We start from the raw sequence: 61,910 nt of genomic DNA, 5'->3' as shown, positions 1-61,910 counted from the left end.
CCATGATCTGGCTTCCCTCCATGAACATGACCTAGAGGGCATTTTTGTAATCAGGTTATTGTAGTCTCTTGATTAGTCATTCATTATTCTCCAAGCCTTCACTGTATCTATTTCGCCTCTCCCTCTTCAGCTACTCCTTTTTTTTCTCCAGCCCCACTTATCCCCACATTCCTCTTCCCCCTTGTCACTCCTGTTGCCAGGCCTCAGTTCAGCTGTCGGAGGGGTTCGGTTTCAAATGTTGGAAAGGACAGTGTCCGTGTCCGTGTGTGTGTGTGTGTCTGTGTGTGTCTGTGTTGTCTTGGACGAGGACATGATTGAGTGACTCGGATTGTCAGTCTGGGCATTTTTGTGTAGGAACCTCTAATGTGAGAAGACATTAGTGATTTACCTCACCATAAATAGGCTAATTACTGAAATGATGTCACGTTACCATGGCATCACTGTGACTGACGTGAAGATGCCTGGACCATGACAGCACAGTCTGCGATTAATTGTCAGGTTTTAAAAACCTTAAAAGTATGATTTGAAAATTTCCAACCATGTGCGGAGAATGTTGAGCATGCTGCACATTAACATAACGTTATAGTTTATGATTTACTGCTACAGCAGTGGCTATTGAGTTACGACAGGGTTATGTCTTTACCCTTGGTTACATAAGCAGCAGTATACGGTTTAACTGACTGAGCTGCTGCTGCTCGGGAAGGTCGCGCAATCCATTTTGCTACAAGGGCTTGCCGCCGTATTGCAGCATACCTTTAAATAACTTGATTCAGTAGTTACTTGCCAAACGTTATCTGCGGTGGTGGCAGCTTGGTGGATTAGTGGAGATTTCTGGAGGAAAATGGCTGCCTGCTGATGAAAAAGTGACAAAACATGATAATGTTCCGAGTGGAATAAAAGTCCCTACAATGATTTCTGATGGCTTGTGCTCACAAGAATGGAAAGGATGGCGTGGCCACTGTGACTTTGAGCTTTGACCACTGTATTAATTCACCAATTTGGACAACGATGACCATGGCTGTCAGTGGCACAAAGGCATAAAAATAGTGACTAAGGGTGAATTCCAATTCCTTGCTTAACCCTCACTTAACCCTCAATCTCTAAAATGCGCGCTCCCGCTAGTGCATGTGCTGTCCCGATTCTCAGAAAAATTAAGTTATGGGGCAAGTTTAAGGGCTGTATCGCCCTTAATATTGAGATTTTCCGAGAGACCACCTTTGGGGCTACCCAGAATGCATTGCGTGTTTTGACAGAACAAAGATGGCGCTGAAAGCAGCGAAACGAGTACGCTACACATTAAGTATTTTCTTTGTTAATAGAGATATAGAAATTATGAAAACCATTGTATTATTTTAGTTAAGGCCCATATTATGGATTACTGACGTCATTGTTGCGTAACATTTATTTTTATTTTACGATCTTTTGTCAATAGCCGGTGCAGACAAGCGATCGTTTGCTATGGTTTACTTTTCAATAAGTCGTGGTGTGTGGTAACTGTCAGCTGAATATGTCCGTGGTTGTGGTATTTGTATGAGTATCATCTTATAACTAACTGACAACCTAATAACTTGACTGACAAACGGTTAGTAATAAATAATCGTGACGTAAATGTGTTCTTCTTCTTCTTTTTTGAAGTTGACAGACTGGACGCAGCTTTCGCGTTATTCTGCCCCCTACAGTCTGAAGATGTATCTGCATTTAAGGGGTGTCCCATTTCTAAGTGACTAAATAACCCTCAACACTTGGTTTTGAGGCCCAGTTAAGATTAAGGGTTTAGCTTGAGGGTTAAGATTAAGGGTTAAGATAGGAATTGGAATTGGCCCTTAGACTTTTGGGTTAAGGCTTGGGTTAAGATAAGCCGCCAGCTTAAACATTTCATACCAGTTTCATATCAAAACTGACAGGAGTGAGTCACTACGTTGGTGGTCTATAACAACGTGGGTTGCCTGCAGCTGAAACCAGCACAAACTTGTGTGGCATCTCTACTCCGCCTTCTGTCACAGGACCTATATCCAGTCCTGTAAGGTGCTAAACACTGCTCTGAGAACTAAACAAAGCCCTAACCTTTTCCTGACTTCCAAAATATGTCATACATTTGAAGGACCTGCACATCCGCACAGTGTTTCCAGTGATCCGTTGGTTAATAACACCTCCACTCAAACAAAAGTCTTATAGAGCTATTCTCTTACTGGCTTATGTAACAAATACGAATGAAACAACATGATGCATGTATCGTCAAATGAGTAGAACCTGCTGTGACATTTCTGACTGGTATCACATTGGAAATATAGTTTCTGTCAAATGCATGAATGTAGAAGGGATCGTTGTGTGGGACCATGCATGTATTTGGGTTTGACACAGCTGTTTGCGTCTGTGTGTGTGTGTGTGTGTCAGCTGCCTGCAGTGTCAGCTCTATTTATAGCTTTCTCGTTTGAACTCCGTTGTCCAGTCACTTTCCCCAAAGGATCATGGGACTGAAGACAGAGTCTGACACCCGCAGTAAAAACAAGAATAACGACGGTGCTTTTACTGGCATGCTACAGGATAAATATACTCGCTGATATCAGATATCAACTGCACCACTTTATCTCAAAAACATTTGGCCACTTAACACATGTGATTTTTTTTTTTTAGGGTTAGGGTTTTTGGAATACTCTGGAAAATGATAAAACAACATTTCATAGACGTGTCATCAGACGCAGGAGCTGTAAAGTACAAAGTCGATATTTAATTTTCTTTAAAAAAAAAAGAAGGATTATTTGCTCACACAGTTCAATAGAATTTTTTTCTCACATACACTCAATTTTTTTTAAATTAGGTTTTGAAAAAAACGAATGCTTTGTCCCCAAACCATGTAAAACTGATTTGTCAGACATCATCAGGACCATGACTCAGGTTAACATCCACAAATAGACTTTTTATGAGATTGTCCGATCATATTCTAATGTTGACCCGAGCCACGTGGTTTGTTATTTTACCGCTGCTCATCCACGGACACTACCACCCCTTTGAGTCATATCCTCAAACTGTGTGATTTCCCATGTCAGTGCACTCACGTATAGCAGGAGTAATGAGGGGGATTTATTCAACTATTAAATGACAACATGCGGGACATGGTGTTACTTGACCATATTATGGGCTGCTATGACTGGAGCAGACGTCCAGGAGTTTACCCAGTCCAAGAGCAAATCATCAGCACAAGACAGTGAGAGTGAGCAACCTGCGCAGTTGCCTAACAACAAATAAACACAAACAATACCTAACCCAAAAATATCCTTCAACCAGCTGCCAAATCCCAGCATGGTTGAGTTACTAAATTACACAAATTAGAATAATTACTATAGATCTACATTAACTGGGTGCCTGTGAATTGTTTCAACTATCAATGTTATACAGTTTCTGCTACTCATTGATAAAGGTATGGGTTAAATATACTTCTATATGTTATATTATCTTTATTTTCAACCGTTTAAGGTATGCAAAGATAATCAGGGAGCACAGAGAAGGATGTCATTGTAAATATGTAAATAAGAGTATAGTAAAGATATAAGATATATAGTAAAGATCTGGTTCACGCCCTCAGGATGTGACGTGACAATAAAGGCTCAATTAGAGCGACAGTGAGAGTGTAAATCTGAATTATGTCTTACATATAGTGTTCATATAGCTGGTTTTATCTGTGATGAATGCTGAATGTATGTTACCTGGCAACCAAACAAACATACATACAAACATGCCAGTGATTATGAGTGAGTATGTATGACATGATGAGAGGTGGAATGGGAGATCGACTGTGTGTCTGTGTGCGTGTGTGTGTGTGTGTGTGTGTGTGTGTGTGTGTGTGTGTGTGTGTGTGTGTGTGTGTGTGTGTGTGTGTGTGTGTGTGTGTGTGTGTGTGCGTGCACGTACATGCCTTTCTGTAATTGTGAGGTTAAATTTAAGTTCACTACCTCCTGATCCTTACAGTTTCAAATATCTGTTTAGGGTTAGAACCTAGTTTAAGTGTGAAGGTTAAAATTTGTTTGAGTGTGCTTTCCTGTATAGGTATATTTGTGAAGACCAACGTAGAAACCATAAAGAGTGAGGACATTCTGCCTGATCCTCATGTTCAGTGAGGGGTTTTTGAGGGTTAACACTTGTTTTTAGGGTCATGGTTAGGTTAAAGTTAGCATAAAAGTGAGGGTTAGGCACTTAGTCATGATGATTAAGGTTATAGGGTAAGGGGCTAGAGAATGCATTATGTCAATGAGTGTCCTCACTATGAATGCTGTGCAATCCTTTGTGTGTGTGCATATTTTTTGATTGCATACAATCGTGCAACGACAACTACAGACTCGATCTTTAACAAGGATCAACTCGAGCTCTGTAACATACAGTAATGTGCCTGAAATAGAGAACAGTGGACATTAACTCGAACCATGTGATTCACAAAGACACCAAAGGTCACTTCCTGTGTCAGTGACAGAATTCTGTCAGTCAAATCAGCAGTGATTCATTCCAAGAGGATGATGTGTAACTCAATATTCAGTCAAAATAAACTCTCAGGAGTGTCAACAATGTTAATAACCAGACACTCGGAGAGGCTGAGGATCACTGTGTGAATAAAGCTGAGCTATTGTGGTCTGCAACTGTCATCCTGCTCATATGTTAATTAAAATCAAAATGGTTGAGTCCAAAATCTCAAAAGACATTCATGAATTCATGAATCTGTGAATTCAAGGAATTCTGTGAATAAATCAATGTGTCGATCAAACGTAGTTAGAATTCATAATCACAGATGTCTGTATGTGCTGTAATCACTGTGAACTATACTGTTGTTATTGTCTATTTTATTTATTTCAAGCCGCTGCTTAGGGCCCCATGACCACTAGAGGGCCCCCTAAGATTGTGCACATTTTTAGATTTACAGACCTTAATATCATAATATTTTATTTATAAACCGTTTGGTTGTTATATTGATTCTCTGTGTCACCAGTAGGGGGAGTTGCTGAGTTTGCCAAATATTAATTGAAAGATTTTTCTGTAAGTTTGCAAATCAGGTGTCTGCTTCCATGCAACGAAAAGTTCTCACATTCAGTTTAACAAGAGTATTCGTATACGTGACAGAGTAGAATAAGCAGAATACCTTTAGTATAGTAGGTGTGTGAATTATCAATAATCATTATTATTGGCAGTAACAGAGGGCCCCAAAATCTAAATTTTGCTTAGGGCCCCGTGGAGGCTTGGGCCGGCCCTGATTAATATATACCGATTTTTAGAGAAGAAGCAACAACAAAAAAGTCATAAACGCCTTAAACATTATACATAAATAGCCAATACAAAAAACATCAAACCTGTCAGAGTATTATGTGATGTCTAAGAGTATAAGAGGCGTTTATTTAGTCCTGTGTTTCTCTCGATAAACATTGCTTAAATCACTTGTGAGGGGTTTTCTCGAGGATTTAAGACTATAATGTGTTTTTGATGAAGAATAATAGTCTCATTATTAATTGCTCGTGTCATGCAGCAGTGGATGCTCTCCGGTCAAAAGGTGGTTGATTGGTATAAACGAACACAAGAGGGCGCAATGGTGCAACTAAACTCTTTTGAAGAGGCTCATTTAAAGGAACCGTTTGTGCTTTTACTCATCATTGTATTATATTGTATTAAATTACGTTGTAGAAACAACAATATAAGCAACTTGAACATTAGATAAAGAAGGAATATAAGACTAGGACTGTTTTACCTGATTGTGCACACCTGCAGCTGCTATTTCACACGCTTTGTAGTGCACGCACGCACGCACGCGCGCGCGTTGATGAATATTAAGTGGATCACGTTTATGAATGGGTGGAATCCTTGAACCGGCGCGTGCACTCACTGACTCTGACGTAACTGCTGCAGGTTGCTTTTTTTTTTTTTTTTTTTTTCTCCATGTCTTCACATTGGACGTTATTTCCGCAGCTGTGCAGCCGTGAGTTCATACTACGTACGTCGCATACATGTGCACGGTCTGTCCCTCACTCCTCCTCCTCCTTCTCCTCCTCCTCCCTCCTTCGCTCCACCTTTTCACTGTGAGGAATTTCTTGCAAAGCATTTATTTATATTTACACCCGGGGCTGCTGGAGTGGTACGTGGGCTGCTGACGACGCGCGTGGACAACAAAATGGGGATTTAAAGAAGAGAAGGAGACCAAAGCAACGGTGACTCCGCGTCCTCCCGTGTCCTCCCCCTGCTGTGCCGCTGCTGTGAGGCTGGACCGAGATCATGCAACACCTTAAACCATGGAGAGCCCTGCTCCTCTTAGCCGCTCTGTGCCAACCAGGAAGATCAGAGAAATATGGTAAGATGGTGATGCCACTTTCACTCCTGTTAAAGCCCAGCAGGTAGTTTATCTGCTGTGACACACACACACACACCACTATAATATTCCTGCTCAGATGAGGGACATGTGTGTTTATTTTGTATTTTATTTAGAATATTGTGTGAGTTGTGTTGTGTGGAGAAAGTGCAGACATTGGCTGAACAGGTGAATATAGGAGCAGAGAGATGAGGGGATGCAAAGAGTGAGAAATCTTATTTCTGATCAGATCAGAGAACCATTTTGGCATTTTTGTCTTCCATTGTGCTTGACGTAATGTTATTATTTTTGACTTTATTTCCCTCTGGCACTTAACCTAGATGTTGAGAATGAATACAGACTAGACTGTGCTATACAATAGATAGTAACAAATAGTTATTAAATAATAATAATAAAAAACAATAAGTAAGGCTTCATTAAATTAAATATAATACCACAAACATGTGTAACTAATTTAAATGAACACATCAGGCTGATCTGAACACATATATTGTACTGTAGGTTGCATGAAGAGAGAAAAAAAAACGTGTTTAGTGATGCATTCACTGTGTTCTATTTCACTCCGCAGAAGAAATGGCTGTGACATTAGCAGCAGTGGCTGTGATGCTAATATTATTGACCATGGCAGCGATGACAGTGATTATTGTTATAGCTGGAGTCACTTTAAGGAAAGGTCTTGCAGGAGATTGATGCATTAAAGTGCAACGACTTGTAAATTAGCCACTGATGCAACAAGTGAATTGTTACACAGCCCATCGTTTTTTATTTGATTTGATTTTTTAAACATACAAAGGCCTGTCAGTCTGACAGAGACTTGAATGGATTCAGCGAGACTGTGACAGAGAATCAGCATCTGTTACTCGCTCCATAGGGTTTTTTTTTCTCTGATGTAAACACCAAAGAGTTATTTTTAAGACTCACAGACGGACTGTCACGCCCACAATTTTCCCTCCATCTGTGTATATATTTGGTCATTTATTTATTTAATGGTTTTTTTTTTTACGCATTTTTCTTTGGCTTCGTAACGTGGAAACACAGATGTGATTCATGTCACGGCTCAGAAGCCACTGCTCACTGTAGGAGGCGTGAACTGCATTTTCAAGGGAGAATAATATGATAGAGCTGATATATATTAGCTTAAACCTCTCTAGTCTATATATCAGACAATTAATTTAAATTGCTGGGGTTTCTTCACTAATTCCCCCCCCCCTGCAAAAAAAAGAAGAAAAACAATGTTTTTTTCTTTAGGAGTGGCATTAATAACAGTGGAAAATTCACAGTGACAACCCGATCTATAATGCGCTTGGGCTTTCAGCACCATGGACAGAAACCACTGTTGCTTCCTTCCTTTCTTCCATCCATCCATCCATCCATCCATAAAAGCCTTTCACACAAACATCCATCCATCTGTTCTTCTGGTTAGCCGTCGTCCACACACAGCGTGATGTTCACGTCTGCTGACATTTCTGCAGCGATGAGTTATTTCCCCAAGGCTTGAGTGTCTTGTTGCTGTTAGAAATGTGTATTTCTGCCAGTTTTCTGATTGAAAATTATTTCTACAAATAAAGTATATATATATGTATATATGTATATACATATTTATATATATATATATATATATATTTAATTTTGGTCTGTGAGAATATAATTACAATGCCTGGACTGGTCTCTTTTGAGTTTTACCATGTAATCTCTTAGAATCTGAACCCTTATCCTTTCCTTTATCTGAAAACAAGTGGAGTTTCAGTCAGACACACACTTCATTCAGTTCTCATGGTTGTAAGGCTTACATCCTCCTCAGTGTTGCATTTAAGAAACAGAATGCAAAGAAATAAGATTAATTATATATGTATAATATATATAAAACGCTGAAGTGGCTTTGTGATCTGGTTCTTTGTTTTGGAGCAGCAGAACCAGATGTCCTCTCTCCTGGACAATCAGCCAGCAGTGCTTAATGACGAGGACTGACATTTACTCACAATGCTGTGTGCAGTGAATGTCACCTCTCTCTACGAGCTCCCGTGTGCTGCAGTTGTTCGAGTCGCTATTGGCCGTGACCCAGTACAATAATGTCAGTGTGATGCTGTCCATAAAATGTGTGACAACAGGTGTCATGGATGGTGAATATATATATATATATATATATATATATATATTCATAAAGACAGAAGAAAAAAAATCAGTATGGTGTGGGCAAAACCGGCAGTGAGTAAGATATTGTTGAAATAACTTCACCTAAACAGGAAATAAGAAAAGCGTGAAAACGTCATGGTGAGTCACATGAAACACTGTTGATGCGTCACTTCATTGAAAAGGTAGAGAAAATATCGTGGTCCTCACTCTTTGTTCTCTATGCAGCTTTGTTCCAAGGTAAACAATCAGCGTTTCACCTGCTCTCGCTGGGATGTTTCCATAAAGCATATTTGTGTTCATAAAGAACCTAAACACAGACAATAACTTTATTATATTCTTCTTTTTTTATGTTCAACATTTGTCTGCATTCTGACATGAGAGAGCCTACAGACAGATCTATCCATGTTTATTCAGCTGGGGGTTTTTTTTTTACCTCAAATCTATCGCCAACCATCTGCTCTAATTCCCACATTACTTTACAAGGCCTTATTTACTTGCCCCAAAATAAAATAAATAAATAAATAACTTTGTGAAGGGAAATTTAGTAAATGAATTTAACATAGAGAGTTTGTTTAGCATTTAGTTGTTTTTTTTACCATGTCTTGTCAGGACCAAAGTTCTAAAGAGGTTCTAGTTTTGGGATAATGAGAATTACATTTCATTATTATTATTGTTATTTTATTTAAATATAGATAGTGTGAAGGTTTTGGTTGAAGCGGTGCAGTGCATTTGTCGCAAACTACTCAGAGTAAGCCACGGTGAAGCCAACTTTGTTGTGTTTTTGTTGAGTAACCATAGGAATCGCTGAAGGATGTTACTCTGTGTACCTGCCAGAAAATCTCTCTGTTTTTTTTCTGTTTCTCACACAGGTTGCCTATTTGAGAGGAAACTGTGCACGAGGGATCAGTTTTGCACGGATGGTGAGAACAACACACACACACACACACACACACAAAGATCTCTCTCCCACACCTGCCCCTCTCTCTTTCCACCTCTTTATCTAAGCCCTGCCCCCCTTCTCCACTGTCTCCGTGGCAACACTGACATCACAGTGAGGTCGGCACCCCCACAGTTGTTGTGCAAATTCAATGATGAGTCACCGAAACACACTTACGCACTTCGACGCGGAGATTGCTCTTACGCACACACAGGCATCCGACAGAATACAAAAAAGACAGAGCGTATACGGGGGCTCAGTGTGTGCACGTCTGTGCATCAGAGTGCAGAGCGCAGGAGAATAATATTCGATTATGGCGACTGATTGGTTGTAATTTCTCTGGCTGTGTCTTTGGCTTTGTGTCTCTTCCAGAATGCCAAAAAACATGAAACATTAAACAAGGCATTACCTATCTACCTATGTAGCTAATGTTCTCCTGCTGTGTAAATCTCACATAGATAATATCAACATGCTTTAGTTGTAAGTCTCAGCTTTTGTTAATGTTCTGAAAACCTTCCAAATGCAAATTAAATACAACATAATGTAATGTTGATTTTGATTAAATTAGTGGTGTGAGGGTGTTCTTCTGTTGTCATTACTCCACCTTTTTTGAAAAGCGATTGCTTACAGGAGTCAAACGCGAGGATCAATATCAATTTCATCTCCCCGTGCTTTGAGTGATGCTGAGACAGATTCATTAAAGGAGGCATAGGGCATCTGTTAAATAAGAGATCATGAATCATTAAAGTCGAATTGAATGGGCAAAGTAATGTGCGCGATTCCTGCTTTGTTTTTCTGACAGAAAATGTGAGTATTGATGTGCTGTATGACTGCTGTATATACGTGCGGGTGGTTGTGAGACTGACCTTTATCTAACCGACTGTACTCGGCGCTCATTGTCTGCAGCCTCCACACACTCAATAAACTCCATATTTATATGTTTGGTTGCACGGCACTTGTGCAGATATACGTCAGTCCACGTTTATGATGCATGGAACAACACAGTCTGTTACTCCGTGTTAACAACAATAAGGTCAGACATTGTCACCTGAGTTCCGTGCACAAAGAGGTGTAGCATCCTGAACTTGATGCCCTATTGCTCCTTAATGTGCTGATTTCAGAATTCAGTGTCATCAGGCAAGGAAGTCTTATAACCTTTGCTTCATAGCTATTATTAGCATTTTTTTTTTCTAATGAGTATTAAGTGAGGAGGAAAGGTCATATTTCACATAGAGTTCCATTGTTTGGGTTGCTTCAATGAGGCATCAATGAAATAAAGAATATTTGAATATAAAGAGCAACATTTATCCCTAGAGTGGCTGCCTGACTTCATAATAATAATAAACTGTATTTGTATAGCACCTTTCATACAAGGATTGCAGCTCAAAGTGCTTCACAATAAAAGCACAACACAGGGCGGAAGGAAAAGAAGAAGTCTAAAGTCAAAAAGCCTGTTTTAAATTTGAAATAAAACAAAAGATGCAAAAAGGATGGTAGCAAAACAGTAAAATACAACACAGGGTGGATTCAAATAGGAAAAGGCTATAGTGTCAAGAGGTTAAAACCCTGTTTTGACTTTAAAATAAACTAAAAATGCAAATAAAACACAGCACAGGGTGGAATTAAAAGGAGCTAGTTGAAGGTTAGAGTAAAAAGATAAGGTTTAATATGCTGATAAGGAAAATTCCCCTGTTGCTTGTCTGTGTACTAAGGGTTTACTGGCAGAAATGACTACTGATAAGTTGCACACATACAATTGCTTAACAAATAGTCAACAATTGTTTGTTTTTTTGCTTTAGAATAAGAAATGTTTCTGTACCTTAAGCGAGGGCCTTGCTTTACAGAAGCCTCCATCTCCACCATGATTCTGCCACAGCCTGAAAATACAAAATACCAAAGCGTGTGATTAGAATTTTAAAGAAGAAGAAGCTTAGTAAACAAAGAAGAGCAACATCCTTTCTGGTACATGAAGGCTTCTGTAGTTTCTTTACACGCTTAAAAAGATCATCTATATCACAGCAAAAATTACATCTACAGAAATAACTCAAGCTCCAGGAATAATCATAATCCAATCATCAAACAAATGTATCTTCCACTCCTACTCCTTCTTTTCTTCTCATTGCATGGAATTCTACTTCACTCAGAATCAACTATCATCATTTAAACAATGTTGTTTCAGCATCTTCATCTTTAGTTGGTAGTTGTGTTACTTGTCAACCTGAAGTTTGTCACATTTACCATTTTGCACAACCGAATTGCTTTGGGATAAAAGTGAAAACCTGTGTCTTTTACCTTTGAGTAACAAATAAGCTGTGGTTTCGATAGAAACAAACACATTAAGTCTCAATAAAACATATGTCACCATCTCACTCTGGCGTATTGCGTCTGTATGAGATTAAGCAGGTGTAGTGAAAGACTGTGGTGACTCATCACTGCACCAGATAATAGTCTGCTCCACTTATTCTTTTATTTCATTTTTAGGGCGTGAGGATCTGAATCTAGTCTTTGTCAAAATGTTCATCTTAACTCAATCATCAGATTCATGAGAATTTTCCTTTTGCACTGTGAAGTGTCAGATTTGAATAACCTACAGTACATCTTTTGTCTCAGTGTCATTGTGCCGTGTATGTAGTTTGTATCTGGCAGAAAATTAGACGCATGTAATTACATAAAGGAGGAACAATATAAAAAAAATTAAATAAAAATATGAGCAAAAGCTTTTTACCATGATCTGTTGCCATGGCGGTGACTGCAATTTGGAAAAAACTATTTCAGATGTTAACTGGTTATAAGACACAGGCGCTCTGGTCGTCAGAAGGACTGTGACAAGCAGTCAGTGTGTGGACGACTTCAAAGCTACTGTATGACTCACAGCCGTGGGCTCACGTCGTGTGGGCCACCATAAGAAGCAGAGGTTATTATAGAAATACCGCATCTCTAGGTTTTACGTCACCGAGGCCATCTGTGTTTGAGTGTATACAGTTTCATTGAAGACGCCAGATTTGATGTTTGTTGTCCACACGATTTGCCGGTCTGAAAGGGGATTTTCTTTGCGTGTTTCTTCGTAATGAAATCATGACGCAAGTATGAGGTAGAGTGTGTAGGGACTTATATGAAAACCACACCCAGAAAAAGACACCCGAGATCATTATCACATTTTAAAATGGGGTTTTGAAAAAAATCAGTATCAGTATCAGTAAGTATCAACAGAATGAGAGACCATTGGAAAACTTTAAATTAAATGTGAAGTTAATAATGTTTATTAAGCTGAATGAAAGAATGATTTCTTCATTTTTTTTTCAATTTTGTTTTAAATTTCGATAGACGATAGTGTGTTTTATCAGTGTAAAAATTTGTTTTTTTCTGGCTGTGAAAAAGGTCTTTTTGTGTCCCTTGTTTTGTCTGTAAAGTGGAACGTGACCATGAATGTTGTGTCTGTTTTATTCAAGATGGACTGTTCGGTCAGTGCCACAGCTCAAAGCAGAACCTGGTCCGGTACCAGGTGTCAGTTCCTGTTCTGAAAAGGATGCAGGAAGTCCTCAAACAGCTCATGCTACAAGGTAAGACTGAAGTTAAATATCACAGATATCATCATTAACTAATTAGCATTTATGTAAACCATGAAATGAATTCCCCACAGTAAAAATGTCAATGAATTTGTGTGGAATTTAGGTGACTCATTTTATACCATTTTGTATTAAAACCATGTTTTGCATCCTTTTTTCTACCTAATTATTTGGTCATGAACCAAAGTTCCGTACAGTCATAGTAAAGACAATTTGTCCATTGTTCTGACATGAATTCTAACAATTCATGGATGCTTTATGAAGACAAACGAATTCATTAATAATGTAGATACTTGAACACAACTCCTATTAGGAACAGAATAGATGTGGCTGCTTCTCTGCTTCTGTGGCCTTTTTGTAATTGCTGTGTGTCTGTGTGTGTGTCTGTGCGTGTGTGTGTGTGTGTGTAGGGCTATCATGGCAGGATGACATCACCCAGTATATATTATCAAAGGAACTGAAGAGAGTTCCCCATACGAGCACCACCGCAAAGCCAAACCCCTCCTCCTCTTCTTCTCATTCACCTCAGTAAGTTCCCTCGAGTCACCACATTTACTTTAAACCCAATCCTGTTTTGTTTTTCATTTACTCATTCCTATGCATCTGCCTTTATCCTAACCTTGTGTCCTATGATTATTTCCTGGTTGCTAGGTCTAAACAGCACATCCCCAGTTACCACAACCCAAAGTCAGGGTCTGCATCTCCTGGTGGCAACTATGTGGACTACATGATTGTCGAGCCTCCTCAGTCCCAGTTGCGCATGCAGACAGCATCCATGGACCCATACGCATACCACCAGGTTGGCCAAATGTATACCACAACGAAGCAGCGCTCGCAACAGAACTGTAGGATCTGTAGTGAGTCACTGTGAAATGCCTCTCCCATCTCCCACGTACAGCATAGGTACCAAGATGAAGTCGAGAGATCTCTCATGGGGGCAGCAGGAAACTACGCCCGACCCTCTTCAAGGTCCCAGGCCAATCAGAGAGAGCGAGAGCACGACAGGCAACTGCTACAGGAAGCTGTGTCTCTCTACCTTGCATCTGCGCAGCCTTCACATCGCCACAGAGGGGCTACTTCCATGGCTCCTGCAGGTAAGAGACCCAAAAGGGAACTTTATACATATATATATGTATGTGGTAACAAAAAATTAATCTTTGTTCCATTATCTTTCATTAGGTCTGCCTTACTACGAGGACGTGGAGCTAGAGATTCCAGTGGACTATGTGGAAGACTACACTTTAGAGGAGAGACTCGGCACTGCAGGCAGACAGCACGCGCCGCAGAACAAGAAGGTTCTTCAAGACTTAAGCTCTCCGTCTGGAAACAGTGGTGAGGAAAGGAATTGAACCCACTCGTACTGACAAAAAGAGGAGAATTATTCAACACTAGCTTCACTCTATGACTGCACAGATTTTCCAATATGGAGCTAAAAGTGTTCTCCTGCGTTTAGATGGTTTGCTCCAGCGGATGTCAGGAGTCTTGCAGAGGTACGGAGTTAATCCCAGAGAGCTCAGTCAAGAGCAGCTCTACAAGCTAGCGCTGATTCTACAGCTGCTGCAGGCCCAAGACAAAACAGGTACAAACCCTGCAAGATATTAAGTTGAGTTGATGATGTAAATTCATACTGTGGTAGTTGTCTAAAACGTTGTCTTTGTCTCAAACAGATTCGATTGAGAAAGACCTCTTAACCCTCAAAGAGGTACGTCCGCATCTATTACTAGCAGTGATAACAACTTATACTCAGGTGGGATAGTTTTAAACAACAAGTCTTGTGTCATTTCCACCCTTAGATGCAGATGGTTAAAACAGACAACGTGCCAAATAAGCTGCAGAGACCCGCTCCAGTTCACATCCCCCCTGGTGCCTCACCCGCACCCTCCTCTGCCTCAGTCCCAGTTAGTCCTTCAGCGAGGAGCACGACCCCCTCTGTGTCCCAGCGTCCTCAGGCTGCTCCAGGCGCAGATGGACAAGGCTTGAAGGAGCATGAGCCACCGCTGGTTGGGGGCATGGGAGCCAAGGAGGAGTACGGCTACATTGTCACCAACCAGAGGTCAGCACTCGTGCAAGTTAACGATATCATCGCTGTTGTTTGTTGTAAACTTTTCAAACTTTTCTTTGAAAAATCCTTTCTTTGAATCCTCAACGGGGCGACGGTAGGTCAGTGGTAGAGTGAGTCGTCTTTCAACTCGAAGGTTGTGGGTTAGATTACTACTAGTCTGCTTTAACTGGTGTCCGCGCTCATATGTGCTGAATTTAGAGCTGAAACAATTAATCCATTATTAAATTAATCGTCAACTATCTTCATAATTGATTAATCGGTTTGAAGCTTTTTTTCATGATTAAAACAAGATTTCTGATTGTTTGAGCTTCTTAAATGTGAATATTTTCTTTGTTTCTTTGCTCCACTTAACAAAAAAAAAATCATTAAAACTGAATCACTTTTGGTTGGTGGACAAAACAAGACATTCGAGAACATCATCATTTCCAGGTTTGACAAACACTGATCAACGTGTTTTTTTACACGTTACGAAAATAATCGTTAGTTGCAACTATAGCTGAATTGATCATTTATTTTCCTCAAAATGGGAGCAGAATTTACAAATTTGACGGCATTTGCTATTTGTAAAATTTATAAATGAAATGAAATGTTGGCTCATTTTTGCATAATAATTCCATTCAAACGGACTTCTGCCCCCTGGTGGGTAACCTGCCGTTCTACTTCCTGGGCTTTGCTTTTCAAACTGGAAAACTGTGTCTATTTTTATGTCCAGTCTTAACATGGTAAATAACATGGAGGCCGGTGTCTTGTCTTCCTCAGTCCTCTGAGTTTGTATGACGGAGTGAAGCTGCTGGAACTGCTGGCTGATAAGATCCACCTGACGATCAGCAGCTTCATCAACATCAGGTAACACCACCGCCAACACCGACAGCTGTCGTTTTGAATCAAGTAAACACTATTAGCATTAGCTCAGCATGAATAAATATTGAATTTGTCATTTATAACGCATGAATACTCATTAGTGTGCAGTTTATAAACACAGTTATAAATGTTGTACTCATGTGCTGAAGTGTTGGCATGTACTGAGCGACTGCTGGACACAGAGAGAGAGGTGAGAGAGCAGTCCCGTGCAAGCCAATCAAAGAGCTTGTTTGATGGAGGCGGATGCTGATTGGCTGCTTGAGTACAGCAGCTATTTGGACACTGTTCTGATCAGCTGATGTGATGAGTAAAACATTTAGAACTGTGTTTATAAACTACATACTAATTAGTCTCCATGCGTAACTAATGCTAATAGTGTGTATTCTAAATTGTTAACTACCGTGTCGGTAGCTAAGCATGTGTATGTTTCCAGTGTGGTGGGTCCTGCGCTGACATTCCGTGTCCGCCAGAATGAGCACAACATGACGGCAGCAGAGGTGGCTGCTAAAGCTGGTGAGGCTCAAAGACACACACACACGGGCAATTTTGTCATTGTCATTTAGTTGCCCCCTAAAATTCTATACTTTTTTCCACTCGTGTCCAAACTCAACAGTATCAGAGAAGACCTTCCTGGAGTCACAGACTGGCCTGAAGATTGTACAGACAGGAGTGGGAGAGGTACTCGCTATACACGTACACAATTTCCTTTGTATCCTCTCCTATCAGTAGCATATGGAGCGGTTGTCAAGGCAACAGAGATATAATCACCCCGCTGTATTCTTTATACCGTTTTCCACTTTACTGGACAGATAACCAGATTTCGTAGTGCCAAATGAGACACACTCATTACACATTTTTTGGGTTTGAATTTTCGTGTGTGGGTGTTTCGTCTGTTTTTGTAAACCCTACGCGAATGTGCGCCACCCAGGGATGATGTGATCAGGGGAAAGATGACATCATGTGACATCTAGCATTTCACCTGTTGCCATGGTGTTTTATCTCCTACACCCCCCCACCCCCCCCCCTACTGCTGTGGCTTCCTGATCCCAGGTGCCATGGCAACAGCCACAGGTGTCATTCACCTCATTATTTCCTCTGATTCACACTGCCTGGTTTCAGGCTTCTGATTTGCCTGCGTCTTGCATAATGCTGCGCTACGAAACGCAAATTGATAAATAATGAATATTAAAAGTAACTCTCAGATCTATTGATGTCAGGGCTGCAAAAGTAATACTGCAATTATCTAGCCATTACATTAATGGTGTGTGTGTGTGTTCTTGTATTTGTTACGTCTTTCTGTTGTAAGTTTAGGGCTAGAATTTTAATTGTGGTGAGGTTAAGGGTTAGGGTTAGGTTAAAAGGTTATGGTGAGAAGGTTGTTGTATGCTGTCCAAATGAATGGAAGTCAATGCAGTGTCTTGCACACAGCCGGTGTGTGCGTAGATGAAGCTGTGTTCGTGCGTCAACCAAAGTACATCCAATACAGTACATAGGATATAGAAAATGTATAAATTAGTAGACTACTCTGATAGTGAAGAAAAAGGGTCCATACATGTACATGGTGATGACAACCTGAGAAAAACATAATCCATCCATCCATTATCTACCGCTTTATCCTACACCGGAGGGTCACAGGGGGGTGCTGTGCCCATCCCAGCTCGCTAGAGAAAAGCATAATATAAATAAAATATTATACCATCAAAAACAACACTTTTAATTCCAAGACTTAATTTAATTTCTAATCAAGAAGAACATGTAAACCCAAGTGTTTTCAAATCCTGTGGTTTTCCATGGTATATGAAAAGACAATAAGGCAATCAGAGATGGCGGACTTCACCCCATTCAAGCAACAAGCCTCTGGCGCCCTGTGCTGGTCATAGTGGCAAGGGCAGTAAGTGTGGAAACACAAAAACTGCCAAAAACAATGACAAAAACAAATCCTTGTGCATTAATAATAATTGTATTGAATATATGAATGTAAATAATAATTACTCTTGTTTCATCTTGGTCTGCTTTATTAATGTGAAGTGAAGAGGAGTGAGGTGTCTGTAAAGGTGGAAACATGTGACTGTAACGTCTTATTCTGTTGGGCATTTCAAGCCCAAGATGCACAGTGACACTCTGGGTTAAATTTAAAGTTGACGCATGTCAAATGTGCAGTGGCTCATTAATCTCCACCAATCAGGAAGGTAGAGGGGAGCATTTCAAGCGCTGCGAGCTAAACTCCAGCCACTCGCTGACCTTACTGTCATGTACACATGCAGAGAAACAACTTTGTCGTTCTAATGAAATGAGTGACCTTTAGATCTCAGTGGTGGCCTTGCCTCTAATAATCTCTTTTCTTTGTGTGTGTGTTCACCTTTTTTTCCCCAGAGGACAGATGCACGGGGTCTCCCTCAGGTAACCAGGGTTTCCCAGGGTTCCAGTGGGACAGTGATCACCCTTGTTTCCATGGCAGTAGTTGGAGGTCTGCTGGTAGTAGCCATGGTCGTAGCTTGTCTGAGACACTATGCTCATCAAGTGGCCAATGGCAAGCTCGGCCTGGGGCCAGAGGGAGGAGCAGAAACACACTTTGACTACCAGGTGTGGCAACACAAACACATTCGAAATACATATACTGTATATATAACATGTGCTATTTTAATAGGCAATACACTGCGTACTATTTGTATTTTCTTTTAACGTGGTTATCTAAACAAAACACCTAAAGATGAGGAAAACAAGTTGATATAATTGTTGTGTTTTTTGTTTTGTTTTCTCCCGTACTATGTAATGTATTTGTAGTAAATGTAGAACTTTTCAATTCAAAAATGATTTTTAGTAGTAGTAATCATAACATTAGTATTAGCATTAGCATTAGCATTGCAAGTCATGTGGCTTGACTCAAATCTGATTTACAGTAAGTCGCAAATATTAGGACCTGAGACTTGGTTGACTAACGTAAAAGACTCGACTTGACTTAGACTTGAGTAAAATGACTTGAAATGACTTGATTTGTAAATCTAATATTTACATTTTCTCAAATATTGTGTGTTAACGTCACAATTTGTTTTTGAAACACCAAAAACATTGGGGGTAAGACAGGAAGTGAGTTGGTTGCCATTTTAATGTCAGTATACTTTACATTTTAGGCTCTGTAGCGTTGTTTATTTTCATTTTATTTATGTTAATTATATTTTTTTAAATAAACAATTCAGTTGTATGGGAGAATGAAGCAGTTCTTACATTGTATGGGAACTACAGTATTTCTGTTAGATAAAACTCAAGCTTTTTAGCATATTTAAATGTGAAATATCTGGGAAATCATCTTCATTATTCATATGACTTGCTTGATATTTGCAAGAATGACTTAGGACTTACTTGAGACTTGGAGGTTAAGACTTGAGACTTGCAAATGTGTGACTTCCTTCCATCTCTGGAAAAACGAAGTGACCACAACATTTTCAGAAGTTAATTCTATTGCTCAAAAAATCGAGCTGTTCAGCAGTTTGAGAGTAAACACATGTTGCCCCCATCTGCCCCTGTACGTCCGCTCTATACACACAAACTCTCCCTCAGTCAGGTCTGATAGTATTGCTTGACAAAGCTTGTTTTAAGATTCAGAATGGGAACAGGCACAGCAGTGACCACATGGTTATATGAACTGTTATTAGTTTCCTTTTCTCTCCTGTCCTAAACTAAAACTGATGTTCACGTTCATTTCAAATTAACAAATCTTGTTTTTTCTTTCCCTCACCGTCCATACAGGAGCTGTGTCGGCAGCACATGGCCTCCAAATCCTCCTTGTGCCGCCAGGATTGTGTGGGTGGGGGGAGCAGCAGCATGGCGGGGGCTGCCATTGTCTCGGGCGCCGGCGGTCGGCGGGGCACGGACACGTCGCGCGTAAGCAGCGTCTCCTCCCAGTTCAGCGACGGTCCTCAGCACAGCCCGTCCTCGACCCACAGCTCTACCCCGTCCTGGAGCGAAGAACCTGCCCAGTCCAACATGGACATTTCCACTGGTCACATGATACTGGTGAGTGAGTCTGCATGGATAAAATATGAACTTTGAAAAATCAATTACACTTGATGAGCAGTTTGTAATATCTTGCATGCTTCTACCCTCGCAGGCTTATATGGAGGATCACCTGCGTAACAAGGACCGTCTTCAGAAGGAGTGGGAAGCGCTCTGCTCCTACCAGGCTGAGCCCAGTTCAGTTGCCGTGGCTCAAGTCCCAGGCAACATGGACAAAAACAGACATGCTGAATATCTCCCCTGTAAGTGCATCAATTATCCTTCACTTATCAATAACCATGTGTCACATAAGCTGAAATGTATGACCAGTTACACAAACCTGAATACACTCTTAGAGATAACCCTTAAAAACCCTTTATTCAAGAAAGGGGTTTTTAAGGGTTCTCTGGATCAAAATGGTTCTTACTGGAACCATTAGTGTTACCAAGAACCCTTGAAAAACCCTTTCTTCGGGAAAGGGTTTTTCAGAAGCAAATGGTTCCAGGTAGAACCTCAGCCCTTGTAGAAGGACCCTTTTTTTGGAACCCTTATTTCTAAGAGTGTACCAAAGCACAACATATGAACATAAGCTATCCTTATGCTTTGTTTTAACTCACTCAACATGTGTTTCCTCTTCTAGACGATCACTCTCGAGTGAAGCTGAAGACTGAAGTAAATCCAAATAAACAAGATTACATCAACGCAAGCAGCATTGTAAGAAATGATCGTAGTCATTTTGTTAAAAAGGTTAATGATCCACTATGAAGGGTTTACATTGATAAGTTAACACACTACCTTTTTTCTAACCAACAGTTTGATCATGACCCTCGCCAACCAGCTTATATTGCTACACAAGGACCTCTGCCCCACACTGTCACTGATTTCTGGCAGGTTAGTGCAGCTTCTCCTCCACTCTGCTTTTCTTTGTTATTCTTGTCTATGTTTTAGATCATCTTTGCTGTCAGCAACAAATAGGTCATTTGGCCAATCAGTCCATCTAGAGCAGTGTTTTAAAACATGATTTGTTACTTGCTTGTCACCTCGTGGACCACTAGGGGTCATTCACGTACCACCAGTGGTTCGCAGACCACACTTTGAGAAAGGCTGATCGAGAGCATTGTTTCCCAAACTTTTCATATGGAGACCCACTTTTTAAAGATGTCAAACTATAATAACCAAATACACAATTGTGACAAGAGAAAATGTGTGTAAGATTTAAGCAATATATTTAATTTATTTTTATTTATTTAATATGATTTAATCATTCTATAGTGAAATAAAAATGTAAATAAATGTATTAGGCGATGCAAATGTTACAGATTTACCACAATGTTGGCTCTATCCACTGTGCAGATGGTGTGGGAGAACGGCTGCACAGTGATCGTGATGATGGCAGCTCTGGTGGAGGACGGAGAGAAGCAGTGCGAGCGATACTGGCCTGATGAGGGCTCGTCACTGTACCACATCTATGAGGTTCTTTTTCACGTTGTGACTCACTATATCAGGGGTGTCAAACTCATTTTCACTGAGGGCCACATCAGCATAATGGTTACCCTCAAAGGGCCAGATAACTGTCACACAGAATAAATATAACCAAATATAATGTAAACTAAAGGGAACTAGTCCAAGTAAGTAACATATTGCTAAATAACTTTCTGTTTTTATTACCTATTCAAGTTACAAATATTATGCATTATAGATGTAACCCGGTCTGCAATGGTGTTTCGCCATGCATTGTGGGAAATGTAGTTTATGGTCAACGCAGGCCTTAAAGCAGCATAGACCTATTTTAACACAGATTTTTAAGACCAATTAATCACTCGCGGGCCACATAAAGTGACGTGGTGGGCCACATCTGGCCCCCGGGCCTTGAGTTTGACACATATGCACTATAGCTTTCAGTTCACATAAACTGTAGCATGTGTTACAACCGGGCCCAGGGGAAAACCTGTTTGTAAAAAAGAACGAGGAGCCTCCCAAAAAACCATTAGCAACACATATTGCAAATATTTTAAATCTATATTAAAAAAAGCAGCATCCTCAGAAAGAAGACCTTCACCACTTGTGTTTTACATCATTTGCTGCCCAAGTGATCTGGCATTTGCATTACTGAGCATCGGCTAACATTAGAACTGGTGTTAAGGGAGCCCTGTAGGAGACTGTTTTAAATGGGATCACCACGCCATCAAGTACCTAAGATGCAAAGGACAAACTTCACGAAGTATGAAATAGGAGGCTACTAATGTTTCCCCCTCACATATAATCACAGTGTACTGTACTAAAGACTAAGGGCAACACCACCTTTGTTTGAAATGTGGCCTCATATATGAGCAATCGATTCATGAAAAAAAAAAATTAAGTTTCCATTTTGAAAAACCACAAAAAACACCAGTTTGTGTTATTTGTGTAGTTTATTTTTGTAAATCCTGGGAGAAAAAGGCAGCTGGCCTTGTTTTGAATGAATAAATGTTAACTTTTGCCTCAAGTTTGCCTTTGTGTGATCACATTATCACATTATCTTATACAAACTGTATTGTTTTGATGCCATAATTTGCCTTAACACACAAGTTTTGAATCGAGAATCGTTTGAGTTGAGAATCGTATGAATCACATTGGTTGAATCGAGAATCGATTTTGAATTGAATCCTGACCCTAAGAATCAGAATCGAATCATGAGCCACACAAAGATCACACACATCCCTATTAATTAGGGTTCCACTCCAGGTTTAAGAGACAGAGAGTGGTGCTATTGATCAAGTGTGAGGCTACGTCAGACTAAATACTTGATACCTTAACCTGAAGAAGCTGTCTTTTTTTAGCATACATGCTTCTTGTATTTTCTGGATGTGTTCCAATAAGGTTATTGCGAAATAATGACACTGTATGGTCGTAATAACATTGCTAAATCAACAAATCTAATGGTGGCCTCAGACTTCTTCACAGTACTGTTTTTGGTGAAATGTAATAAATGCACAATAGGATGACACATCATAGGGATAATGAGTGCACACCTCACTGCAATTAAAGCTGCTGCCTTACATAAAGTGATTATTTGTCTATTATGAACATTTTTTTTTATTTGTTTTTAACAATCTGCCACCTCCTTCCTTTCCTCCCTTCGCCAGGTGAACCTGGTGTCAGAGCACATCTGGTGTAAGGACTTCCTGGTGCGTAGCTTTTACCTGAAGAACGTCCAGACTCAGGAGACCAGGACTGTGACGCAGTTTCACCTGTTGAGCTGGCCAGCTGACGACATCCCCACCTCCACACGACCACTGCTCGACTTCCGCAGGTAAGAGACTGCACAGCTGAACACACACACACAGAGACACATATTGACGTCAGCTGGTAACACAAAACTGAGTAGTCAGGATGCTGAGGGTAAAACAGTAACTCAATGGTTGAATCCTCCTGATCATCTTTAATCTCTTCCATCACTTTTTTGTTTGATTTCCAGCTTCTCTCTCATGTTGCGCTGCTATTAAAGATCCTTATCCATTACCTCAGCGTTCTCCCTCTCTCTCTCTCCTCGAGTGCAGGTCCTTAGATTTGTATTTTAACATCTCCCAGTGTCATTTTTGTGGTTTGCAGCTAGTACTCTGGCTCCAGTTGCATAGTCACAAAAATGAGCATTGGCAGGTGTGACTGGCTACTGCATGAGGGACAGTGAATCTGTGGCTTTCTCCTCAATTATCCTCCCGTTTTTTTCCCACACCTTGCTGTTCTTCGGTCTCTTGCAGCTGCTACTCTCCCGTTGTCCTAATTTGTCTTTCCATTTGTCATCCTTCCTACTTTATCATATGCCACATTTATCACACATTTGTGTCTTTTTACTTCCCCACCATTACCCGATACAGCTGGATGTATTTAGTGGCACATGGTTTCCTCTATTTTTCCCCTTGCTTTTCAGGAAGGTGAATAAATGCTACAGGGGACGTTCTTGCCCAATCATCGTACACTGCAGGTAAATGAAGAGACTCTGACAGACTAGAGAATTTGCAGAAACAGACAAAATGTGGGCTGTTTGGAGAGTCTTATGCGTCTTTCAATCTCACAGTGACGGCACTAGCAGAACCGGCACATACATCCTCATTGACATGGTGTTGAACCGCATGGCCAAAGGTGAGACACTCATTTAAACACATGATGAACCTGATCAATATACATGTTGCTTTTGAGAACATGCCATTTATTAGAACGTTAAAGATGATCCAAGGTGAACAAAAGTCATTTCTTTCTATCACTAAGACAGATATACTGTAAGACATCTCAAAAAGTATGGCAGTGACTCTTGTTCCTGTTGTCATTAGGTGTGAAGGAGATCGACATCGCAGCCACATTGGAGCATATTAGAGACCAGAGACCTGGCTTGGTCCACACCAAGGTAACATCTATATTCCTTGCTTTCCTTTTTGTCTTGTGAAAAGTCTCTCTCTCTCTTTGTCTTATCTGTGGGTTTTTTTGCTCCTTTCTTCTCAGGACCAGTTTGAATTTGCGCTGACAGCCGTAGCCGAGGAAGTGAATGCCATCCTAAAAGCCCTGCCCCAGTGAGGTGCAGCAACTGAGGACATGAACACTAAAGACAACACACTCCATGGGACACGCCGGTCCAACCCAGTCATATACCTTCTGGCCATTACTGTAAATAAGAATTTGCGCTAACACACTTGTTTTCAGCATGCAGTATTTTACCATTAACTCACTGTCTGGGGTTTTAAACCTTCTGGAGCATGCATTTAATAACGTGGATGTACAGATGAGAAGATACAAGGGTTTTTTTTTTAACATCATAGCACAAATTTGAGTCTTCAACTCTATAAAATGTCAACGTTATTCGACAACCAGGCCATCACATATGAATTCCAAGGAAAAGGAATGTACACGTCACACATTCAGAGACTATGTTTGACTGTAACAACGTGAAATTGGGAGCGTTAACATCCTCGATCCGTCTTACTGCCATTTGGTTCCTCACAATAAGCTCAAATGGTTCTGCTCTAGTTATCTCAATACCGATTAACTGAGTGTGGTGTTTACATGTCCACCAGAATACTGTACACTGCTGTCTAATGTGTGCCAGCAAGTTTTTTTGTTTTTTTTTTATTAGTGAGGCTCGTCTTTGCCTTGACATATTTGATTGTTTACACACGCGCGCTCTCTAAGTGATTTGTTCGGACTCCTTTATCGTTCTCTTTCGTCTGATTCAGTGTACGTCCTTGTGATATATGAAAATAATTCATCCAGATGAGTGTGTTTATTTCATGTAGCAGACATGACAGAAAATATCTATAAAAATGTATTTTTGACTTGACCTAAATAAATTTGTGATGTGATGCAGCAGAGAAAAAGGCTCGGGTGCTGCTTCTTTTCCTGCGTGTCTTGAATACAATGTTAGGTGGTTTCGGCCATTATGATGAGGCTAGTCATCATAATGGCCGATAATGGATAGTCAGCACTGGTTTTCAAAAGAACAATGTTGTGATCCATACAGTAGATAAAGAAAAAACCTCATCCCAGCTGATCAGCAACTAAATAAGCAATGGTTACTTGCTTTTTAACCACTTCATAACAGCAAAAATGTTAATTTTGTATGGCACACTGAGCAGAACTTCACTTTTCAACACATGGCTTTCACTAGAACACGTCCTCACTCAATTTTAATTGAGTCCAGTAGTTCGTAAATGATAAATAATTTTCTCATGTAGTACACCAACTTTCAGTAAAATCGAATAAAAAGGTGTGTAACCAGCGTCAAATGACAGAGCTTATTCAAAAAGGGTGCTTTTGAATATTAGTATTAATAAAAAAAAAACAAAAAAAAACAAAGGCAACAACGTGGCATAAGTTTGGAGAATTTTTGGTTTTGAATATTTATATAAAACATCAGGATTATCGTCCAACAAAATGTTTCTTGTTGTGGTAATATATTGTTACTATTCCCAAGTAAATCTGTCACAATTTGACCCAATTTAAAAATGGGTCTCAACAAGAAGCAAAAACATCCAAGAGAACAATTTTTAACTTGCATGGTATGGTGCAAATATGGTGCACTAGTGCAATAAACAATGTTACAAAGACGTAAACAAAAAAATCGAACTTCACAAAGGCCGATTAAATGAGACAGAGAAACATATGTGGAACAATAGAAAGAACAAAGTAATATTAAAGTAGGTAAACAAATTTAAGAAAAACCATTATAAGTCATATTAAATCATTATTGATTATATTTTGAATTAATAGCGGTCAACAGATGCATCAAATATAAAATGTAAATGTGTTTTTTTTGCCCTGAAATACAGTGAAGTACCAACTGTATCAATTCATAAAAGAGAGATAAATGTAATTCAAGTGATCTGACAGAGAGAGAACCACCGTCTTTACAAAATCAAAAGTTCTGTTATAATGAAAGACTGCCCAATCATACAATTGTTTGTTAAGTGTGCTTCGATTGGCTGTTCTCCGAGATCTACCCATTTCCCTCTTTGTCCAAAACCAAATGCAACCTAAATTGATTTACCAAGAAAAAGTGAAGTAAAATCAATTAGAGGTGGTGGCATTGCGTCACTTTAGAAATGAGTGAATTAGTCTGTGCTCATCTTCACAACAGGAGGTCAGGACAGAGATCATGATCCAATGACGTTAATACTTCAATAAACCTGTGGTTAAGTCTAGTCAACAACTTTTATACTGATCCTTTAAACCCCAAGTACACAGTAACATTTCCTAATGCTGTTTATGTGAGATCAATATCATTGAAGAAACTATTAGCGAAGTTGTAGAAAACTACAATCCTATGCAGAAATGAAATGAAATATTAAATAGAGCCATTTTTAACCAACTCTCACAGTACAATGTGGAAGTGTAAAGCCCAAAGAATAACTGAAACTACAGTAGGTATGTTTGAAAATCGATATATAATTTAAACTATGCAACTTGCTAACACAACCATAATAAATAAATGACTGTGTTTCTCTGTAACTGGATTTTTTTCAGTGCGCTCTAAAACCTGTTCAAGTGAAGTACTGGAGCTTTCAGGGATAGAAGCCACCAATTTAATCCACTGGGGGTGTGTAGATGTGTGAGCTCATTGCAATCGACCACCACTCCCCGTCCTTTCAGCTCGGAGAAATTTAGTAACTAACTACTGTATTTGCCTGCCAGGTACAACGTGTGCAAACCAAGAAGAACAGCCTGTTCACGTAGGAAGTACATGATAAGACTTAAGTTAAGTGACAGTGCCTCTATTAGAATCACCCCAATTTTATAAATGGTTATGAAGATAATAGACAGAATAAATACATGCAAATAAAAAGCTCTCCTTCTATAACAATCCAAAACCAGGACTTTTTTTTTAAACAGTTTAGTTTAAGTACCTTTCTGTTCATGTAACAGAGAAAAACAATTAGGTAAATGTTTTATTGTCATTTCTGAAACTGTAGCTGATAGTATTTCTGCATTTACTGCATATATTATAAAAACTGTAAAAAAAGACATTCACTTTATTTACAAAAATGCATTTCCCCACTGAATAGGGATCCATAATGCACATAAACATAAGGATACTGAGTCCAGTCAAGGTTTTGACGAGTCACTGAATCTGACCCACTTTTCTGAGGAAGTCATCATCGGACAGAACCTGTTCTAGGATTTCATCAATTACGTTGCACTCAAAGTTAACTTGACCGGGGTCCAGAGCAGGCACAAAGGTGACGAGAAGCCGCCCAACATTCTGCCGAAGCTCAATCAAACTGAGGGAAAATGGAATAAAAATAAGTCTTGGTTGGACAAAACATGTGAGAGGGTTAACTTTGCAAGAATCTCACCTTCTGAATGTATCAGAGCGGGAATTTGAGCTGGAGACAGCTGAACTTGCTGCTTCATCCCTCAGCTGCTGCAGGCTCAACCTGAGCTCTTCACACTGGGTGGACAGATTTGCTCTTTCCTCCTTCACACTGTCCAACTGTTGGTGTAGCACACAGAAAACCACGATAAGAATAAAATAATTAGAGATTATATCAATGACCAATGATGAATTATTAGATATTGTCCTGTATAGTTAACACAGGTTATATTTAAGGCGGAAAAAAACACTTCTGTTTATTGTCCTGGTCAAATAAATCTGTCAATAAGATATACAACCTAAAAAGTACGTTCACAAATAAATGCAAGTGTGTCGTTACATTTTTGTGAGCTACAAATGTGTTCATTTTTTTCTGATCAGAAGCCATTTACACATGAACACACTGGAACATTGTCTGGGTGACAAGTGTCACACAAGCATGCTGGAGGCAGGACATTAACTCGGGACCTGGCATGAGTGATATCTGTAATATTCCCTCATGCTCATATGCAGATAGAAAGTTGTACATGCTATATTATGTATGGTAAAAAAATATATATATTATTATAATTAGCCCACTGACCTGAGAGCTCAGTTCTTCTTTTTCCTTGTTTTTTTGATCCAGTTCCCGCATCAGATTGTCAACTTGCAGCGCAATCTCATCTGCCTCATTTTTCTCAGCCTGATCTCTACTCCTCATTGCATCAGCATTTGCCAATAAAGCCTCTTTATCATTAATCAATTGATCCACTTTATCTTTGGCCTTCAGAAACAGACTTTTGTAGTCCTGTCCTTCCTCTGTGTCTGTGACCGTCTGGCAGGCCTGGTGAGAGCACTCCTTCTTTACATTGGTTTGAGACAGCTCCGGCACTCTGCTCTGCATTTCTTGTAGCTGGCAGGTAAGCTGATTTAGCTTTTCTTTCAGACAGTCTCTCTCTTCAGCGGTCTTCTGCATGAGCTCCTCAAGTTCACTCTGTTGTTTGTGTGCCTCAGTAGTATTAGGCAGGTGAGGTGGGGGGTATTTTCTTTCCCGGGCATCTGCACATGAAGGTCCTGCAGCTTCGTCACTCTCCAAATGATGTGTCACTCCGTTCTGCAAGACGTGCTCTTCGTGATGTCCACTGGGCTCACACTTGACAGTGCCTTTCACACTTTCTTGCTTAATTACTCTTTGATCAGTGGTGCAGACCCCAATATCCACTCGACTCACCTCTGCACTCACATTCTCTTTGGTTTGACTTTGATCCTCAACTTCCTTCTTCATTTTGGGTGCCTCTGTTTGGGTGGTGATGCTGGTTAGCACTAGAGCAGGATGATCAACAGCGTCACACCCTGTAGAGCTTGTTCCAGCTGCTGTTTTCTCAGAGGTAATGTCCACGTCAGCATCATCACTGCACTCCAATACCATACACACATTTGCATCAATGGGCTCCTTTTTCACAGTAGTCGCAGTAAAGCACAGCTTTTTTGGCTTGGTCGTACTGCCGGTTTCCAAGATGAAAATATCATCATCAGTATCATCAGTATCATCCTCCTCAACAGGCACTGATGGTGAGCACAGTGGGCTCAAATTCACTGATGAGCTTACTTCAGAGATGCCCCGACTGAAGCCATTTACCCGTAATCTTTTAGGTGTTTCTTGTGGAGTTACAGGGTGTGTTCTTTTCATGCTGCAGAGTACATAACACTCTGTCACTAAACTTCCAACAAAGTAAAAAATGATATACTTAAGTTCACAAACATCATAATATCATACCTCGGGGAGCATGATGACAGAGAGCGTACGTCAGAAATAACTGGAAGACCACTGCTGCTGGAGGGGCTGCAAGCTAACAAAAGAAAACAATGTACTTTAATATTGGAAGCTTGGATTATATTCACTGCAGTACATCAGTGCAAGGGTACAGGTAACAGAAATTAAATCATCTCTGCCAGCTTGTTGGACGAGAGGGCTCTTAACGTTGTTGTGGCACTAAGTAGTGCAGCTCGGAATTGTTGAAACTACTCGCATACCATGTATGCAATGGATGTACGAGATGCAAAACTGGCAGATTTGTCTTTACAAGTAGATAAAAGACCAGATTATATGGGAATAAATATGGGAGTTCTCCAAAACTCTGTAAGAGACACTAAATTTCCGTGGTATACTTCCACACTATCGTGGACCCTGGTATACTTGCGTGTCAATTCTGAACGCAGGGAACAGGACGCATTTCTACCACAGGAGAAGAGAACAATGCTACAGCTCCCTCGGACACGTCTGGTTCGAGAGGCTCAAAGCTTAAAGGTCTGTTGGGCAGGAGAGTCGGGTGTCAGCCGATTAGAGGGTCGCCAGGCCAAGGCTCGGATGACTATCCTTGGCGACTACTACTTCTGTTGTCGAAATGTTTTTTTCCTGCTTTGGTTGTTTTGCTCTTTGCGCGTAGCTCCAAAATCTGGGCATCGGTAGACATCATCTCCTTACTTTTCACCACCTAGCATGTTCAGTGCACTTTGCTGCATGTTAAGTGCTGACCATAAGTCTCTGTGGATGCTCGTAGGGTGCGGGGTATGAACAAGGCTTCAGAATAAACTCACTTACACTCAAAACACATTCAGTAATTTTCCTTACCAGCTTGTGCAATGGTGGAAGAACTCAGTGGAGAGGATGAAGCCTTGACAGCACCCCCTTGTGGTGACTTAATATTAATCCTATGCCTTGGGGTAATGGGAGTGGCAGTCTAGCAAGAAAATAACAAAACATGAATTATTAGATAAGAATTTTCTTGAATTCATGTTAAATCATATCTATATGAAAATACTGTCATTAGTGTCTTATTGAAAACCCACAGTTTGACGCAGTTGCTGCTTCAGCTGTTCCTGTTGCTTTAGAAGACGCTGTATTTGCTGATGCTGTTGAGCATCCTCTTCCTAAGCAATTACAAAAAGCACAATTAATGATGTGTGATATGTGCAAATAAGTACCTCAACAAAATAACCGTTTATTTCAGATCATGCAGAGGTGTAAAATGTACCATGTGGACAAACTAAAAATGGCAGATAAAAGAAGACGATAAATTTAATTTCTTACTTTTTGTCTTTTCTTCTCTTGTTGCATTTTGTTCTGCCTTTCTCTGAGACAGAAATCACAATGGTTAGTCATTTTGGACATCTTTACAATACAATATACAATTCTTAAATAAATATTGATTTATATATTTTGGTAGTGTAATTTATTGAAAAAGCATGACTCACTGTTGTTTGTAGGTTTTACAGTATGAGGGCTGATCATCATCAGAGTCCTCTAGCTCCGCTTCTACCTGGCAGCTCCTGGAAGAGGGAGCGGTAATACAAGTACAGTAAAGTAGGGATGGGACTTTTTTGTCGACAAAACGATCGACACGTGCGGACCTCGACAAAAAAAAATCTAATTACAAAAATCGAAGTGTCACAAACGCGTAAAGTTCAGGACCAACGAGGTTAAGGAAGCTGTGCACGAAAAGGTGATCCTGCTGTCCAGGCTCCCTGCGCTCTCAGATGATAGTGCGCGCATTGCGGAGGACGAGTCATCGGGCCGTTTTTTTGAATGCAATAGGTGAGGGCAGGCGGGTAAGGAAACTATGGAGCTTTGGCCGCTGTCCGTGGTGCTCAAAGGCTGTTTTGTAGGATGAGTGTGTGGCCAGTCACCTGTAACGTTAGCCTACATGGTGACAACAGCTGTTCTCTCCAGTGGCTGTGCGTGTCCAAGAGTGTGTGTGTGTGTGCGTGCGTGCAGTGAGAATAAACTTGCGCAAATGTTTAGTCTATACAATATTTAGACAATATGCTGTCTACACGAATGAAGACGGCATCTCACCCAGTCAAGATCCTGCACTCTGGTGGAAACTCCTCGCTCCGCTTTTTTTTTTCTTTTTTCTTTTATTGCCACTCATATTTATTATCGCTGCTTTGATGGTCAACATTGGACATGTTTTTGAGCCTAAAACGAAGTAGTACACTGTAGAATAGTTCCCACCCCGCATTGCTGCTGTTAGAAAAAAAAAAAAATTCCATCCCTACAGTTAAGTTAAAAGAAAAAACACTTTGGACTATGAAATGTTTAGATATGATGATATGCCACGTCTTAATGTATTTGCTTGTTCCTTTAAATTCTGAATGTAATATTTTTTTTGTTATAAGGTTATAAGCGGGCTTATGTGTTGTTTTTCATTTGGTCACAAGGGGGTAGTGTTGTGTAGGAATGGTGTTGCTTTGCCAGAATTCTGCCTGCATCTTGGTCTTTTATTTTTTCGTTTCTAGGTTGGACAGGAGACACGGAAGACAGTGGTAAGGGAAAATTGTGCAGAGCAACACGTAACCACGTACATAACATGTTGAAAGATGCCGCGTAAACACGCTATATTGTAACAAGACGGTGTATTTTTGAAGCTGTTGGTGTTAGTGGCCTGCGTCTGCAGTGCAGGTCAGAGACCATCATTTCAACAAGTTTAGTTATTCACGCATTTCTTTTTTTTTGTGTTTCTGTATGCAGACAGTGCCCACTGCCGTATTTTGTTACCAGTGGTTTTTTTGTGAATCTTTGTCATATGTTCCAAGATGAAAACACACATCCGGGAAACTGCTGCAGGAACCCCAGTTATTGCATCCTGTGTGGTTATAAGTTTCCCCGAGTGAAACGAACATTGGATTAAATTGAAAAATTTGCACCTCTGGCTACATTTGGTTTTGCTTCTTTGACCAAATGCCTCAATATCAATAATGAAAAGAAAAAATTGAGTTTTCTTTCCTTTCTTTCCACATCTGGAGTTAAATAACAAATAATAATAATATGAGATGAGTGCATATAGCTGTGGGTCACAGGTGAGACAGCAGGCCGTAGTTTGGATACCCCTGGCTAAAACCCATTTCTCCCTCACACAAACAGCAGAAATTTAATCCAGTTGATATCTCTCATCAAATAAGCTAATATTTCACGCCATGGTCTGCTTTACCTGTCCAGCATCATTAATTATATACGGTTAATCCCCTAGCCTTCCCAATAACAGCTATTTAGCAATCTGTTGTGAGAATGCTTCAAGAATCAAATCATGTTTAACAGTATATTGAGATTGATGCAACATGATATATTTATATTGTCATTGTTACCTGAATTGAGGATCAGGGTTCATATGACAGAACCATCGATCTGGTAGCTTGCTGCAGTCTATCCCATCAGGGAGTTTGCGCCATTTTAAACAGGTGTCACACTGCACCCAGTTTTGATCTGGTCGCTTTCTGAAGACAAAGACAATAAATCGGTAACAGAGACAACAATACATATGTATGTCGAATATCAACTGAACAGTGTCCACTATTCTGCAATAGCACTAACTTGGTATCCTCCACTGGAGTATTGCTGTTTGCGTTATCTTTGTTGCTTCTGTATTGGATTTCTTTCCAGTACTCCTCCAGTTTGACCCCCAAACTGTTCATAGTATTCCTGAAAGAAGAAGTAAAGCACTTCAAACCTCTACACTTCTAGTCCCATGCTGACAAAAAATATGACTCACAAAAATCAAAGCAATATGAACAAATTTGAATACATTACTGATAGTCACCTGTGCTTATCGGACTCATTGAAGCTCTGTTTATTGTGGGTAGGATCAAGAAAGTTACATTCTATTACACCAATGACCCCGACACCTTGCCTGTTTGCCTGTAGAAGCAAATGATCCATAAGAGACAAACACCAGAGGATAACATTGAGAAACCACTGAAAATGTGTAGCAATCACTGCAAACTCGCCTTAATCTGACAGCCTACACGTTCGTAAGCTTTGATGAGACGATTCTTATGATACATCATAATGCCATACTGGTCTTTGCTGACAGTGTTATACCCAAAATGAATGGGTACGCGTCTGGGCTGAATTGATATTTAAAGAAAACCCAAGAGTAGTGACACAAACATAAATGCACATAGCTCGAGAGAAGTTGTGATAAAAGGATACCCAAAAACTGGGCTTGTAGTGGTCCTTTCTGCACAAGGCAAGACTCTTGATGATGAGCTTAGTTTGCACCTTTTGACCACGTATGATGATCTGCATTCGAGGCTTCAGGTACAAGATTCTGCAATATGCCTGCACCAATTACAAAGAAACAAGAGCGTTAAGAGATTAATGAAATGTGAAACTTTAGAATATTTTACTTGACATGCCCACAGAAATTACAAATAAGTAGAAGAAGTACACATATTTGCAGACTAGCAGATGTGGGGTCACCAGACTGAAAAGAGGGAGGGGTGATAGAGAGAGAAGAGGACAGACATAGTTACAAGATTTATGGCAGGTGGGGGTGTGATTATCACTGGACTGGAAGGAATTACAGTGGGGGTTTGCAAAAGTGTAAAGGCCACATTATACTTCTCTTACTGCGTAATGCGTTATCCGACTGCATAACCACTGAGACCCCTCGACCTTTCATACTTCTCCGTCATGGTGACGGATACCCACTGCAATTTCCCGCCCGATCAGTAGGGGTCGCAAGGTTGCTTTTGGCTACAGTGAGCAATGGCGTCCGAGAGAGAGACTGTTGTTGTTGGAAAAAGTGGCAGTTTCTCACTTTTCTGTGTCCCGGAAGTCAGTTTTAATATAATTTGAGGCAAGAAATTAGCCATTTAGAGTCTAAACATGTGGTGTGTGTATTAAGATATTACGTAGCTCCGCCTCTGTGGACGCTCGGTGTGCACTGTGGCCGGCACAGAGCAGCGTTAGCTCGCCCTGTCCTGAGGACCAATCGCAGCCCTTGCCGTCTCCGTTGTACGTTGACGGAGTGATGGACACTTAAAAAACATTTTGTGCAGTCGGAGACGACGCAGAGACTCTCCGACAGGCTCTCTGTCGAAGCAGAGGGCTCTGCGTAACCGACATAGAGCACTGGACGCAGGAGTTTGGGCTTTAGTTTGAGTCCCTGCGAACCTGAATGCTCAGAATGCAATGCTGCCCCACAAAGCAAGAAACACACAAGTTGTTATGGAGGTGCCGAGGACCCAACAGCAGCCACTGACAAAGGCAAGTGTAACCTTGTGTGTAACAGAGTAATAAAGACATGATGACTTTTTAAATGTATTATACAGTCCCTTACCCGCAGTGAGTAAACGCTTTCAGGGATGTAAGAAGAGACCACGCCTGGACTGGTGTCACTCTTTACTTCATAGATGTCAGATGGAACTCGAATATCGTAACGGTCCTTGACAAAATCATACTCTAATTTCTCAGTAGATGTCCTGAAACAACATAGACCTTTATTACTGTTTATCACTATTCAAATCCGAGGACTTGACTTGAACCACAATGATCTTCTCCAAAAAAGAAACATGGAAATCTAAAAATAGATTTTCGAAAATAGAGATATACTTGCGAAGACTCCAGATGATGATCCGTGTGCCAGTTTTTTCCGTGGACCAGGAAGGACCGATGTGGCCGAGTTCAGTGAGAAGCTCTTCCTCCGTTTTGAAAGGGGAATATCGCAGGATATCTTCCAGACTGACTTTGTGCTCCTCTTTTACAGACAGTAAAGCTCAAGTTATGGACAAATAAAGATTTTACACAAAACTTAACTTAGATAATCCAATGGAACAAGGAAGTATTCACATTTCATTTGTTAATATGTGATGTGACAGAATTAGAAAAAGGATATGTTTTCTTGATTCTGTATGTTCAAAGCAGACAATTGGTACAACTATTTGATTTGCACCGATCTCTGCAAGGTAGGTCTGAGAGAGCATCCCAACACATGAAGTGCTCTCTGACTTGGAAAAAACGATGGCATCTTTGCCAAGACGCATGGATCCAGACTTGAAGCCGTTGCCATAGATACCTATTGGTGCCACACCGTTTATAGGCGTCTTGTCACTGTACCCAAAGCTGAGGAGAGAAATAAAGTTATTTTAATACAATACATTCCATTACGTTGAAACGTAGAACAAAAGGTATTAAAATTTTAATAACAGACAATGTTACAATTAAAGTAATTTTACATATATTTTCTTCAAGAAATATAAGCAGCAATGTATGTACCTGAGCATCTTATGCATAGTTTCATGGACAAGTCCATTTCCATTATCCATAAAACTGAGGCATTCTTGTCCTTTAACCATAATCTTATCAATCCAGAACTGGTTGGCATTGACATCTGGATCATACGCATTGTCTGTGAAAAGAGACATTTTTAGAGGCATTTTAAAAAGAGGTTTATGATTAATATTACTGTATTTGCTCACAATGAGGAGCAGTGACCAGGGGCCTGTTGCATGAAAGCAGAATAAAGAAATTCATCATGGCTTAGCCCGTCCGCATGATGAACATCAAATTTAAGTTTGAATGTTTGCTGCAGCATAATGTTGTTGGTTGTTTTGTGCAGAGAGCACTCTTAAGGTGGAAATCTGGATTTTTTTTAACTCTTTTAAAGCAATGTGTCCCCAAGGTGGAGAAAATTGTCTAATTTGACAACCGATCAAAACTGCTTTAAACAAAATAAATACTTGATAAACAAGCAAAGTTATTTTGATGTCATCATAGAATCTCAAGTATGTGGGCAAACTTAATGACAAAAACAGAAACTTAAGCAAGACATCCAAGTTCACATGTAATCACACGTACAACATTGTGATAATGACTCACCTATGAGCTCTGCTATGGCACTGAATGGTGAGGTGTGGCTGGTGGAGTTGGTATGAAGAAACTTGGGACAAAGCTGAAAGGGGAGCAAATTATTTTCAGAAATATTCCAAGTCAATCAGCGTAAAGTATGTTATGCTCTATGTTCCGTATAAATGTTGTATGTGATGTTGACATTAAGAGATACTGGAAGAAGACGACCATACTAACAAAATATAACAAAATACAATTCCCCACTTCCATTTCTTGGATTATAATCTACGGAAGGAATGGTTCTGAATCAAAAAGTCATGACAACCAATGGCATACACAACACAAACACCTAACAAAGACAAATAGTTGTGAATTGGTTGGGGAATTGGAGTGAGACAGCATGCTTATAGCCAATTTGATCAAGATGGCGCAACAGATGGTCGCCTTTGTGCTTCGCCCTGCAGTACTTTGTTTGTTTTTGCTTATTTGTCACGTTTTAAGTTGTCCTTCCATCATCCAATACACTCGAAAGGAACTATTAAAGCCTGATCATTGAACTGGTCACACTTTTTATCGGTTTCCCAACGATTCTGGAGTTTTTACGGAACTGTTAGTTGGAGTAGCAGCTCTCTATAAGATATTCAGGAGACACTGACGGGACAAGCGAGCCAGCGCGCTCGTTAAGCTCAGACGGCAGAGTTTTCGAGGGAGCCGGGAGTTCTGTACAACACGACCAGGACTACACTGACGAAGGAGATCAAAGTGGCAAAGAGGTGTTCAAGTGAGAAGCTGAAAAACGGTTTCTCAGCTAACAAGCCTGCGTCAGTGGAGAGGTATACAGGAGATCACCTCCACATCACTGTGAACTGGCTGAACACCTGAATGTCTTCTACTGCAGGTTTGATAAGCCAACATTCACACTCATCACCCGCTCCAACATCAAACAACACTTATCTCCCCCCACACCACCGTCACCCATCCCGACTGACCCCCCACCATCAATCAGGATCTGTGAAGAGGATGTGTGTCAGCTCTTCAGGAAAACAGAAGACCTTTTCAAATGCTCCACAATAATCCTGGTCCCCAAGAAACCATCAATCTCAGGACTAAATGACCACAGGCCGGGGGCTCTGACGTCTGTGCTCATGAAGTCATTTGAGAGACTGGTGTTGAGCCACCTGAAGGACATCAGAGGCCCCCTGCTGGACCCACTGCAGTTTGTATATCGGGCGTGACGAGTCTGCATACAGACAGGAACAGACTGAAACCAACCAACCATCAGGATTGCAGAGAGAATCATTCGTCGTTACACTGCCCACCATCCAGGTTTTGTATTCATCCAGAGCCAGGAAACTGGCAGGTAACATCTCTGCAGACCCATCACACCCCAGACACAATCTGTTTGAACCTCTTCCCCTCCGGTAGGTGTTGCAGAACACTGTACCAAAACTTCCAGACACAAGAACAGTTTTTCCCCCAGGCCGTCACACTGATGAACACTTTATCAGTCACCCAGTGTCAGTAAACCCCTCCCCACCCCCCCAAAAAACCAACCACCCACAGACTGCTCACCGGAAACACAATCATATATTTATAATAGACCAGACATCTGGACAATTTCCATATTCATTTTTATACAACTCTTTTTTATCTTATTGTTCTTTGTTGTCCTTGTTCTATTGAGTTGAATGTTTGTCATGTTTTGTTGTGTTTATGCATGTGCAAAGAAAAACCAATACTTGGCCAATAAAACTGATTCTGATTCTGGAAGATATTGAGAGGTTTGCGTGCAATAATGTGACCAATACAATACTTTTGCTGTAGGGAAGTCAGACTAGAACAGTTTAAGAATAGGTGTTGACACTTCGATATTAATAATTTTGGCTCTGCAATATTATTCATAATGAAACCAAGGAAACGATCACAAAAGGGGAATAGGATTTAATTAACACATAACTGAACCAATGGACATCAAAGGGACACCGTTTGCTTTGGCGTAGGCAATTGGCTCATTGTTAGGGAACAAACAGCACAATTATACAAGATAATTAAATGGTGGGGCAGTAGATGAGCTAGTTTATCTGGTTGATGCGTTGTATCAGTTTCACTTTAATTTAATTCAAAACTATGATGCATTGTCATCAAGTCTATGACAAAAAAATAGTTCTTTTTAACAAGAGATAACCGAAAGACAACAGCGACGAACGCTGACTCCAAATTCAATAGACGTTTAGTTGTTATTCATCAGCGAACGTCACAAGTGTTAGTAAACACAGAGTAAAATGCGTCTGCATGGCCGGTCTATGGAGTAACTCTTTACAAACCGTATACGATAAATGCATTTAAGCCCACATTAGAAAAGTTCATCCGTCACTTCAAGTGATACCAAATTATAAGCATAAAAGCGGCGCAAGGAAAAGTAAATAACACTTACCGTACTATACAAGACACCGCGGTCTGACTGCGCCGCCATGTTTTCCAAATTCTTCCTCCTCCTCCTACAGTCACGGGGTAAGCTTTAAAATGTATGACGGAGAACTAGTGCCACATTGAGAAAAAAAAAAATCAGACTTGGAGAATAAAGTTGTAGTTCTACGAGAATAAAGTCCTAAAATTCTAACCTGTTGTTTGAGAAGAGGTGAAAATGGGTTAAAATGTGGGCCGTGGAGCATTTCATGGAACTGTAGTTCAGAATACGTTTCACAAACAAGGAGATAACTAATCTTTTGGCACATCGGCATCAGTTATCAGGACTTCAAAAGAAAATGCCGACTTTTACTTCCGGTCCGTCACTCCAAGACGTCCGTGCACAACACGAACAATGACAACAATTCCCATTGTTACGCAAGACCGTGGCTGTATATGCGCAGTACTCTACGACTTGAAGTCTGTGAAATTGTTTTTTCTCAATGTGGCCCTAATACTCCGTCGTACTTTTCACTCTTTCATTTACAAACAACGTTTAAGTTCACCCACTTCAATTTTGAATTTTGCAATCCTAATCACTTATAATTTCATAATTAAAACAAGTTGTGTTTTTGAATGTCATTTCCAGGTTTGGGAAACAATAATCAACATTTTCTGGACCACGAATATCAAAACAATAATTGACTGGTGAATTGATTAGAGAGTAAAAAACAATGTCAGCCTCTTTCTCCACAAAAGCATCATCACACAACCAAAATTATAGTCATCTCTTCTTCCCATCCTCCAAGCAGATCACAGGGGGCAACAGCATCAGAAATATTAGCATTGCACTTGTGGCTTGCTTATGTTGCTGCTGCCGTTAACGGTATACTGAACATTTATTATATGTATAGTATTATATTATATTCCATTTAAAACCTTGTGCAAAGTTGAGTACTGGTCCCCATCTGGATTTCTACAAGTTTGAGTTGCTTTTCGGAACTGATGCCGACTCATGTTTGACAAGATTGACAAAATAATTCAACATTTTTAACCAACTTGTAAAAAATAACACTCATCACAGAACCACTGAAAAAAATACAAGTGAACCATACATTTAAGAACAAAAGTTTTACTTGATACAAAGAGGACAATAAATACAGGTTTTCAATGTCAATCATTACAGGCTGAAAGTAGCTGCGTCTGTATTTTAGTATCGCAATGCAGTGTTTTGTCAAGTGTGGTTGTTGGCGAGTGGGGTTCTGGTTTTAGGAGGTTAAGTCAATAAAAAAAATAAAATAAAAATCAAAAGATTCTCAGTGACCATATCCTGTAGGGCAGTGACGTAGCAGCCATTGAGGCATGTGAAAAGTTTGGCAATCCTCAAGTAGCTTACCTGGTCAAGAGTGACAAGTCCTCACAGCTGTCTCTCCTGTTCTACACCAACAAATGATCCCCTCACTTTGTAACTCACTTTGCTAGCCATTTGGGATCAAGCCAACCCCAATGTATGGGGTGGCTGCATGAAAAAGTGTAAATTAAACAGTTGCAGAGACAAACGTTCCTTCTGACTCCGAGTCATCATCCTAATGACTCTACAACCTGGCTAAACTGTGGAATCAAGTGGCAGTCGAACGTAGGTCATGCATAATAATAGACGAAAGGCACTGGTTAGCCGACATTGGTAGTGTGTGGTGAGTTGCTAACCCTATGCTCCATTAAAAACCCCCGCGTTGGGCAAAGTCCCATCACTTCAACCATTTGCCAGTTTTGCAAAAAACAGACAAATGCCACATGTTTACAAGTATAGATGATCAGGGTTAACCACAAAGCTCTAAGTCAATCCAAGAAACAAACAAAGAAAAAAATAATAATTTAAAAGCTGCAGCTGCTCACTCCTGCTACAAGAGGGTACTTTCGCATCAGTCTCATGAAGCCAAATTCTGTGACTCCTGGAATTCAGCCCACAGAGTAAAGGTTTTATTCTAATTAGTTGCATCAAAAGATAAAAGTATAAACATTTGGCGCAACCTTCACTTAAATCATACAAGTTGTCTCTCTGCCAGGGTTGTTTCCTCCTAAAGAAACGAAACGCGCTCTAAACCTGCAACCTATAATCCCATTTATGAAATAAACTGTGCAGGATAGCCCTGCATCCCTAAGACGAGTAACGCAGAGTTTTGCAGGGGAAGATTGGATATCCCCTGCTGGGAGGCCTCCCAACATGACGCGCAAAAAGGCTTTATGAACAAAAATGTTCAACACCAGTATTTAGAAGGAAATAAACTTGACAGAATGAGACAAGTCAGCATTAATATTGAATTCCAGTTTTACTCAACTTGAATGGCTATCAAGTGTGCCAACAAAAGCCAGATTTCACGTATTTCATAACAGTATCCATGGGCTGAATAACACCTAAAATCTAATCTGACTACACTTGCATAACACTGAAAGTTTAGCTTCATAACCAAATGGGGAACCAGTTATCTTATCAAAGTCATTACCAGTTGAGAATAAAGGAACACCTGCTCTAGCTCGTCATAATCAATCTTAACATATTTTTGATGTTATGTTATGTGAGTGCAACTATGGAAGTAGCTGTCTGTATTTTAGTGTTGTGATGGATCACATGTACAGTGGTTTGTCAAGTGTGGTTGCGGGTCAGTGGGGGTTCTGGCTTTAGAGTGATGAAGCAGCCCATTGAGGCATGTGAATAGTTTGGCAAGGTCCAAGATCTAAAAATAAACAAATAAAAGAGTTGGCACACTTTAGCATTAAGTAAATAGGAATTAAACAAATTGGGTTCCATCTGAATGAACATACCTGTAGACATCCCGTGGGAAAGAGGTGTCATCAAAGAAGGGTTGGTTCATCTTGGGCGAAGTCCTCATCGTAGAAGGGTCGGCTCATCTTGGACAAAGTCCTCATCATAGAAGGGTCAGTTCATCTTGGACGAGGTCTTCACCACAGAATCAAGCTTGAATACGCTCATTGTCTAATTGGTGTGCATCTTGCCAATCTTCCAGCATAAATGTTGTTCACCGTTCTGGTCCAGTAAAGTCAAGTAGAGTGTTAATCTTGACCCAAAGGTCAGATTAACGTCAGTCATCACACACACACACTCAATCCAGTTGCCAGGAAAACAGATGAGATATTATAAACTGGCACAGCCGCAGTAGAATCATGACACAGTGAAGTGCCATGAAGAATCAAGAGAGATGTGAAAAAGCTCAGAGCAGGTATAGTAATGGCACAGCGGCCAAGCAAAAAAGAAAACTGATCTTACCATTTGAAATTTTACCATAACTAAAACTCAATCTAATTTGGATGGACATTCACGGATGTCTGGTGCTCCTCTTGATTTATGCTGAAAGAAATGTTAGTCACTTACCGTACATGGATACGGCATCCATGTTGGCCTATGTAAAATCCCTAGACGCACAAGGCCAGACGTACAATAATACAAATAGGCCGTGAGGGTAGACGGCCGTCATTGCCTACTTGTATTATGGGACAACAAAGCCAGGTACTATGTTTGTAGATCACCAGGATTTATTTTTGCGTACTAGGGCTAATGGTTAATTAATGGCCATGATGGAAAAGAGAAATATAAAATAAAAAAAGGAACAGTAGCCAAGAAGCCTAAGCCTTATGACAAAGCGTACAAGGCACATTCATTTTATTCATACGATCTATTTAAACCTTAATTTAAGATCTGGTCCTCCAACATCACTATCCCTTAAAAACAAACTTATTTTTTAATTTTAGAGGCACTTTTTCATTAAAGTCAGAAAAGGTACAAGGGCCAGGACGGCACGGTGGCCAGAAGCGTGATTGGCAAGTCTGAAAGTTGGAATGAAAGTGGTTCAGGCCCCGAAATTGTCAGTATGATTCAGTAGTTAGCTGTGGGCAGCTAGACTAACAAGTCATTTGCCGACACCCAAGTAGCTTCACTTTCAAGAAACACAACACATAAAAGTCATTTTGTTCATATCCCTACTCTGCAAACCCTAACACACACATGGAGGCCAATAATGTAGCCCCCAAGGAAGAAAAAAAAAATGGACTCACCCTTGTAGACCGTCCTAAAAAGGAAATGTTAGTGCATTTCAACTTATCTTCACAACGTATCTACTTTAATGTGAACTGCTGAGCAGAATTTTATTCTCAGCATCTCAACTATTCAATCCAGACAAACAAGAGTGTTAGTCTTGGTCCAAAGGTCAGATTAATGTCAGTCCAAGTCAGTCACTCACACACAACTCATTCAACACACACAGGCATTCTTTCAGACAAGCTGCCAGAGAACTTCAAACACTGCATCAGTCACACACACCTCATTCTTTCAAATCACTCGCTCAGCAGTTCCACAAAAACGTAACCAGAGGATCAGATTAACCAAGAACATGCAAAACCAACCTGTGGCAAATGCTCCATGTACAACCCCCAGCTATTTGACAGATTGAAAGAAGGAGAATAGAAAGTACGTGGCCATGTTGGACAATGCAGATAGATATAGGCACAGCGGCCAAAAAAAGTGGGGACACGGCAGCCACCCAGAATTAAATTATGACCTACAATTTGAAGATCTTCATGAAGATCAACCTGGGGAAAAATACAAAACAAACAAAAACAAGTTTGAGTACAAACACCAACATTTAACTTTGTTTAAATGCCTTTAAGCATATGTTTATTAAACAACTGTTCAGATTCGCCACATGTTTAAGGTTTGTTTTCATCTTAGACAATAGATTTATTTTTATATATATATATATATATATATATATATATATATATAAATAATGATATAAAATGATATAAATCTAACAGAGTGCAGGAAGCTCCCAGGTTCAGAAGCATGTCTTATGAAGTTAAATAAAATTTTAAATAAATAGATCTCTCATTGGTCGTCAGATTAAAAAAAAAAAGGCAGATGCCGAGTTGCGTCAAAATACCGATATCGGCGCCTGCCTGTCAGGCAAAGGTGGGCCACCTGGGTCATTTTGGCCACCGCCTTATTTATTTTGGGCATGTCAGATCACACATCATCTTATGGCCACATTATACTTCTCCGACTGCGTATGCATCATCCGACTGCGTAACCTCGGAGACCAGTCAAGCCTTCATACTACTGCGTCGTGGTGACGGATACGCGTCGCAATTTCACGTCCGATCAGTAGGGGTCGCTGCGCAAGGTTGTTGTGCTTCAGGCTACAGTGAGCAATGGCGTCCGAGAGAGAAAGACTGTTGTTGACAGTCAAAGAACTGCTGCTCTGCTCACCCCCTCCCTTCCCTGAGCGCTACGGTATCCGCAGCTGGTCAAATGTCGTCCTCGTCGTCTTTCTCCGTGTCAGCAGATGAGGTTCGTGAGGCGAGGGAGAGGGTGAGCTACCACGGCCGTAGCAGACGAAGCGGAGAGAGAGGAGGCGGGACTTCCGCTACAAGTAAAGAGACGCTTGATTTGTTCTCTCGCGTTTGTCCTTACAGGCTCCGGTAGAAACATGGCGTCTCGCTGCTAACAGTGGCAATGCAACCGCGGCCCACGACCATGTTATTTTACATTACTTTTTGAAACACTAAGAAAATTAAACAAAAACCATTATACAGCGACTAGACAATGCAGGAGCACATAATATGTATAAAACAGTGGATTTTGGGTTATATAAACCCATAAATACTACACATTGTCCCTTTAAATACATTATGTTAATTTGCCATAACAGTTTCATAGTGAATTGTCTTTTTGACAGTCTCTGGTTTTGTTATGACGTGCCTGATCAGGTCTCCGTGAGCAGGAAGCAGAAGATTGTTCCTTTAAAAAAAGTTTGTATTTCAATGACTAGATTAAAAGTTCAGAAAATGTATATTAAAAAGACATGTGTAACCCTGAATCCGCCTTTAAACATATTAAAAAAAACAAATAAATCTTACCAGTGAAAAACTCAATAGTAATGACCATGAGGATTGATAATGGATTGGTTTAAGTTTTGGAGTTTAGCATGGACCAAACGTGTAAATAAATCACAGATTAATGAAAATAAAAACTAGTTGCTGCCCAATTTAAACCAATGAGTTAACTGCTGTGACCTGACAAAATGGCTGCAAATTCAGATAAGTGAGCAACAACTGAGCCAGCAAATTATCAATTATAATCAATTATTTCTAGTTGGGCCACAATAAGCCAAATATAAGATTGAGCTAGTAATTAAGCCAAGAGTGAGACAATTCAGATTACATTGAGCCAAAGCTGTAATTGAGCATATAAGCAAACAGTTAATATTAAGCTAAGGATAATTTTGAGCATATAAGAAAACACGAAGACAAAGTTGAGCCATTAATTGAGTCTTTAAGAAAACTTGAAAAAAGTTACTCACCATTCTGAACGGGCCACCAGGCTGGACCAGGTCGAACACGCCATCTTGAAGCTCCTTCCTCCGAGCTGACCACGCGCCCACCTTTTCGGCGTCTGACGTCACGCCGCGGTAGTTTTCTTTTTCCTTTTTCAAAGATTCCTCATTCTTTTCAGGTTGTATGGCGGTTGGCAAACAACGATTTGGTCCATTACCGCCACAAGTTCCCTCCCTCCCTCCAATTTCTGTAGTTCAACACTTTTTTCGCGTCTTTATTTTTGTTTTCTTTAGTTTTGCGGCTCGTTTATGCAGCTTCTCTTCAAACTAACGCGACTGTTGGCTGGAGATCAATTAAAAAAGAGGAGGCAGACGCAATCAGCGCGGGAAAAACACCTGCGTGAAGCTGAGCAGGTGTGTCGTATGTGACCAATCAAATCAGTCTCCTCTTTATGCTTCCTCTTCTTCTTCTTCTCCTTGTTCTTGGCTTTTAACGGTGGCGGGCATTACCGCCACCTACCGACCCGGGGTGCTTCTATTTTGACAGACACAGCTTCTTCGAGTTAAGCCATCCCACGTGATGCCACTAAGTAGAATAACAGAAATATTGAATTAATTTCACATAGGTTAATATATCACTTGTGAAAGGTTGTCAGTGTTGTTTTTTTATAGATAGCACTGTGCAAATGTCCTAGGCCACCATTAACTTGTTGTCTCAGCAATGCTATAATACCCAAACAGTGTCATTCTTTTATCAACCACTTTTTGGTAAAAACATCCAGTAAATACTGGAAATATGTGTACGATTTATAATAACACATTTAAGTGGGGTTTTTTTTCCCAGTGTAAGTAAATAAATACAAATGTACTTTGGGGACATAAACTGAGACCATAGATGCTTAATATCTGCCTCAATACTCATTATCCCACTTTATATAGCGCTGAAAAAGTGTATAGAACAGCAGATACATCTTTTCTGGACGGGTTTCGTTGGTTGATTAGGTCTGTATATGACTTTCTTTCAGCAGACTGACTCTCTTTTGATTGCGAGTGTTTGTACTCCATGAACCGCTGATATGATGGGCATGTTTATTCTCCTGGAATTAAAAGAGTTCTGGTGTAAAATATTTTATTATCTGGGTGATTTATTTTGAAAAGCAGATGTCTTTAATCAAGCTTGTATCCTTACAAGCTTGATTAAGCAGTTCGCAGGCTTTTTTATTCCATCTTTTTTTTTCTCACTGTGATCTGTTTTAAAGGCATTCAAATTCAGGGTCAGACAGTTTGACCATGAAGAAACAAGGGTCAGAAAAAATGGCCGCAGTATCAGATGTGTGGGTTATATTCTCGAAGGATTGAAAACCACTGAAAGCATTATGTACAGTAAGAATTGTATTGATATTTTTAGCTGTTCCGTTATCCATACCAATTTTTACACGCTGACTCAGGTTTGTAGTGAATATCTGACTTTTGTCTCGACTGTGTTAAAGATGTGCATTGAGAAGCAAACAGGAAGTTCCTCATGAGAGGGTGGATTAGACGCATCACCTATACAGTGACAGTTCCATCCTGTTTTGACTCAATGGCACCGATGTCAAACCTGTTATTGTGCATCCAATATTTACGTGATAACGTAAAGAATAAGCTGACAACTTGTTTTTCAGTAAACATGGCCCCTAGGAAAGCAGGAGAAAGGGGGGGGGCTGTCAAATGTGAGGTTTAGGATGTGTGGAAAAGTGTGGTCTTGCTCACAGAGGCAGAGTACCAAGATTTGGCTGAAACACTCTCTCAAGCAAACTGCAGTGCTTGATCCAGATGCTTGGCTTGTAACAAATAAAGTTCTCTGTTTTTCTCATATCAGCAGAGTCTCTTTCTCTTTCTGATCATCTTCATCAATTCACTACAGTTGCACAATACTAAAGAATGGACGTGCGGACGGTGCCATAACCCTGTAAACTTTTGAGTCCCTGTTGGAAAAAAACAACAACAACATTTTAATTTCAGAGAGACCACAATATTTAAGCTAAATATTTAATTTAATGAGCCTTCTTTCTGTTCATTCAGAACATAACATGGTCCTTTCAACAAACTTAAAATAAATTACTTCAACATTCAGTATTGTGGAATAAAAGACTTCAGGCAGTTGTAAAAACTATCCATTTAAAAACGACAAAGAAAGAACTGAATTCCCTTGAACACCAACAATGGCAAGCATGTACCATACATTACCCGGTACACCTAATATTATCTGTGAGGAGGTTCGAGGATGTACATTAATCACGTCGAGTAATTCACTAATAAAACTCTTAACATAAGTATGTGAGGTCCCTATAACAATCAGAGAGAAAATATCACTACAGCAGGATCCTACAGACAGACTTGACATTCTCAGAGTTTGTATGCTTATACTTGAGAGTACTGATAACCAGATCTATGCAAAGATAAAACAATACTTAAGGTTCTTCACAGTGAATCTGCTATTTGGCTTGAAAGATAAATGTAACTGAATCCTTTGTGAACATAAGGTGCATGTGTAATAGTGGATGAAGTTCATGAAATCATTAGATGTTTGCATCATTTATATAGGGTTTTTTTTGTCTGTAAACACTTTGCAACCGACACCCTTGAGAGAAGACGTATGTATTATTGTTACTGATAATGCAATTAATACCATATTATTTCAGATATCCCAAAAAAGCCCACTTCATAAACAACAGTGAAGTCTTATTATTTCCAGAACAGATTCAGTGTGAGAGCACCTCAAAGGAATGATGTGGAAATCAAACATAATACAACAATAAATAACATTTCTTTTTTTTTTCTCTTTTTTTTGGTTGACATTTCATTATCTCCGGTTGTGCTTTTCTTTTTTAGGTCTAAGACTCGAATGGCTGCAAAACCTAAGTTAATGAAAGCTTCATGCATGATTTTTTTCAATTTTTTCAATGCTCCATGTAGTCCAGGAACTCTTGCTCAATGATGTGCTCCAGCTTCTTCAGGACTGTGTTAGAACTGGTTGTCGGGTAGTCTGCCACTTGGTAGGAGGACATGCCATGGGAATTGAGGGCAGGACCCTGGAAGGAACAGCAAAGGGTGCGAAGGAACGGCAAGAGCTGGGTGACGGAGCGCAGAGAGCGCTGGGTGAGGAGGGGGAACTCCAAATGCTCTGTGGACGACTCCTCGCTCAGCCCATTCACCATCTGTAACAACAAGTCAGGACATCATGATTAGAGTGAGACAAAGACTGTGTCAGCAAGGCAAAGCAAAAGAAAACTAGCCTCCAGAGGGTGGTTGATGAGCAGTTTCCCCTGTTGGTCAAAATGTTTTTCGATGGTTCATCTTCAAGCAAATTTCTATGTAAATGGTAAAATCCCAGAGATCTCATACCCATTCACACTGTGCCAACACAGCTGTCTGCTGTGGTTAAGTGTCGCGCTATAGACAAGCATAGTGTGCAATATCACACTACAACCAATTATTAAAGGGGAAAACAAGGCATTTTTGCAGTGCAGTTGGCCAAAATCTAATATAAGCACCCTTTTTTTCAAAGGAACTCTCTGCAATGGTGTACATCTTACATCGTATCGTTGCTGTATCCCTTCCAGTACTCTGACAACATGAGGTATGCATTCTTGCTCATCCTCTAACAGAGCAGTCTCAGGGCCATTGTAGCGCTTCACATCCACCTCAGGGACAAATGCCCAGCGATACCTGTACATGGAGAAGCCAGTCAAACAAACAACAAAATAATACAAGCAAAATATCTCACACAAGACAAAAACTGATTTAAAAAAAAAAAAAAGGTTTTCGATCCAAAGTGGGCTCTTACATCTGAAAGACTGGTATCTTCTCTGGAGGAAAAGTCAGAGAGGTGTCCAGAAACTTGCATGCTGACAGATACATGTCCAGCTCTGCCTGAGAGAAATTCACTGGTCCGTTCCTTTCAAGGGCTCCACGCACCACTTTGGCCAGTCTAAGTAATACAATACACAATACAAATGAGATTTTAGAGAGAGCAACAAAAGGGTGTCAGTGAATCAGGAATCTGTGAATAAACCTATTAACTCACTTTGAGACGTCTTTATCCGCCTGCAGAGCTTTTTCTAGACGTGCAAATATCCGAATCTGAAGTGACAGAAAACACCACAACAATGAAATCGCAGTGTACATCTTTGGCTCTTTGCAATAAATGATGTTTTCAGAGGATGGGATCTTACTAGTTCTGTAACCATGATTGGCCAAAGAGAGGTCAGGTGCTGGGAGGAAATCCGCAGCAGGAGAACACGAAACAGTAAGAACATCTGGGCTAAAACAGCAGGGCTGGGGTTCATACGCAGAGTATCACTGAGACGCTCTGAAAGGATGAGGAGTGGAGATTGATTCATTTGTTACAGAACAAAGACAAATGTCATGTTTGCTTTAACCCCTAATATACTCGGGGTAAATATAGCACCTCACCTTGGATGAGGGGAAGGTAGAGATGATACTGGTCGAGCTCTCCGCTGAACATGGCAAATGCCTGGCGCTTGAGCAGCATGGGTTTCTGATCTATATTAGCAAACAGTTTCAAGGAGCCACTCTGCATGCCTACATCACAGATAAATAATTGTAACATGAAATAATCAATGAAAATTTGACAGTCAATCTTTTCTATTAGTATTAGTTGATGACACTGGTTTAAAACAAATACTCCCCATTTAGTTGTTTGTACAGTACACATTTCCTTTAAAGTACTTAGAAAAGTCTTTATTCTCTTTTGTATAACAATTATTTTAACATCATTAAAGCTCCCTATATCACTGCATATACTTTTCCCAATATGCAACATTCTACTTTCATTTTCTTTCACATGTACTCACTCATTAGGTCTTTAAACATGGTCTTCTCATGAGTCAGCAGATGATCAATGATGGATTTCCAACTACAGAAAACATTAGAGGACATTAGAAATTGGTGATTATATACAAATTGACATACTGCTTACAAAAGACAAAATACTGTGTAAGTTTGAGATGAGAATTCACTAATTCACTACGAGGTGAAAACAACTACTCCATTTATGCAGCCAATTCAAAGTGTTGTTCTTTCATTTCTAAAGCTCTACACTGTGCAACACTTGTCTAAGAGTTGTGTTTCTTTTAAAACAAAAACACCACAAGGACAGCACATAGATGAAAATCAATAAATATAATTACATAGTATGTCTTCTGATGCACCTGAAGTTTCTGGATGGACAACAATAATTCCCACCCATAAATAAATTCCCAAACTCACTTGAGTGCACAGGAGGCATCCATGGTGAAGAAGAGGGGGTCCATGAAGAGCTCAAAAACCTCCTTCTTCCAAGCCCTTTTGGTGTAGGCATACCCACTCAGACTGCTCAGCAGCTGAGCGCCTGCTTCAAAGCTGGGCATGTTGTAGGCACTAAAGGAGAGAAAGCCATATTCATTACAAGGAATGTATTTTTATATTTCTGCCAAGAGATCGTACAAAATCCTAAATAATGGTCCACTTAGACAGGGCCCCCCAAACTGTTAACTATATGATCACTCAGATACCACATCAGCAGTTACCTGTGGTTCTTCAGGTATGGAAAAACATAGTACATGAGCCGAGAAATGAGAGGAACGGCTTTCTCCTTCTCATCACTACGGTACACCATATCCAGAAGTGGTGCCAACATCTACAAAAATAGAATAAATTAGTAAAAGAAAAAACAATGTTCAGTCAAATATTCATTCACCATCGATAAAGAAAAATAAAAACATTGCAGAGCGCTACCTCAGCCAGGAGAACGAGTGCTTGTACACTGTAAACTGAGGGAGCTGAGGAGGAAACCATGGTGCTCGTTTGAGCCAAATCTGACAGGGAGATGAGAGAAAAAAAGAGTGAGTTCACTTGTGAGTGTAACCACGCTGTTAATATATATAGATCTGGATCTAGATGATACAATCTCCACTTGGGGCTGTTACCTCAGTGGTCAGGTATCAACAGCTAAGGTTAAAAAATGCATGTAATTGTAACTTGTATCAAAACGTACCGCAACTGTCGCCGTCTGCATCCGTGTCGTCAGGTTCATCTGCTTCAGCGTACACCTGTGGCTGAACTTTGACCTCAAGGCTGCGGCTGAGCCAACTGGTCTGCTCCAGAGATGATCCTGCAATCCCACCTACTGCCTCTAGGATGCGCTGAGTCACCTCCTGCACAATAATGTTTCCATATATGACTGTTCATGCCCATGTTCTTACAAGGTAAAAATACAATAGTTAACGCTCATATAAATGAGGAAACCTAGTTTCTGTAATTGGAGTAGAAAATTAGATAAACATGATTGTTTGTTTTGATTTCTCTAGACCAGATTACATATATACTTTATTAGAAGTGTGCAAAAGCATGACTTCATGCAATGGACAGAAAAAGTAGTGAAACAGACAGGCTGGATAAAAGTAAATGAATGTGTCCCTGTATTTTAAACAAATGGGACTAATGCAAAGTGACTCTTATGAGTCAGTTTTCAATGTTAAATATTTGAGTATTATTGAGTATACACAAAGTATACACAAAGTTACAATCTTGCCATGTACCCAGCATAAAATAAGGGATCTGATTATCTAGGTAGCCTGGTTTATCTGAGTCACCTTGTCACACAAGTGCAAGTACAAACACTGATAGCAACACAATGGCTAACACATATGTTATGCTTCCCATATTAGTTATAGCTCCTACAATAAATCAGCATGTATCGCACCTGCAGGTCTCGAGAGTACTTCTTATTGTCCAGGTTGGGGAGCCTGTTGACAAAGTCGTTGAGGATTCTGCAAGACACAAACCATTAATGAATATCATATTTCCAAAAGATACAGTCAAGTTCATACAAGCAATAAAATATTAAGTTTATATCTTGTAACTAAGATTATTTGTCTGGTTCTCTGTCGACTGCAAACAGGATCTGCAGTATATACTCATACTGCTTATAAAGAATAGAGCACTGTGTAAAAACTGTGTTAAAAACTGACCCCAGCAATAAGAAGTGTCCAGGCGGTGCAAGGTTGAGCTGAACAGACTCCCGCAACAAACTGAGAAGAGGAGCAACATTTTCCTGCAGAGCCTGGGCTGAAAGACTATACACACAACAGACAGAGATTATTATTCAAGTGGGCATTTGAAGCTGAGGTTGGGACTTTTGACATTGAATTTTCTTACTCACCTCTGGATGAAGGCATAACTGAACTGTAACATGGGGATATCTACCAAGGTTGACTTCTAAAACAGAAAAAAATACATAAATGTCAAAATTGTAAGGCGAGTGTAACTTTTTTTGGCGCTGTGCATTTTTGTTTGATTGTGTACCTGTTCCCCTTTGATCTGGTGTGGTTTCTTCACCACCTCTTTGACTAAGTTTAGGATTGTATCCGTGTGCAAGGTGGTCAGTGATTTGACCATATCCACAATGGTTAGACGAGCCTCACTGGCCACAGGTAAAACCTAAAAAAATTAGAATAGCGTAAAGAATCAATTACTTAATGGGTCGCTTAGGTTAGTAAGATGTGACTGGGTCTTTGTCTCATTTCTTACTTGGTTTTTGTGTCTCCTTTTACTCTTCCTGCAGCTCCATACTACTCCCAATGAAGCAATCATCTGAACCCCATACTGCCCAGTCAGAGGAACCAGGAACTCTAATATCCGCTGCCGTAAGATCTAAACATGCACACATCATGAATGGATAAAATACATAAAGATGCTCGAAAAAGGATTACAGGATTACATGATATTTCAGGATCAACATACACGCACACAGCAGAAACAACTTCTTTTACGACTGGTATAACAGAATCATTGAAGTAAATCTGTCAATAAAAAACACACACCTTAGTACTTTTAAAATAGACAGAGGTAGAGCCGTGTCTGCTGCTCTGGCCAGAGTCAGATGCTCGCCTCTGAATCTCCTCCCTCATGACCACACCCCACAACATCACCATACTGGTAAGCATGTGCGGCAAAGCCTCGATTACAGCATTGCGAGCATTACGGACATCCACAGGATCCCAGGCCACCAGGGACTGATGACAGAAAGAAAGCTTAGAGGTAAGATCATCATAAGTATTTTGTATATGTGTGTGTTTGTGTGTGTGTGTGAATGTGATCACTCCTCACCCTCTTGTTATCCAGTAGACAAAAGTGTGTAATGGTGGTGAGGCCTTCCAGTAGAGTCAGAGGGTAGTCAGGGGCGATGTTCTCTCTCCTCGCACTCAGGCTGAACAGAAGATACGAACATAAATCCAATTTTTTATTTAATCTGTTACCAAAAAAGACTAAAAATTATGCGTCTAAAAATATATCTGAATCTTCTTTCAAACTGCTTACCTCTGAATTATTTTTCCTCCATCATGTTCATATAACTTAACCAGTTCATCCAAGTTCCTGCAGATCTGATTGATGACTGGAGCCACAATGATTCCTAATGACCTTCCCAGGTAGGGCAGAGAGGAGCACAGCAGAGACACCCAGTGGGGGTGCATGGCATAGCCGTACTGTGGCTGCAGAGCCATGGCTGCAGCAGATACAAACATACCTTGAGCTGTAATGGGATGACTTTGCACATACTGGGCTGACTTGATGGACTGCTGGAAAAGGACAGCAGTTTGCCACTCGCGAGCCAGAGGGGTACTGTTAGTTGGGGATTCACGAGGCTCTGCGGGCTGGCTGAATGATCCACCTGAACCAGCTGGGGAGCCAGGGCCACCCATCCCCACATGGTGCTCCAGAACTATGAGAGCCTGAAGAAGCTTGAGTAACTCCATTTGTAAGGTGTACTGTTCTTGCCCCACTCCTGATCCGAGATTAACCAGGCTCTCCTCTGACAGGCCCCCCTGTTCTTCGAGCAGCTCCATATTTCGGAGCAGTCCCTTGTCTGTTCCCCTCTGGCTAACGTACATGGATGCAGAAAGCGACAGAAGAGCATATTGCTGCACTTTACATCGGGAGAGGAGTCTTCTGATGGGCTCCAGACTGGCCCCATTGGCTTCCTGACCTCGTGCCATGGAGCCAAGCTGGGTCACAATCCGGGTTAGTACCTCCACACTCTTCACCTGAACCTCCCTGTTACCCTGGAGGTCCAGAGGACCAAGGCTCAGGTAGGAAGGGTAATGAGAGCGCAGGAAACGAAGACACAAGGACACCAACAGTTCAATGAGAAGGGATGGGGGGACAGAGGGGGTGGAGGATGGTGAGAGCAGGCTGCCGTAAAAGCCTTTGCCATCCTGAGCCTGTTGGTGCCGTTGCAGAAGGTTCGAGACCAGGTTTAAATGCGCAGCTGAGCTTGTATCCAGAGAAGTGGAGGACAGAGCATCCACCAGAGGGCACTCAGCACTACTCCGCAGCAAACTGTCCAGCAGTGCCAGGCCTTGGAGGAGGTAGCGCCAGCCTCCTGCCACAGGATGCAGGAGTACATGACGGAACAAGGAGTCAATGGCCTCTCTCTTCTCACGCTCCTGTTTCAACAGACGAGACCTTGCCATGGCCTCCAGCTCTAAATCCTCGTCATCCTCACTTGACAGAGAATCAGATGCCTGAGTACGTTCAGACTCTACCCTCTGCAAGCCATTGACTGCGCCTTCTTCCTCGTTGCTGTGGTACAGAGCAGAGCCAGAGCTGGAGTTCTCCGTGGATACTTGGGCACCGCTGGTGTCATGTGACTCAGTGTGCTCACTCTCAACCTCCTCCTCCTCTTCCTCCTCCTCCACTCTATCCTCCCCTTCTTCTGTCGCTTCACTTTCACTCCTTGATATCACTAAAGAGTCCTGTGGCTTTGCCAGCTCTGGATCATCCTCTAACTCCGCCCACAGGGATTCCCGGTCAACAATATTGGTGAGATTCAAGGTGGTGACCTCTGTTGCCATGGTGTCTGCAGATGTCCCAGATGTTTTTGTGGAACTTCGACTTCTGTTGCTCAGGATCTTCAGGTTACCTTTCAAAGCACGGGGGATATCGACTTAACAAAACACACACAGAAAAATGGATACAACATATGTAATGCAGACACATTTAGGATACACTCACCTGCTGTGAGGTTTTGTTTGATGCTGTTAATAGAGGAGCGCTGAGTGGATGGGTGAAGCAGCAACAAAAGAATCGGTTCCAAAACTCGAATCACATCATTGAGAGACAAAGCCCTGTCCAGCCAGCACTGAGTTGCTGCACGTATGGAGCCATCAGTGCAACTCAGACTGTCCACCACTACACATAAAGACCTGATAGAGAGACACATATTTCAAAAGTCAGTTTATGGAGACTGCGACTACTTCTTCAAATAAAAGCTGTCTTCCTCGGAACTATCAGCTTTTCTGGCTGAGATTAAAAGCCCTATAAAGTGTAAGCAAATGTACTTCACAGGCCTCAGATCTGCTGCTTTGCACAAATGCTGATGTAGCAACCAGTTAACTTCATTTGACTTCACATCACTTGAGCTAAATGAGAAATGTGGCTGTTCTTTAAGCACTGGCACTAGAAAGGTTGGCTGAAGAACTATTTTCATTAATCATTAATATACCTTTCTAGTATTGGTTTATCTTGCAAGAAATTGCAACACTATTAACAAAGCTTAATCTACTGTCAGAGCTTCACTATAAACTGTGCATAAGAAACAGACACACGCAGCCTTTTAGGAGGGTAGAAGCCGTTAGCCACCAGGAGGCAATGTTGCAAAAACAACACAGTTTGAATGGTATCTCTGGTAAAAAAATAAATGTAATTTAGAAAATATAATATAATATTGACAGCTTGTTTCCTACAATAGGTTCCCTGTAGCAGGTGACTTATGTGAAAAAAACTGGCATGGCGCCAGCCAAATCACAAATGCTGAGGATTTACAAGTTTGTTTTGTAAGTCTATTTTTATATACAGTCTATGAGTGACATGAACCTATATATCTACGTTAGACATGTGTTGTAATTTAGAATTATCGATGACATTCAGGATTTTATCTGTTACTCTTTTCAACTGTGTACTAACCGGTCAAAGGAGCGATTCAGAGACATGGTCCTGTTGGTTTGGATCTCTCTGGTCAGGTGCCACAGTATTGTGAAGCGGTGCAGTGCTTCTAGCCTAACAGCCTGGGACAGACAAACACAAAGGAAGCCACTGGCTTGTTTGCTCAACACATTAAACATCCTAGTATGTTGTTTGTGTCCCACTTAAAGTGACTCACAAGATGCTGGGTGAAAATAAATTAAAATAGTGAGGGCTAAGTGTTCTGTGTTGTTCTGTGCGAACATACATACCTTGTCTTTGTGCAACAACGCCTGGCAGATGATGTTTTCACAGATAGATGCAGTCGGAGCCAAACAGTGAAGCCTGTAAAATAGTTCCACACAGGAAATGTGCTGCTCCCTCCTCTCCATGTCCAGCTGGTTCCACAGAACCTGGGACAACCTCTGCATCACAGTTCCAAAATGTTAAAATACAACAATTCAACACCACATTTGATGTTATTCAGATATTTTCCTGATTCTTGATCTAACCTGATAGAAATCCGTGCCCTCCTCTATCGCCTGCAGCAGAGCAGGGTAAATGGGTGGTACAGTGACCATCTGCAGCCGCCCACTCAGAGGGTTTGAGTCAGAGGCCTTGTAGCGTCTGTGTTTGTCCTCAATGACCAATGCCAAGGACTGGGAATGGTTTATAAGTTCCAAAAGTGTGGCCACTGCTGTGTGCTGGATTTTGTAGTCTCTTGACAGGCAGCACAGCGTCATCAAGGACCTCAGCCATATTGGCAGGCTGTCTACTTCACTACCTGAGGAAAACAAACACATTTTAATTAGCTTCCTTGTGGGTCAAATCATGTAAAGGACAGTGATGTTAACTAGTAACATTAAGTAAGTCTGTCTGTGAGCTGACCTGTGTGGCCAAACATGTCTGTGTGAAGAGCCAGAGTCTCCTCTTCAGTTAGGTAGACAGGGAAGGTGGCACACTCCAGCAGCAGGTGACAGGTGGCTGTGAAGGCCTGTCGGCAGTCCTCGGATATCTCTGCCCTGCTCCGGGGCATGAATCCTCCTGCCCAGTCTAGACATCCTAAACGCCTGTGTTCCTTTTTTTTTTCAACAGGGGATGTTGAGACCTCCGTGTTAGGTGTCGCACGGAGTTTCATTTTGTTTGGATTGAACAGTTCGGACAGTTTGTCTTTAATTTCACGTCCGCCCAGACCTGGCAACAGATTCTTTTGATCGACAGAAGCAGGGGTTACATCAGGCTGGGGTTCTTCCTCAGGTCTGCTGACATCTTCAACCTGCACCAGCAAGTACCTGAGAAAAGACAATGGAAAAAAATACAATTCACAGTTAAGAACTGTGACCTACAGGTGGCTCAAATTATACTGCAAATAATTTGACCACCTAGTAAGTACAAGGTAAGTACTTAGTCCTTACCTTGTGGTTATGAAGGACAGTATATCCTGCAGACACTTGGTCATTTTGTCAACACTGCCTCCCCTCTTCCACACTCCCTCATTATCTTTACAAATTTCATTCAACTTGGCCCCCATTCCTGGTGGGAACTGCTGTTCTGAGGGTGAAGCACTGATTCCTAAGCCGCTGTCTTCAGATGTGATAGTTGGGTAAACGCCATTTGTGATTTCTGCATCATCCCCTCCATCTGTGTTCTGCTCTTCATCACCATGGTCACCATTCACCTGGCCAACACATCCATTTTCACTTCCCTCCTGGATAAAGTGTGATTTTTATGGTGAGACAATCTAATAAAGAATATTTAAAAAAAACAAAGTATATTAACAAATACTGTGAAATGTCTAACCTGCATGTCTTCCTCCACTGGTGACTGTATCTCAATATCCTCTGAGTGTGACCCTGCTTCAATGTCCATATATGACACAGGCATTTGGATCTTACTGAGAACCTTGAAGCAGGCACGCAGACTGTGAGTGACATCCTCCAGGTTAACAGAGTCCAGGTGGCTGTGCAAGGTCTGCAGCATGATGCCCAGCATCTCTGGTAGGAACTGAGACTGGATGTCAGAGTGGAGCTCCTGTTAATTAAAAAAATAAGGGAAACTATTTGTGTAAATATTTCATCGAGTGAAATGTATGACTCCTTGGACATGCAGTACTAAATCGCTGTATGTAGTTGTTTGAACCATAATCTTTAGCAAAATCAGCTCCTACCTTGTGCCTTAAATAGGGACAACAGATATAACATGTGGAATATAATCATATTGAATTAAACCAAGTTACTTTGTGACAGAAACAAAATCTTTCTCACAAAGTAGGGGCAAGTTAAAGCTGTTAGATTCAAATAAAAGCAGGTGTAAATGTGTATAAAGGGGGGCGTGCAGCTTTAAGATGCTGCACACACTCCAGGGGCAAGTGATCACTTTTAATTGGACATTACACTTTTGGACATTACACTGGCTCTGTGGATCTAACTCTGCTATCATCGTCTTGGCTACTTCAGCATCTTTTAGTCAGTGTCCGAATGATAAAACCACCTGGAAACAGAATGAACAAGAATGATATCTGGTCTAAGTAGTGTAACGTTGATATTATGTCAATGACAGACTCTAAACCTAGGTTTGTAAATTGCCCCATCCACTAAAAACCAACCTATTGTTCATGGGTTTCACTGGACCAATTTTGTTTGACAATAAAGAGAACTATTAAAGTGCAGGAAAAAGTGTGTGTGTGTGTGTTTGTGTATTATTTACCAGAGGGAGAACATCAAGCAGGAAAATGATGAGATTGGACATCTCTGTGACAGAGGGAGCTGGGTGGCTGCGGTCCTGCTGAGGAGGAATTGGTGGGTCGTCTTTTTCACTACAGAGAATAAAACAGAGAATAAATGACCCTTTCTTGTAATTTGTGTCTTGAAATTTGAGGTTTACCAAGGGAAAGTACAGACATATGTTACTGACAGTTTAGTAGTTGGCCTTTTGCAAGGATTTATTTAGATTTCATTTTCATAAATTAACTTAGGAAAGTAAATTTATGTCCACTCCACAGTACCTGATAGAAGTGCAGAAGCGCCGTGTCATGTACTCCCACAGGTATTCACTGTTCATGGAACTCACGAGCATGTTCACCGTCTTTATTATCTCAGATGCATTTTTATTCTCTTTTATTTTACTGTGAAAGAAAACATACAAAAAAAAATCACCACGTGTTCACTTAGTGAAATGTAAACATCCTTGCTTCTGTGCCATCGTCCAGTACTCTTACCTGACAAGCTGGTTGCCTGACAGCCCTGAGCTGGTGATGGCTTCCTCCCCCAGCATCTCTCGACAATAGCTGTAGAAGGCTCGGACGACCTCCAACAACACGCTGCTCAAGGCAGCTGGACCTGAGCATAAACATCAGCAGTAGAACAGTCAAACAACTTCACATTAAGTGAGACAAAATCAAGAGTATTTGGGTTGTGTTGTGTGGAACGACGCTTACCAATCTCTGGTTTATCCAGCAGGCTGACGATGATTCGAAAGGGCCTGAGGTATCCAATCACATTCTCAGGGTTGTTCTCCACATCCTTCTGTTTGAGTATGTTAATCAGAGCCTGGGGTTGCAGAAATTAACAGAAATAAAGAAAGTTGACAAACATACATTAGTATTTTGTTTGAACAAGGCACACCTGACCAAGATGTGAGATGAAATGTATCGTATTTGGGGTTTTAAGCTCAATTTCATTGTAAAAATTGGAGAATTCACTTATTAGCAAATAAGGCTTGTATGCAAGGTATGCTGTGTCTACATTGACAGTGAAAATGTCTTCCCCCCCATTTCACTCTGCTCTTCTAAGCTAAGATAAGCAGTTACTGGCTGTGTTACCACCAACTGCCATGAGTGGTACTAATTTTCTACAACAGAAAGATAACACGAATCAGTACATTTTCCAGAAACATCAGTATTGATTAAAGCTTGTCAAGTGTTTGAGTGCTTTTATATGATTGTGCTACCTGTACGAGGTAATCTCTGGTGTAGGTGTTAAAGTAGTATATTGTATGCTCCTCTGTGGTGGTGGAGAAGGTGGGATGTGGTGCCACCATTCCTCCTTTTATGTCTGTGCCTGAAAACACACAATAAGAGACATTAAAATAAACTTCAAATCATCGCAACAGTTTGGTCATGTGGCTGAATACACATTATCATCACTGATGTGAGCACCTAGGAGCCAGGCGTAGAGGCGTCTGTTCAGGGACATGTCTCTACGCAGCAGTGTGAGAGAAGCGGCTGACACCACGGCGATCATGTCCTCGCCACTCAAAGCAATACAAGACTCTGCTGGGTCCTGAAACAACAACGTTGACATCGATCGTGAGCAACAGAATCGCAGAGTAATCAAAATACTTTCAATTGAAAATAGATATAAGAACAGATATAATATCTATCCATATCAAGAACCAACAATTATTCATAATATTTACATTAAACTTAAAATGTCTAGCCTTAGACTGCTGGGTCATTGTATCATAATTAATTAAAATAGGACAGGTTGAACATAATTACAACTGTATTTTGGACAGAAAACAAGGAAAAAGATTCTACAGTTCTCTGATAAACATGCAACAACAGTAACAGACAAACAAAACGGGTGAGTTTCTGTGCGTTAACCTACCAGACATGTGGCAAAGGGGAAAAAGTAGAGCAGGATTTCAAGCATGTTCCTTTGGACAAGAACATTTGAGTCTTGCAGAGAAAGAAACACTGCTTTCAACTGGAGAAAGACGGGAGCCGAGACAGAAGTTAGTAATAGTGGGTGTATTTTAACGTCACAAGTGTGCAATGGGAAAAACACTCACCACCATGCGGCTGTCGTAGCCCAGCATGTGTATTTGCTGCTGCAAAGAGGACGTGCGGTCGAAATGTGTGACTATAAAGATGGAGGCAGGCAGTCGCACGGAGGTGCTGACCACCATGCTGCCCCACAGGGCACCATAGAAAACCTGCTGACCCACCAGCAACGACAACTTGACCAGCAATGCCTCAGTCCTGGACAGGGAATAAGAATCAGAATATTTTATTAATACCCGGGGGAAATTTGTTTAAAAGGGAGGGTGGGGGAGGGTGGGGGGGGGGGGCTCAGTGACATGTGTTCAACAACACAACCACCAGCAAATCTATACTTCTCAGTAACAGACTGGCCTCAATGTCAAACCAATCAATTCTGATAAAAAATATATATATAATTGATCTCACCAACAAATAATGTAAGATAATTAAATGACCATGAGAAATCCAAAATAAACGCGTGTCAGATCATAACACTGTGTGCAAAACATTAGGAAGTCCCTGGAAACTACCCCCCAGTCTGTAAACTACACACAATCGCAGCAAATAGACATTTGCTGCAGGGGTAGACATTTCAACAGCATAGTAGAATATTTGAGCAACAGCCTTTGTAGATACTTTATTTATTGTCCAAATAAATTTTCCAAATAAAGGAAGAAAACGAGGCAAAGTCAGCTATAACTTTAAATTCCTGTACTTTTGGTGAAGAATTACATTCACCAAAAGTATCTCAACAAATTCCACAAGAAAACTAAAACTGTTCACCTTTGCATGTGAAATATTGAAAACAAAATATTTTATATTAACACTCAATGGGCGACCTTGAGTGTCATGAAAGGCGCCTTCATATATAATGCATTATTATTATTATTATTATTATTATTATTATTATTATTATTATTATTATTAAAAACACATACAATGGCACAACAAAACAAAAATGTATTTCTCTCTTCTGACAAAAACAGCATGTGCCGTGTACCTGTCATAGACCTCCAGTCCTTCCTCCAGGCCTGGGAGTAGTCCTGTT

The 61,910-nt window shown here is 40.6% G+C and overlaps 3 protein-coding genes across 3 annotated transcripts in view; 1 reads left to right on the top strand and 2 right to left on the bottom strand.

The window, feature by feature from the left end:
* Positions 1-6,246: 6,246 nt before the first annotated feature.
* Positions 6,247-24,443, top strand: ptprna (protein tyrosine phosphatase receptor type Na; the record flags this gene model as incomplete). Its single annotated transcript, XM_083908967.1, has 24 exons — positions 6,247-6,322; positions 9,343-9,393; positions 12,860-12,970; positions 13,387-13,504; positions 13,628-13,775; positions 13,875-14,070; positions 14,156-14,308; positions 14,430-14,555; positions 14,644-14,678; positions 14,770-15,029; positions 15,798-15,884; positions 16,333-16,412; positions 16,513-16,577; positions 18,273-18,482; positions 19,647-19,913; positions 20,008-20,155; positions 20,533-20,606; positions 20,706-20,783; positions 21,246-21,365; positions 23,018-23,184; positions 23,803-23,856; positions 23,950-24,014; positions 24,203-24,276; positions 24,372-24,443. 24 exons carry the CDS (start codon positions 6,247-6,249, stop codon positions 24,441-24,443), a joined length of 2,835 nt encoding a protein of 944 aa, XP_083765093.1.
* A 2,700-nt stretch (positions 24,444-27,143) lies between these two features.
* morc3a (MORC family CW-type zinc finger 3a) lies at positions 27,144-38,813 on the bottom strand (the record flags this gene model as incomplete). The annotated part of the gene is made up of 19 exons (XM_083908437.1): positions 27,144-27,640; positions 27,716-27,852; positions 28,316-29,402; positions 29,489-29,561; positions 30,344-30,452; positions 30,562-30,642; positions 30,803-30,845; positions 30,967-31,041; positions 32,857-32,985; positions 33,083-33,190; positions 33,309-33,406; positions 33,496-33,615; positions 33,701-33,829; positions 34,833-34,974; positions 35,105-35,267; positions 35,388-35,614; positions 35,768-35,900; positions 36,371-36,443; positions 38,775-38,813. 19 exons carry the CDS (start codon positions 38,811-38,813, stop codon positions 27,481-27,483), a joined length of 3,126 nt encoding a protein of 1,041 aa, XP_083764563.1. The 3' UTR covers positions 27,144-27,480.
* An 8,331-nt stretch (positions 38,814-47,144) lies between these two features.
* The window catches only part of dop1b (DOP1 leucine zipper like protein B), an 18,223-nt gene continuing 3,457 nt past the window's right edge, over positions 47,145-61,910 (bottom strand). The window contains exons 4-38 of the mRNA XM_083908870.1: positions 61,863-61,910; positions 60,892-61,081; positions 60,708-60,806; positions 60,257-60,380; positions 60,049-60,158; positions 59,537-59,648; positions 59,318-59,438; positions 59,105-59,224; positions 58,807-58,915; positions 57,886-58,131; positions 57,516-57,808; positions 56,989-57,392; positions 56,613-56,884; positions 56,373-56,525; positions 56,104-56,204; positions 55,153-55,343; positions 53,458-55,060; positions 53,248-53,347; positions 52,962-53,153; positions 52,669-52,791; positions 52,444-52,578; positions 52,301-52,356; positions 52,110-52,214; positions 51,842-51,908; positions 51,134-51,293; positions 50,875-50,954; positions 50,667-50,776; positions 50,368-50,517; positions 49,953-50,014; positions 49,552-49,680; positions 49,311-49,447; positions 49,163-49,218; positions 48,923-49,066; positions 48,672-48,804; positions 47,145-48,293 (exon numbers count right to left, since the gene is read on the bottom strand). The exon at positions 61,863-61,910 is cut by the window's right edge and continues 123 nt beyond it. Coding sequence (XP_083764996.1) covers positions 48,036-48,293; positions 48,672-48,804; positions 48,923-49,066; positions 49,163-49,218; positions 49,311-49,447; positions 49,552-49,680; positions 49,953-50,014; positions 50,368-50,517; positions 50,667-50,776; positions 50,875-50,954; positions 51,134-51,293; positions 51,842-51,908; positions 52,110-52,214; positions 52,301-52,356; positions 52,444-52,578; positions 52,669-52,791; positions 52,962-53,153; positions 53,248-53,347; positions 53,458-55,060; positions 55,153-55,343; positions 56,104-56,204; positions 56,373-56,525; positions 56,613-56,884; positions 56,989-57,392; positions 57,516-57,808; positions 57,886-58,131; positions 58,807-58,915; positions 59,105-59,224; positions 59,318-59,438; positions 59,537-59,648; positions 60,049-60,158; positions 60,257-60,380; positions 60,708-60,806; positions 60,892-61,081; positions 61,863-61,910 — 6,493 coding nt within the window. The 3' untranslated portion in view covers positions 47,145-48,035. The remainder of the gene's footprint in view (positions 48,294-48,671; positions 48,805-48,922; positions 49,067-49,162; positions 49,219-49,310; positions 49,448-49,551; positions 49,681-49,952; positions 50,015-50,367; positions 50,518-50,666; positions 50,777-50,874; positions 50,955-51,133; positions 51,294-51,841; positions 51,909-52,109; positions 52,215-52,300; positions 52,357-52,443; positions 52,579-52,668; positions 52,792-52,961; positions 53,154-53,247; positions 53,348-53,457; positions 55,061-55,152; positions 55,344-56,103; positions 56,205-56,372; positions 56,526-56,612; positions 56,885-56,988; positions 57,393-57,515; positions 57,809-57,885; positions 58,132-58,806; positions 58,916-59,104; positions 59,225-59,317; positions 59,439-59,536; positions 59,649-60,048; positions 60,159-60,256; positions 60,381-60,707; positions 60,807-60,891; positions 61,082-61,862) is intronic.

Source organism: Microchirus variegatus (genome assembly GCF_963457635.1).
Source record: "Microchirus variegatus genome assembly, chromosome: 22".
Classification (NCBI taxonomy): domain Eukaryota; kingdom Metazoa; phylum Chordata; class Actinopteri; order Pleuronectiformes; family Soleidae; genus Microchirus; species Microchirus variegatus.
Note: the sequence above shows the minus strand (reverse complement) of the source record. Positions and strands in the feature narration are given on the sequence as shown.